The 58322-nt window shown below is 40.6% G+C and overlaps 2 protein-coding genes across 2 annotated transcripts; both read left to right on the top strand.

The window, feature by feature from the left end:
* Positions 1-12329: 12329 nt before the first annotated feature.
* ERCC3 (ERCC excision repair 3, TFIIH core complex helicase subunit) lies at positions 12330-28971 on the top strand. Its single transcript, XM_048953994.1, has 15 exons — positions 12330-12447; positions 12567-12772; positions 13390-13626; positions 13979-14028; positions 14763-14898; positions 15114-15278; positions 16334-16538; positions 17221-17535; positions 19068-19252; positions 20904-21106; positions 22837-22933; positions 23098-23215; positions 25157-25275; positions 27625-27777; positions 28125-28971. Exons 1-15 carry the CDS (start codon positions 12429-12431, stop codon positions 28257-28259), a joined length of 2343 nt encoding a protein of 780 aa, XP_048809951.1. The 5' UTR covers positions 12330-12428; the 3' UTR covers positions 28260-28971.
* Positions 28972-34778: 5807 nt separating this feature from the next.
* LOC125697181 (cytochrome P450 27C1) lies at positions 34779-54623 on the top strand. Its single transcript, XM_048954004.1, has 10 exons — positions 34779-34891; positions 36799-37792; positions 41738-41928; positions 43137-43336; positions 45332-45541; positions 47295-47458; positions 49841-50007; positions 50794-50872; positions 51504-51707; positions 54003-54623. Exons 2-10 carry the CDS (start codon positions 37490-37492, stop codon positions 54117-54119), a joined length of 1635 nt encoding a protein of 544 aa, XP_048809961.1. The 5' UTR covers positions 34779-34891; positions 36799-37489; the 3' UTR covers positions 54120-54623.
* The last annotated feature ends 3699 nt before the right edge of the window (positions 54624-58322 follow it).

The following is a 58322-nucleotide window of genomic DNA, read 5'->3' as shown; positions in this document are numbered from 1 at the left end:
AATATTAGAGGTGTTGAGAGAGAATTCTCCTCCATGATGCCGTGAATGTCTGGGGGAAAGAGAGTGGCTGATCCTTCTGCAGTATGAGTTACATGATTCAGAATGATCCGTAGGAAATAACATCTTCAAAGCTGTTGAGGGGCGCTAGGATGGAATGTATGTCAACATCAAGTGCCTAAAGAATATAAAATCCTTCCCCTTATGCACTGTAAGCATTGGTTTAGTAACACAGTTCAGTCATCTAGGATGTGCTAAAAATTCCTAAAATAAAATTAAACTTATTTTAGCACCAGGAATAAATCACAGGGAAGAAAGACCCTGCTTTATTTTTCATAAGGTAACGATGATCAAGGAGGCACAGCACAAAGCTGTGTGAAGGAGAGGCCCGAAGCACAGAGCCCCAGCAATCGAATAGCATGAGCGTGCTTAGTCCAGCCTGGTAACCCAGCTATTGGTGTTCTTCAGCTTTCCAACTGTCATGAATTCAACATGAATCAACTTTTTCTTTTTCTCAAAGAAAATAATAAAAGAACAAAGGAGAAACTCTGAGCTTCTCAGTCGAGAAGTGCTGGTACTGATCAGAGGTAGTTAGTAACTGAATTTTATAGCAGAAAAGTCAAACTTTCATATTTCTGTGGAACACAACATAAATAACTTAAAAGGGAATTTGGAAATAAACGATTGGACTACAGAACTGAGTTAATGTATACTGTTTGGATGATTCATTGTTTGCTTTTGCTTTATAAAAACAGACCAGGCTGAGACTGTGACCCTTGTCCACTCTGACAGGACCGCATTATTGTCCCCAGGCTCTGCTCTGTTTGACATCTTTAGGGGAATAGAAGAATTATGAAGTGCATGGAGGCAGAGTAGTAAATTTACCCATTCTCACTCTAATAAACTCATGGGAGTTCTGCAATTGTTCTGCTAACTTCCAAATTTGGTATGTGAGCTTAAGTAGGAATGTGAATCTATCCTAGCTGCTTTGCCTGTAGAGGAGGAAGAATGAGTTCTTGGCCGTCTCCTCCGTGGCTGAGTGGTGCCCTGTTCCGTTTATTAGAGCTTTCCCTGACTTCAACCTTTGTCCGTCAGGGGACACAACCATGCAAGGTTTTCCCAGTGTGGAAAGGACAATCCTGACCAGGGAAGATTTAGAAAGCTGAAAGGAAAGTCTGCTTCTGCTGACTGACTGGATAAAAGCTATGAAAGCAGATTGTGGGAAGAATCTGTGCATGCTCTGCTGTAAAGGACCTTTGCTTTATAAACAACGTTTAATGAAAGCAATGGAGGGAGGTTTAACACAGGGCCTAGTTTATGTAGCTAATTTAAAGATCAGATAATTGAAATGATTGCTTTCAAGCTGATCAGGAGGGTACCAAGACCAAGTTGAAAGTACATGGAGAGAAATCAGTTGTGGACAGTGATATCTGCAAAGGCAAGGAAACTTTGTATTACCAACAAAGGACTTTAAAGGGAAACAACCAGGTTTACCTGTAACATTCTGAACATTTCAAGATGCTCTTCTAAAAGGAAACTGCACTCTCTGAAGCTTGAAAATTTTCAGAATCCTCTTTTCTAATAGAGTCCTTTTTGTGAGACAGTGCTGGCTCATGTGTATTGTAATATCACTTTCTCGTGATCTTAATACTGAACAATCGAAGTCACTGCTTTTGTGCCTTGTCTAAAAGTGGCATTCAGTCATGACAGTGGTAAGCGTTTTGGAACCTGGAAAAAAAGAAAAAGAAAGAAAAAACCAATTTGCAGAATGCATTTCTCTTGAAATATCCAAAAGCTGCTGATGTGGAGACAGCACTTTTAAAATGAAGATGGCTTGTGGCAGTTCCAGCAGTTTTAGCACAATGTTACTAACTTAGCCAGAATTAGGCCTGAACTGTTTTATTTACCCTACTGACCTAAGAAACTTGCAGGAAATTGAGGTGATGATTACCATACATACTTTGAGCTAGGAGCTAAACCAGACTTTGACCAAGAGGTTTGCTAATACTCAGACCCTTGCATGTTGTACTTCAACACTGTTGCGCTGGGGTGATGTAGGAAGCCAGTTTGCATTAAATAATGTTATACATCTGTATGTGGTGTCTGCAAAACACTTCACTGACTACTGGCATGATAATGAACAAACCTTAATTCTAACATTTCAGAGGACGTGTGGAACGGCGTGCTTACAGCTCCGTTGGCAGAGGTTTGCAGAAACAAAATCCCTTCTCACCGCTTCTGGTGTCTTACTAGTGAAGATAGCAGCATTTTAGAGTCCTCAGTTGTTCTTAGTTGTGAAGTCCAATAACCAGATAATGCCAGTAAAAGTGACACTGCTGCAGGGTTATGTTTTGCTTTTCTGTAAATGCTGTTGTGAAGCTGTGCTCCCCAGAAGTAAGAATCCAGGTTCACAGTGAGTGCAGAGGACTGACTGACCTGCTGAGGAGTTTTAGTATCGTGTCTCACACATTAAGGAACAAAAGTTCAGCTGTTTCTCTAATATGGCTTTACTGGTGTAACTGTCAGTCCTGTCAAACTAACCGTGCTGGTAGAGTGGGACTGAAAGCTTCAGTCATATCAGAGCAAATTGTTTCATTTTTAATTTGGGTGATGGAAATATCTGTGCCAGGGCTTACTAGATCCATATCTTGTTAAGTGAATAGGTAAATGTACATCGACTTCTTTTGTTGACAGCCTAGTCTTTATTAGTTTGATTTGCAGCTCTCATTGTAGCTTAACAGCCTTTTCAGCGTAACAGAATGGAAAGTTACTACTTTTCTTAGCTTTTCCCTGTTGAAGTTGGGCTTTGATGATCCTTATAGGTCCCTTCCAACTCAAATGATTCTACAGTTCAGCTGTATGCCTTAATTGTATCCATATTGTAATATCACATCGATATGCTATGGCTGTCATACAATTCCGTGTCACCAAATCGGTGTTAGAGAATACCCTGAAGTGCCTCAAGCAGGTGTCACGGATTTGACCAGATCAATCTATGTCCGTGACAGGGGCGACAGGCCTCTGCCCTCCCCTCCCCCCACCCCAGTCCCACAAAAATGGGAAGGAAGGAAGGGAGGAAAAGAACAGCGGCAACAATCTATGGAGGAAAACTTATTTTACTATAATATTGGAATACAAGATAACACAATAGATACAATTTAATTACAATTGAGATTAATAAATCAGACAAGATGAGAGAGAGAGAGAGAGAGTTCCCGGGACCGATTCAAACCTGAAAAGCTTGGAACGGCTAGGAAAGCTCCCTCCAGCACCCACTGCAAGGCAGCAAGAGAGCGCCCCCCCCACCCGGAAGGGCCAGATCCCGTGACTGCTGTAATGTACAGGGATAGGTAGCTGGGATTGGGGCAGTGACACTTTAATGCCCCGTACACTACATGATGTTTTGATGTGGAATACTGAAACCCAAAAACAAAAAAACAAAAACAAAAAACATAGAACCATGACATTCCACCCCTTATTCTACATCATTACATCATGCTTAAAATATATATACATATATACAAACAAACAAAAAATGATTAAAATGCACACATGGCTATATACATATACATAGAATTAGTAACTGCACTCCCCCGGCATCAAGTTTCCTTGTGGTACACATTGGACATCCCCATTCTTCTGCATTACCCACCAAGTGGATCCTGGTCCCTGGGCAAAAACTGTACCACGGAGAGGTTTGCCCAGAAGCTGGAAGAACCCAAACTGCCTTTCCTAACATGTTCTTTACATGTACAACAGGGACTTTATCTCCCTCTACGGTATGTAGGGAACTGGATTGGTTAGGACCATCACGATTGATAGATCCTCTGGTATTGACTAACCAGGTGGCTTCTGCCAAATGCTTCTCCCAGTGCTTAAATGTTCCGCCACCCAGTGCTTTTAGCATCGTTTTTAACAATCCATTGTATCGTTCAATTTTACCAGAGGCTGGAGCATGATAGGGAATATGGTAAATCCACTCAATGCCGTGATCTTTGGCCCAAGTATTTACAAGAGAATTTTTGAAATGAGTCCCATTATCTGACTCAATCCTTTCTGGGGTGCCATGTCGCCACAGGACTTGTTTCTCGAGACCCAGTATGGTGTTTCGGGCGGTAGCATGGGGTACTGCATATGTTTCAAGCCACCCAGTGGTTGCCTCCACCATAGTAAGCACATAATGCTTACCATTGCGAGATCGTGGCAAGGTGATATAATCAACCTGCCATGCCTCCCCATATTTGTACTTTTGCCATCGCCCTTCTTCCCACAGAGGTTTCATCCTCTTGGCTTGTTTGATGATGGCACATGTTTCACAGTTATGAATAACCTGTGCAATGGCATCCATAGTTAAGTCCACCCCTCGGTCTCTAGCCCATTTGTATGTTGCATCTCTCCCTTGATGACCTGAGGTCTCATGGGCCCACCGAGCCAGAAATAATTCACCCTTGTTCTGCCAGTCCAGGTCTATTTGAGCCACCTCAATTCTGGCAGCTCGATCTACCTGATGGTTATTTTGCTGTTCTTCAGTAGCCCGACTCTTAGGCACATGAGCATCTACATGGCGCACCTTTACAATCATATTCTTTGTTCGGGCAGCAATGTCTTTCCACAGTTCAGCAGCCCAAATAGGTTTACCCCTTCTTTGCCAGTTATTTTGCTCCCACTGCTGTAACCACCCCCATAAGGCATTTGCTACCATCCATGAGTCAGTGTAAAGATAGAGCATTGGCCACCTCTCCCGTTCAGCGACATCTAAGGCCAGTTGGACAGCCTTTACCTCTGCAAATTGGCTTGATTCTCCTTTCCCTTCGGTGGCCTCTGCAACTTGTCGTGTGGGGCTCCACACAGCAGATTTCCATCTGCGATGCTTTCCCACAATACGACACGATCCATCTGTGAACAGGGCATATTTCTTTTCATTCTCCGGTAGTTCATTGTATGGTGGGGCCTCTTTAGCACGTGATACTTCTTCTCCCGGTGGTGTTCCAAACTTTTTACCTTCAGGCCAGTCCATGATGACTTCTAGGATTCCTGGACGGCTGAGGTTCCCCATCCGTGCTCGTTGTGTAATCAGTGCAATCCACTTACTCCAAGTGGCATCAGTAGCATGATGGGTGGAGGGAACCTTTCCTTTAAACATCCAGTTCAGCACTGGCAGTCGAGGTGCCAGAAGGAGCTGTGTTTCAGTACCGACTACTTCGGAAGCAGCCCGAACCCCTTCATAAGCGGCTAAGATCTCCTTCTCAGTTGGAGTGTAGTGCTCTTCAGACCCTCTGTATGCCCGACTCCAGAATCCCAGGGGTCGGCCTCGTGTCTCTCCTGAGGCTCTTTGCCACAAACTCCAAGTGGGACCGTTCTCTCCAGCAGCAGTGTAGAGGATGTTCTTTATACCCTGTCCAGTCCGTACTGGCCCTAGGGCCACGGCACGGGCTATCTCCTGTTTAATCTGTTCAAAAGCCTGCTGCTGCTCAGGGCCCCATGTAAACTCATTTCTCATTCGTGTCACATAATAAAGAGGGCTTACAATGAGGCTGTAGTTTGGAACATGCATTCTCCAAAAGCCCACTGCACCCAGAAAAGATTGTGTCTCTCTTTTGCTAGTGGGTGGAGACATAGCAGTGATTTTGTCGATCACGTCTGTCGGGATGTGACGACGGCCATCTTGCCACTTTATACCTAGGAATTGAATCTCCTGGGCAGGTCCTTTCACTTTGCTTCGCTTAATAGCAAAACCAGCACTCAGAAGAATTTGGATCATTCTCTCTCCTTTTGTGAAGACTTCTTCTGCTGTATCGCCCCACACAATGATGTCATCAATGTACTGCAGGTGCTCAGGAGCACTGCCCTGTTCCAATACAGTTTGGATCAACCCATGGCAAATGGTCGGGCTGTGTTTCCACCCCTGGGGCAAACGGTTCCAGGTATACTGAATGCCCCTCCATGTGAAAGCAAACTGTGGCTTACATTCTTTGGCCAAAGGGATGGAAAAGAAGGCATTAGCAATGTCAATGGTGGCATACCATTTGGCCGCTTTTGACTCCAGTTCATACTGGAGTTCTAACATGTCCGGCACAGCAGCACTCAGTGGGGGTGTGACTTCATTCAGGCCACGGTAGTCCACCGTCAGCCTCCATTCTCCACTGGCTTTACGCACTGGCCATATGGGGCTGTTAAAAGGCGAGTGAGTTTTGCTGATCACTCCCTGGCTCTCTAGTTGACGAATTAACTTATGAATGGGGAGCAAAGAATCCCTGTTGGTGCGGTACTGACGCCTGTGCACCATTTTTGTAGCAATCGGTACGTGTTGCTCTTTTACTCGCAGCAGCCCCACAACAGATGGATCTTCTGACAGGCCAGGCAAAACAGACAGCTGCTTAATGTTGTCTGTGTCCACAGCAGCTATTCCAAAGGCCCATCGATACCCCTTAGGATCCTTGAAATGCCCCCTTCTGAGATAATCAATACCTAGTATACATGGAGCCCCTGGGCCTGTCACAATAGGATGTTTTTGCCAGTCCTTACCAGTGAGGCTTATCTCGGCCTCCAACACAGTCAATTCTTGAGAGCCCCCGGTCACTCCGGAAATATGGATTGATTCTGTCCCTTCATGACTCGAGGGTATCAGAGTGCACTGTGCACCAGTGTCCACCAGGGCCTTATATTTCAGTGGTTCTGATGTGCCAGGCCATCGAATCCACACAGTCCAATATACTCTATTATCCCTTTCCCCCCCCTGACTGAGGGCAGGGCCCCTCTATTCATTACCTGTGGTAACTGGAGCAACTGCACTGGTGGTTGATCTGCCTTGTAATTCTTTCACCCGGGCTCGTAGTACAGGAGTAGGTTGACCGTGCCACTTCCCCATATCTTCTCCATGGTCACGTAGGTAATACCATAAGGTAATTCGCGGTGTATTATTCCTTACTTGAGCCGGAGAGCGTCTGCCTCTAACAGCTGAGATTTTTGATCGTGCACGTAAGAAGGAAGGTTCATCGTCTTTAGTTAGGTGGGCTCGCAAAAGTCTCATCGTCTCCTTCATCTCTTTCACATCCTTCGCTAGACTTGTTTGATTATCCTGATCTTCATCCAGCGTCTTTGATACTGTTACAGGTTTGTCACGGTTAATCAGTTGAGACACTTGCTCCGTCATTCTTGATATTGCAGCAACGGCAGAATGAATTGGGGACAGCAATTGTTCGTAGTTTTGAAGCGTAACAATTAATTCATAAATTAAGGGTGTTCTCTGTTGTTCCTGGTATCTGTCACACGCTGACGTTAGTGTAGCGGCATATTTGTCCGGCGCTGTTGTCACGATTTTCTGCCATATCTCAGGCGTTGTCCTCACTCTTTCAGGGTCGCGGTTTTGTTGTGGGTGGTTAGGAACAAAGTCAGGGTCATACAGCATTTCCACCACGCCTATTTCCCTCAAATACTGGATACCCTTTTCAACTGTATCCCATTTTTTCATTGCAATCTTCAAGCCATTTTTGAAGGGATACTTTTCCTTCACAGCTGTTAACACTCGTTCCCAGAGGGAGGCAGCCTCATCCGAACACCGACTAATTCCTCTATCAATAGCTGGATCTCTGGCAATGGCACCTAGTTGGCGAGCTTCATTACCATCCAGAGACAAGCTATGGGCCCCACTGTCCCAGCAGCGAACCAACCAGGAAACAATACTTTCATTCAGGCGCCGTGTGAACTCCTTTCTTGAACCTTGGATTTCAGTCATCTTTAGAGGCCGGCGAGTAGTAATAGAGACTTCCTCTTCATCACTCTCTTCTGCATGTCTCTTAGTTTTTGCTTTTGCCTTTCGCGATGGTGGTGGTTCTGAGGAGGGCCCCTCGCCTGGATCTTCCTCCTCCTCTTCTTCTCTTTTTCGTTCAAGACGCGAAGACACTCGTTTCCATTTCTTGCCCTCCACAGGAGCAACTGGTATTGTTACTGGTGTCTCCTGTGATTGATTAGATTTGACTTGGGGATTTTCCCCTTTGGCTTGAACCTCAGCTCGGAAACTCTCTCTCTCCCGAATGGTATTATATAGGGCACGATAAGCACAAGCCAAACCCCAAATAAGTTGTACCTCCTTAGATTTATGTAAGCCGCATAGTCCCTGACTCAAATACTGGCTTAGTTTCTCAGGATCCCACAGGTGTTCAAGAGTAAAATCCCATGACACTGCGGGTCCCCATGCTTCTAAAACCTTTCCTAAACCTCTCCATATTCCCTGCCAATCATCATTCTCTAGTTTTGGAGAAGACTCCTTATTACAAATGCGTTGGAGTACATTCAGGAGAATTAATGACACGCACACCAACATGAGTATTAATTCAAGATTCGAAAAACGTTTAACAAACCGAGAAGAAAAACTGGAGACTGGTCTGAACATCGTGTTGTTTGTAAAATTAGCTATTCCATTTGGGATGTAGCTGTTTGTGAAATTAGCCATTCCTTCTGGGATGTAGTTGTTTGAGAAATTAGCCATTCCTTCTGGGATGTAGATGTCAAAGTTCAAATCATACCACATTGCAAATAGGTAAAACATAGGTGTCTCCATCAGTGCCCTTAGATAGTTATATACGGATGCAATTCCAAAACACACAAGTGTGAGATGGATTATTGGCCAGTAGGTTGTGACTAACACCATTGCTTTAAATCCTTTACCCAGCACCCCCACGATAACGAGTGGGTTCATCGCTGGTGCTTGCTAAAAAAGGGTTAATGAATTGAAGCTAACAAGAGGAGGGGAAAAAAAAGGAAAAAAAGGCACTACTCAGACTAAGTAGTGCTCAAAGTTTACAAATATCCCAGAACGCTGGCAGTACGCCTAATCTTTCAAGGTCAGGTTTTCCAGCATAGAAACCTGAACTACTGATAATGCTCCCTAACGAAGCTCTCTAAGAGCAGAGAGAAAAAAAGATTCGTTCTAAAAGCTAAAAAGCAGTCGAGCCCCACGTTGGGCGCCAAAAATCTGTCACGGATTTGACCAGATCAATCTATGTCCGTGACAGGGGCGACAGGCCTCTGCCCTCCCCTCCCCCCACCCCAGTCCCACAAAAATGGGAAGGAAGGAAGGGAGGAAAAGAACAGCGGCAACAATCTATGGAGGAAAACTTATTTTACTATAATATTGGAATACAAGATAACACAATAGATACAATTTAATTACAATTGAGATTAATAAATCAGACAAGATGAGAGAGAGAGAGAGAGAGTTCCCGGGACCGATTCAAACCTGAAAAGCTTGGAACGGCTAGGAAAGCTCCCTCCAGCACCCACTGCAAGGCAGCAAGAGAGCGCCCCCCCCACCCGGAAGGGCCAGATCCCGTGACTGCTGTAATGTACAGGGATAGGTAGCTGGGATTGGGGCAGTGACACTTTAATGCCCCGTACACTACATGATGTTTTGATGTGGAATACTGAAACCCAAAAACAAAAAAACAAAAACAAAAAACATAGAACCATGACACAGGTTTCCCTTAACTCTGTTGGAAAGCATGCTTTAGTTATCACTGCATCAGACTTTTAAATTGAGAACTTGTAAAAGCGTTTTTTGGAGTGCTTCCAACTCGAGCACAGGTTTCAGATGGGCACGTTGGAGACTGTAGACTGCTATGCAGACCAGGAAATGACTTTTCTCTAGCTTACAGCAGTGCTGTCACAGCTGGGATTCGGCCTTCCAGCTCTGGGTACCAGACTCTGGTTTTCCTCTGGACTTCATAGTGGATGTGAAACTATAGCTGGTACATCTGTAAATGTGGTGCTGTATTAATGGCTGTCTACTTTTGGTGCACAGGAGCATTATCTGCCTAAGCAAATCAACAGATCTCTCAGCGACGCTGATGTTGTCCTACTAAATTACTGCCCGTTTCTTTTTGGATGATGCCAATCCTGCCGTTGTCCTGACTGAAAGCCACCTTGCAGCACCCATGGGTGCATGCAGCAGGTGTAGCAGGCAGACAGCAGCAGACAGCACAGAGCAGTGTGTGACTGCAGCTTCAGAGACTTGAGCAAATTGGTCAGAGATACAGTTAGTTATTAGTTTTAAATCTTTAAAATCTGTCCTGCGTATAGAAAAGCTTAATAACTTGTGTGCTGTAGTGTGAGTCCATAACGGTGTTTCTGGAAAAGCAAAGTATTACTGCCAGGGCTATTTCCTCCTGCTGGTAACTTGCTGTCTTGTGTCAATGACAATTCTGCAGTGTACAACCATATAGGATTACCAAAGCTTTTCTATTCCCATAGACAGAGTCACAAGTGACAGTCCATGGGTTAGTACTGCTACTTGTGGGCACACATATATCCACCAGGTACTGGTACACAGTGACAGACACTTCCCATATTTAAAAGATTGGTGTTAGATGCTGCTTTGGTGTGCAAAATTCATGCACCGTTAAAATCAAGGGTTTGGTGTGGTGTTTTTTTTTTTTTCCTTTTTTCTTTTTAAACTCTTTTTAAATTAATCATATTGTTGTTATTCTGAAAGAAATGGGTGAGAGGGGTGACTAAACCTGGTGCCTCTGCAGCCAGGCCTGAGCTTTGGAACATCATAAAGAAGGGGCTGTGACCTGCACTGCTGTGTGCCACAGCATCTCTGAGCTGCTGGGAAGCAGCCTTACATGAGATCCAGATGTCACCCACAGCCACATGGGTGCGGGGGCAGAACTGCCACCAAGCTGGCTTCTAAATCTTGATCAGGAACAAAGCAACTCCTTTCTCTTTTTATTTTCCCCACTTGGCCTTCCTAATTGGCGTGACTTAACACTGCTGCGTGGTGGCCACTGAAAGCTCCCAAGGAGGCTTTGAGCCAACCTGCAGCTTTGTGTGCCTGGCCCGTGCCTCGTCCTGCAGCTGCAGTGAGGAGCTGTGCTGTGCAGGGCTGCAGCTCCAGGGCAGGGCTGAGCAGGGCCCTGATGCCCGGGGGTGGCAGTGCGTGGGTTTGGTCTGTCAGAGGTACATCGTGTACTCTGGGGGCAGGCAGAATGGAGGAGGTCACATTTCTCATGTTCCAAAGGAGCAGTGCTAGCGGTCTCGCTTTGGCTAGACCTTAGGTTTTTGTGAAGTTACCTTAAAGGGAGAGGAACTGGATTAATATACATGAAAATTGTATCTCATGGTTCAGTCCTTGCTCTGAGTCCAGTGATGAGGAGTGGAGGTCAGGGCCCCTGTCGGAAGATACGAGGACACTTCACTCCACAGTGGATACTCCCAGGAAACACTTCAGAGGTTTTTCTTACTCCAATCACAGCCCATCCTTTTCCTGAAAGGTTATCCCACGTGGGTTTAAAAACGAGGGTTATTGTTTTGGCTGCTGAGCAGGCGGTAGGCTGTCAGTTCCCAGTGTTGGTTTCTCATGCTACCAGCTCACAGTTGGTATCAGCCCTCCAGTCCCACGGTCCATTACAGCCTCGCCTCTGTCATCTCAGCCCTCCCGCAGTCATACGATGGAGAATCACTGTAAATACATGGAGGAGACGTAGATCAGTCGGAACGTAGACTTTGTTTTCATGAAGCTATGAATGAAACTTTGTAAATTTCTCTTGTACATTTTTACGTAGCCATTAAATTCTCTATTTAATCTATCAGTTTCTCACTGTAAATGTTTTTACTCTCAGTTGAATGCTGGGCACAGTTTGTAATGTATGTACACAAAGGTGTTTTTTTCTATCAACGTTGACTTTTTTGCACATTTTTGGAACTATTTAATTTGTACACTGATTTACTACTCTGACCAATTGTGGATGGGTGCGTGCGATCCACGTGTGTGTGCAATGTACTACTGCTGGGTGGGGGGGTTTGCTTTGACTCCGGACACGTCGCTGTCAGTAACGGCATTGCTGGTGCAGCTTTCCGTGGAGCCTTGTTTGTGAAAGCGGGATCTTAAAGGAGGGCCGTGCAGTTCCCCGGCTGGGCGCCTCGGAGCGCTGCCGTCGGGTTTCCCTGTGCCACGGCTGCTGAATTTGAACGGAAGCCCCGAACCCTGTAATTGTGTATGCATTGAATGTGTGTGTATATATCCCCGTGATCTTATTCCACAGTTTCATTTCTACATTTTTATGAACTTGTTTTTTAAGGGTACTATGTTTAGTTAGAATAATTAAATATATAAAAGCTTTGAGAGATAATTTACTAGATAAATATATTTTCAGCTGGCTGATGTTCAAAATATTTTTTTAATTTTTTGTTTTTAACCATTCAAAATGTATTTGTATTTCCGAAATCAGACACGAATTGTACTTAGAAATATATTAAAACACGCTGTAGGGACAACGATGTCCGCCCTTCTGTCTTTTGTACCCAGGCCGCCCTCCGCCCCGCCCCTCGCCGCCCTTCTCGCCGCTCCTTCCCATCGCGCCGTCGCACCGCGCGGCGGAAGTGACGCAACGTCCTCCGGTCGCCGCCGTTCAGCCGGGAGCGGCGCGGCGGCCATGGGCAGGAAGGAGCGGGGTGAGCGGGGCACGGCGGGGAAGGGAAGGGAAGGGTAGAGAAGGGGCGCCGGGGCCGTGCCCGCCGCGGGGCGGGGGTTGGCGGGAGGTGCGCGGCTCTAACGCCGCGGTGTGCCGCAGACAAGAAGAAGTCCAAGAAGCGGCACTATGAGGACGAGGAGGAGGAGGAGGATGACGCTCCCGGGAAGGACTCGCAGGAGGCCGTGCCCTCGGCGGCGGGGAAGCAGGTGGAGGACAGCGGCGCCAAGCTGGACGAGTACGGCGCCAAGGACTACCGGCTGCAGATGCCGCTGAAGGCCGACAACGCCTCGCGGCCGCTCTGGGTGGTACGTGCGGCGCGGCGCTCCGGCGGCGGGGCGGCCGCGTGCGGGGCAACGGCCGTGGGGCGGGCTGGGCTTCACCGTGATTTGCGTAGGACGAAAAGGGCGCCCGTGCCTTTGTCGGCGTGTGCGAAGTGAGGCGAGGCGGCTGGCCGTAACACGGGGTGCTGACCCGGGCTGTGTCAGCCCGGACGCGTTGAGCTTTGTTGCCATAGAAGGAACGCAGACGAACCCGCGTCTGGTCCCGTTTAGAAGACGACTTGTGTCTTCCTGTGGCTGTGCCGGCACCTCTGGTCCGCTTGTGCCGTCTGCTGTCATCGAGGCGCTCCGTCGGCATGAGCAGGCCAGTGCCATGAACTGGATGCACACCCCAAGTCTCGCTGCCTGTTTGGGCTTTCTTGTTAGGTCGGCCCTTTTTCAATAAGATTACCCTTTTTCAATAAGATTATCTTTGTTATCTCATTGTTAAGGCAGATGCCTTAAGTTTCAGCGCTGGATGAAACCCAGTGATAAATTACCACCTAAATAGAGGAGTCCATATCGCAATGGCTGCGTTGTAGGAAAATCCTGATTTTCTTCAGCTAACACTGGCACACCTTCTGTGTTTCCTTGTGTTTCTGTAGGCTCCTGATGGCCATATTTTCCTGGAAGCCTTTTCTCCTGTTTACAAATATGCACAGGATTTTTTGGTTGCCATTGCTGAACCTGTGTGCAGACCGACCCACATCCACGAGTACAAACTGACTGCTTACTCCCTGTATGCCGCTGTCAGCGTCGGCCTGCAGACCAGTGATATCACAGAGTACCTGCAGAAACTGAGCAAGACCGGTGTGCCAGAGGGAATCATTCAGTTCATCAAGGTAGGTCTGTGTTGTATTGCAAAGCCCTCTGATGTCCTTATCTGCTGTATCTGCATTACTGCTATGTTTCTATAGACATCTTTTTTTTACTCAGTGTTTTTACCGTCTTACTCTATTCTATCATACTGTTATAAGAGAGCAGAGACTTTATCGTACTTTTTCCCTTTTTCTGTTGCATATAGCTCCATAAAAATTGGTGCATTCTGAAAGTTTTTCTTCGAGGTTGTTCCATAAGCAAAACAGCACTGCAAATAAACGAAGATGCGGTGTGTTCTTACAAGAAACTGAATTGCACCCAAACATAGAATCACTCTTTTGGCTTTTCCTAATGACTGCTGTTGTCTGTTTGCAGCTGTGTACTGTCAGCTATGGGAAGGTGAAGCTGGTGCTGAAACGCAACAGGTAGGCTGTGTTTGCCATAGATGGTGTTAAAGAAGTGATCTTCCAAAGTCTGCTTGAGAGTAGCCCTGCTGAGGAGAATGTAGGGGTCCTGGCAGATGGAAAACCTAACATGAGCCAGCAGTGTGTGTTTGCTGCCTGGAAGGCCGGTGATATCCAGGGCTGCAAGAGAAAGGGGTGCACGGAACAGGGGTGACCAGCAGGGTGAGGGGGTGATTGTCCTTGTGAGGCCCCATCTGAAGTAAAACGTCCAGGTCTAGGGCCTCCAACCCAGGGATGATGTCAGGCTTTTGAAGAGGGTCCAGAGGAGGGCCACAAAGATGTCCACTGTGCTGGAGCACCTCTCCTCTGAAGACGGTCTGAAGGAGCTGGGCTTTTTTAGTCAGGAGAAGAGAAGGCTGCAGGCAGAGCTCATCACAACCTTCCAGTATTTAAAGGGAGATCATAAACAGAAGAGAAATCAACTTTTTACATGGGTAGATGGCGGTTGGACAAGGGGAAAAGGTTTTAAACTGGAGGAGGGAAGATTGATAATGTGAAAATCTGCAATGCTTTTGAAGTGAGGCACCTCTTAAAATTTTTGATGGTTCTAATTTGTTTATTTTTAAATTACTGCCTCCAAAGTGGGATACATGCAAGTGTATCTGGGCCTGTTATACATCTGAGCACTCACTGCTTTTTACTGTAAATTCTTGTCTTAATTAGTTCATAGAGATGTGGGTTTTTTGTTCTTTCAGGTATTTTGTGGAAAGCACCCATCCTGATGTCATTCAGCAACTCCTGCAAGACCACGTTATTAAAGACTGTCGCCTGAGAAATGCTGAAGGTGAAGAAACAGAGCTCATTACAGAGACGTTCACAAGTAAATCAGCGGTACGTTTGGCATGCTTTAAAATGATGGAATTAACATCAGGTAAGCTGTTGTGTAGCTTGGAGTCGTTACTGTACGTCAGTCATGTCAGCAGTTTTCAGTTTTGTCAGCCATGCTCTGCCTTGTTAATTAGCCCCATTCCAATGAGTGCTGGGGGGGGGGGGGGGGAGCATCTCTAGTGAACCTTTTGGTGGAAGTTCCTTTCTGTCTTTTTCAGATTTCCAAGTCCAGTGAGAGCAGCTTTGGTCCTTCGACATCACAAGAAGCAGATGTTCAAAACAAGCCGGATGTCCCAGCTGACTTATATGAGTTTTATGAGCAGATGGACAAAGATGAGGAGGAGGAGGAAGAAACACAGACAGTATCTTTTGAAGTCAAGCAGGCATGAACACTTTACTCTCTTAGCATTTGCAGCTTTAGGGGATGTGCCCCAGACTCAAATAAGCATGAGAGATAACTTAAAGTCTAGTATAGGTTCCTTGTTTAATGTAGGTTACTGGAAGTCAGTGATGTTTCTTTCCTTTTGCCTTCCAAAATCTTGGGATATTCCTTCCCAGTACACAGCGAGCAGACTGCAGAATGTTCCTTCTCTGCCCACAGAGTGTAGTGGCTCACAAGCTAGAGAGGTTTCAGAAGCTAAAGGGGGATCTGTTTGTGCTCACCTTGACTCTGCTTTGTGCAGGACTCATGAGAGTTCAGTGGAGAGTAAATCTGTTAGTTTCAGAACTTTTTTTCCTCACAATTGATATTTACAGAAGAAACTCTTGGTGGCTCTGTTTTCCTAGCTTGAGAAGCTGGAGGTTAGAGTGCAGTCCTGACTTGGCCCTCAGAGAGCTTTTGTAAAGCTTGTCTTGTTGCTGCCTGGACTTGGTGATTCTAGTGAGGCTTTTCTGGGGAAAACAGAAGTAATAAAAAGAGAACTTTTTAATAACCGGAGAAGTAATTGAGAACTGGAGACAGTTATTGGTGATTGAATCAACCTGTCATGGTGATGGAATAACTGCATTGTCAGGGTATGAAGCTTTTTCCTATAACAGGTGTGCAGCTTCAGTAGGTCTTTCCATGTAGTACACAAGACCTTTTGTGTCTGCTATTGAGCTTTTTGTTGAGGGGCTTCAGAGCGTAGTTCAGTCACTGCCAGATAAAGAATGCATTTCAGATTAATGTGTCTTACACTTCCATGTGTCAAAATAGCTCTCTCTAGTAGGGGCTGTTATTTCAAATGTTGGAGCAGGAGGGTTCTCAATACAGACCTCAATACAAGGGGGGTTCTTCAGTAACAAAGTTATTGAAATGAACTTCAGCTCTTGCAGACTTAGTGAGCATAAATGTTAAATGTGACTTTGACCTATTACTGCATAATCAGTAATTGTTAAATTATGTAATAATAATTGAGATGTGGAGAATTTAGCACCTGAAGCTTTGTCTCCTCCTCAGGAGATGATTGAAGAACTCCAGAAGCGTTGTATCCAGCTGGACTACCCATTGCTGGCAGAATATGATTTCAGAAATGATTCTGTGAATCCTGATATTAATATAGATCTGAAACCTACAGCTGTCCTCAGACCCTATCAAGAGAAAAGCCTGAGGAAGATGTTTGGAAATGGGCGAGCCAGATCTGGTGTTATTGTCTTGCCATGTGGTAAATTACTGCGTTGATTTTTTATTTTTTTTTTAAGGGTTTTCTTCTTTAGGGATTTTGTTCTTTATTTGCCTGCAATAAAGTAACTTTCAGATCTGTCAGCTGTTTAGACTTCAGACTGTAATAGGGACTGGTCTGGGTAGGTGGAGGAGCTTGGGGTGCAAGCAAGAAGGTTGAGACAACTCCCAAAAAGCAATTAAAGAGGGAGAGAATGGGAGACTGCTTATGGCAGTGCAGGAGGTAGCAGGAGGGCCTGAAAGAGTGCATAAGGGATGTTGGAGGAGATGTGAAAGAGGAACGGAAACACATAAGGACTTGCTATGTGGTGTAGTGTACATAGCTTGCAGGGCAAGTATGGGGGAGATGGCCTCTAGTAGAAGCTTTCTGTAGCCACCTGGAATTTATCCTGTATTTGAAATGAAGAAAACAGTATGATTGCTTCTCACTGGCAAAAGAAATGTTGGCAGTGATTTTCTTCAGAAAGCAGCTTGTAGAAGGCAATCCAGCTGTTTTTATACAAGTAGACAATCAATTTCCTTAAGACTACTCTAGTAAAGAAGCAGCGAAGACTGCACTTATGTGATTTCATGTCCTCTCACACATCTCCTATTGTCCTTCACTCTTTTTCCATCTATTCCAATGATATCTGTGAGATAAATAGTGAATATCACTCCTTCCACAGGTGCTGGCAAGTCTCTAGTTGGAGTGACAGCTGCGTGTACCGTGCGCAAGAGGTGCCTGGTCCTGGGTAATTCTGCAGTGTCTGTGGAGCAGTGGAAAGCGCAGTTCAAGATGTGGTCCACCATTGATGACAGTCAGATCTGTCGCTTCACCTCTGATGCCAAAGATAAACCCATTGATTGCTCTATTGCCATCAGCACGTATTCCATGTTGGGACACACGACTAAGAGATCCTGGGAAGCAGAAAGAGTGATGGAGTGGCTTAAAAGTCGAGAATGGGGCCTTATGATACTCGATGAAGTACATACTATCCCTGGTAAGGAAACGGTGTGCAGGCTCTTATGCTGTATGTACTGGTAACCTTGCTTCTCTCTGTAAAAGCTTGTGGGGTTGTGTATGGGAACTGCTGAACCACGGCCTGAACCTCTGATTGATCACCTGAGGCGAGCACTGAGTCAGCCCTGGGAGCACAGGTGAAGGCAGTTCAGCTGTGCTGCTGGAAGGGGTGGAGCCTGGCTGCACCTCTCCTGGAGCCATTTAAGAGCTGGCTACCAGTGGGGAAGGATCTCTGCTGGAGATCCATCTGGAGTTTTGCAAGCAAGCCCAGGATGTAGGTATGCATTCTATCTGTTCTCTTTTTGTTATTATAACCTGCTTAGCCAAACTCTCTTGTTTATTTTGTAGTTATAGCATCTTTATATTCATTGATTATACAGGCTGTTGGCTTGCTCATGTTTAATCCAGCTGGTAAACCCAAGGCATAGGGTTTTGAGACAAACAAGTAAACTGCCATCTTTCCCCACTCCCCCGGCCCAGCGTTGTGGAGTTTAACTGACCTTTGATTTTTCTTGTTTGTTTTTTTTGAAACCTTTCTGAAGTTCTGTTGTTCTCTACAGTGGCAGTAGAAAATACGAGTGGCCTTCTCCTTTTGTGTGAGTTGATAAAGTGCTTGAGAGGGCACACAAATTAAATGTGTGTAATTTTGCTGTGGAGAGATTTGTTTGCAGATGGTAGCGCTCTCTTTGGGAACAGGACAGAGTTAATCTGCCATCTTTGGTTTTGAGATGCAATTGCAGTGTGGACTTGGGTGTTACTGTCTATTTCTGGTCCATAAAATTTGAGTAACTGCAGTAGTAACTGTCCAGAAATAGCTGTTGTATTTGAAGACTATTGGAAAGCAGTAATGTGGTATTAAAGCATCTGTGGAGTTATCCTGGTGAAGTGTACCACCCAGGTTCTGTCAGCTGTTCTATATTGCTGTTGTTTAGATTTGAGTGTGATTTGGTCTGTACTGAAATGATGGATTTCTGGGATGGGCTTTGATTAACAAAGCAGCACGTTGCTGGCACGCTTCTTTCACATTTCTTCGTGTCATAAAAAATTAAGGTATAATTTCTTCTATGCCTGCAGACTGCAATCACAGGATTTGAAACTGTACTAAAGATAAATAATTCTGCCTTATGTTGGTCCTGATCGTAACCAAGTCAGCCAAGAGTACTCGTGTTATCTGTCTTTTTATGAAATGCTACATGGCTAAGATAAGTCACATAACCTCATCTCTATTACTTTTCTTTTTGGGGTACAGGAAGTAATACAAATGTAAAAGGTTGGAAGGGTTTTTTAGAGTACACTGAGGTGCAAACAAAGGCTGAAATCAATGTGAAGTTTTGCTGGGCCACAGAATACTGTTAGAAGTGTATGTAAAATGGGATGACAATTCCTAAGACCGTGCTTGCTTTGTGTTTGGGAGTCTGTGATTTATTTATTTTCTTATTATGTGACATTGCAGTACTTGTATTCTAAATCCATTTGGGAAAGTAAACAGAAAGTGTGTCTTGTGTTTCTTAGCAAAAATGTTCAGACGTGTGCTCACTATTGTACAAGCTCATTGTAAACTGGGACTGACTGCTACCCTGGTCAGAGAAGATGATAAAATTGTTGATCTGAACTTCCTGATTGGACCAAAGCTTTATGAGGCCAACTGGATGGAGCTGCAGAACAGTGGCTACATTGCTAAAGTCCAGTGTGCCGAGGTGATGTTCTGCTTTTCAGTACTACTGGTGTATGCTTGGGGGGGGGGAAGAACTGTAAGTATTGAACTGTGTGAGCAGGAAGTACCCTGTTGGCTTTTCACTTAGTAGCTCAAGAAGGGCTGTCAGTAGGCAATATGAACATGCTGCAATCCTGTAGCTGTCTTCAGCATTGTTTCTCTTTTTGGGGGGTTGTGGTGCTTAATGAGTTCTCTCTAATTTAGCATTTGCAAGGAAAAAACAACCAGCAGCTGCAGTGTTGTAGACTTACTCTGATGCAGCTGGCATTTGCATTGATTTCATTTTGTGTTTTAAGCTCAGTTCTGTATGACAGCATTGGTCAGATGGTAGACTTGAAGCTGCTTCTGAGAGACTTCAGCTGGTAGTCTGTAGTCTTTCTTGAAAAAAATTCTTGTAACTATTAGAACAAAGAAGGATAGCAGGAAGCTTAAAAATGAAGACGATGCCTGCTTATTTTAAGCCTTAAGGCCTCAGGATGAAAACAGAAAACATGGCACTAGATCTTGCTATTTCTTTCCAATGTAATCATGTGTGATTACAATGCTTGATTCCAGTGTAATCACGTGTGAGCTCTTCTTTCCAGCAAATGGATGAGATGAAAATCTAATGTCACATAAGTGGGAACATGGGAACGTTTCACCCAGGCATGCTAGAATGTTGGGAATAGCCTTTCTGGGACAGACTGAAGGTTTGGCCTAATCCATTGTCTGTGATAATTTTTAAGAGCACAGAGCAGATTGGGTCATTATATAAACTCATACAGATTGTCACCGGTGTGAATAGATTTTTTGCTGAGCATCTTTTTAACCGAGGAATAATTATGAGAGGCCTTTTTAAATCTTATTTGTTAAATTTGTATTGTGTGATGAATATGTCAGAAGAAGCCCCATACAGAACAAACGTATGTAATTTAAATGAAATTATGCATGCTGTCATGACATGCTGTAGTGTCATTGCATTTGCATAAAGTTCATAATTTCTTACATTTTCAATCTCTACTGTGAAGAAAAATTATCACAGTGACTGAATCTGTGCAGTGCTGTGATATGTATGTCAGCTCAAGCACAATGCATGATACTGTGCAGATAAAGCCATTGGAAACTTCCAATAAATTCTGTTTTGAAAGATGCAGGCTGGAGATGTCTTAAAGCTGATTATATACGAGGAAAGGATTGGTAAATGTGTTCTGTAATGAGGACTAAGTATATCTAGGTTTTCAGAACGTGGATGAAAATGAATTTTTAGGGCAAAGGCCTTGACTACAGTGACAGAAATATTGCACGGTGAATTCCTTTAATTCTACTTCTGTAAAACGTAGTAGCATTCAGTGAAACTATCAGATTTTAAACAAAGGACTTCTGTGTCCTGTTCCAATCCCACTGCCTGTTTGTTGTGGATCTCGCTGCCCCAGCGTTTTGGAAGATGATGATATTAGTGAGGTAAAAAGAGTTAGCGGTTCTAGAGGCTAGACCAGTCAATACTTCATTTTAATACAGAAATAAATCACGTTAGGATTTGTGGCCCCTGCTGCATAGGAAGGTATAATGCATTATTATCCCCTAATATTGTTTAAATTCTTCCTGGAGTTAAATAGATAACTGGCATTTACTCAGTGTGTATTCTCTAATTCTAGGTTTGGTGCCCAATGTCACCTGAATTTTATAGAGAATACGTAGCAATCAAAACAAAGAAACGGATACTGCTGTACACCATGAACCCAAATAAGTTCAGAGCTTGCCAGTTCCTGATTAAGTTTCATGAGCGGCGGAATGATAAAATCATTGTTTTTGCTGACAATGTGTTTGCACTGAAGGAGTACGCAATCAGACTTGGGAAGTAAGTGTTCACAACTAATGATGATGCTGTTGCTTTCCTCCTTCTTGGAAAATTAACTTGTGATCTTACAGATCTCAGTAACCTCCAGACATTTGTTGTAATAATTCAACTACAATTCTCATGTAGGAGGAGTTCAGGAAACCACTCTTTGGATGGATTTTATGGGCATTGAAAATTCATTCCATTGTAGAACTGTTTGAGAAGGGTCTCTGTTTAGCACTTGGCTCAGAGGAGTCTTCATCCAAGTTTTCTCTGAATAACTTTTGTATTTCTCCATTTTTTTTAATTACTGTTGAGAGCCGCTTGGCAAAACTGGGGAGCCTTAAAAAATCTTTCCAGAACTATTTGTGTAATGGACGGTAGCTTCTCTCCTGTCTCTCTGACAGGAATGTTTCCAAATGTGTGCTTGGGATCTTTCAAGATCAGCAATCCTATGTGTCAATAAAATTATCTCAAGTACAGTTTGCTGAGGGGTTGACCTCAATGTGTTTGAATGGCTTGGGAAGGGATGACCAGGGAGAATGTTTGCAAGGATCAGGCATACAGCAATTCCTCGGGGAAAATAAGCATTAGAAGCTGGCCTCATGCTTTCTGTGTCAAGCTCAAATGTGTTGATGACTGGAAGCTGCGGGGCATTTTGACTGTGTGATTTAATGTCTAGGAATTTTGACAGTACTCAGCAAAACTGCAAACAAATGTTTTTGCGCTTTCTAAAATTAATGATCACTTTTCACTATAGTTTAATGGCCATGTTGTTTTGGCTTGCTGTGCATCAAATAGCAGAGCTAGTAGTTCCGGATGAATTCCAACACCCGTAGTTTCTTTCATCATTTTTTTTTTTTTAATCTGTCTGGACAGAGATTAGCTGTAATGATGCCTCTGGAATGTTGCTAGCAGTGTGCAGCGCACCGCAGAACAAGAGCCTTTAACAAAGGCACATGCATAGAAGGGGTGCTCGCAAAGTAGCCCTCATAGCCCTTATAAGTATGGAAGATGCTGTCGAAGTACAAGCAGGCAGGAGAACTGTGTGAACATCAGGTGCTTGTTTTTCACATTCTTGACTCAATTCTCCTTCCCACGTGATGTGGATGGATCTCCAGTTCATACAGCTGTAGTAGCTGAGAGAAAGAGGGGTTGCAGTGCTAGGTGAAACAGAACATTTTAAACAGGAAGTTCTCGAATTGTAGTTTGTCATGGGCATGCTCAGAGTTGGCTTTAGGCATAAACAGGGGCTGCTAGTTTGGTTGTGACATGAATGATGGGTCTGTGTAGGAGGGAGAAGCCCAGTGGGTGCTGCAGCAGTAGCCCAGGCTGTGCCTGGCTGTGCTGGCTCAGCAGGTTGGTTCCACTGCCTGGTTCAAGTGTGTGGGGCAGGTGGGCTCCCAGTGGAGGGGAATTGGCACTGTCTGGTGGCTGCTGCTGCACCAGCTCCTCTTCTACCCCGTTTCATTCCCTTGCTACCAGCAGGGAACAGAACATGCATGTGACAGAAATTATTTTTTTGCCTTTAACTTTGGAGGCCTCAGAACTCAAATTTCTTAAGCCAGTTTTTACTCTGTCCTGAGACTGTCATCCAGAGTCATGTAGCTCATGCTGCTTTTTTCTTTGGTGGTATTAATATGTTTAAATCGCTGTGTAACGAGCTCCCTGCTATGATATCTTGGTGCCTGTTAATAAATAAGAAATTTTGAATTGGTTTAATTTGCTTATGTTCTGTTTGTTTTTTTCAGACCGTACATATATGGTCCCACTGCACAAGGAGAAAGAATGCAAATTCTACAAAACTTCAAGCACAATCCAAAAATCAACACTATTTTCATTTCAAAGGTGAGGATGTAGTATGTTGTTGTACTCGTCTTCAGAGTGCTCCTTATATAGGAACAAGTTGTACATGCACATTGGGCATTTGACATTATTGCAACTAATAAAGGTGCACTTTGTACAGAGTTGTTACTGATACGTGGCAATCAGATGCTGCTTCTCTGTGGTAGGTGGGTGACACATCCTTTGATCTGCCTGAAGCCAATGTTCTGATTCAGATTTCATCCCACGGTGGATCTCGAAGACAGGAGGCTCAAAGGCTGGGGCGAGTACTGAGAGCCAAAAAAGGTGAGGTAGTGCTTGGGCTCTGCTCGTTGGAACGCGGTACGGCGTTCCGGTAACTACTCAACTGTTTAGAATACTGGAACATAGACTGAATGAATGGCAGTATCATGAATAAGAAGGTGGTTTAAGATCCCGTGTGAGAGAAGTGTTGGGGGTTTTTTTGTAATAATGTGGATGCTGTTCTGTTTGTCATTTGCAGAATCTCTTTCTTTTCTCCATTCTTTTTATTCAGAAATGAATTTTCTTGAATGCTTTCTTGCATTTTCCTTGCCTTCCTATTATGATGGTTTACTATGCCAAAATAGCATTGTTTCCCCTTTCTGTTTTAAGAAGTTACGCTCAGCTATGTCAAATCTGCATAGTATTACTAGAAGCATTCAGTGTTCCAGGAGCCAGAATACCCAGTGATGTTTGTTTTTTTTTTTCCTCCAAACTTGTGAATTTGTATATACTATGTTACAATAAATCTAGCATTGTTTCTATGAGGTATTTCTCTCCTCTAATGCTTGTTTTATTGAAGTTGAGTAGTTGCTGAATGTTTATTAAAGTGGAGGTTGTAGAAAGCTGTATCACTAACAGGAGCAGGAATCCTGTCCATCCATAGCAAAGTGTAAATAGAGTGCTGTAGTATTCACTTCCTACCCTAAGACTGTCAAAATCACGTTTATATTATCAGATTGAATAGTTCATCAGGTTTGTGCTGTTCCTCCCCTCATCCTCCAGTATATTTCTAGAGGATAAATAAACTGTAGACTGAAAAGCTATTTGTTGCTCTGGCCTGGGATATCGGTGGAGTTGCAGTGTCACTGTAGCTTCAGTGATGGTGAGCTTTGCTTTTTGTGGTATGTTCTGGACTCAGTGTGGAGATCACCTAGGAAAAAAAACTGTCCAATTGTACTGGCATTTTTTTCTCTGCTGGGTATGTATGTGAGTAGGATTAAAACTTACTGAGGGGTCAGGGATGTAGGAATTGCTTCATTGGTTTGAAATTTATCTGTGTTTCAGTTTGAAGAATGTGTGTAAGTGCTATTGGGATGCTTCTGTCACTTTGTCTTCTGACGTTTCTATTGGCCTTGAAGTAAGCAGAATTGCTCTTAGGCAGAATTTGCTGGTTGACTTGATTAACTGAATGTTTCCTGAAAGACACTCACATAAGTCTGTTCTATTAACTGATAAATAGGAGATGTTTAATCTGCTCTAATCCCATTTATATCTTCTTGAGATGAATTATGATGTAGCTCAAGGTGAAATGGTTCTACTTCAAGAATTCTCTCGTTAAGGTAGTAAGAAGCTTGAAAATTGTGTCACAGCCTGTTGGCACTTAGTTTAGATAGAATGAGTATTCCCTAGGAAGTGGTCATACTTCAGAGGAAATTATTGGTAACTGTCAGGTGGAGAATAAAATTGCAGTGCTTCAGTTCTGTTGGTTGGTGGGGTTTTTGTTTGTTTTTCGTTTGTTTAAAAAATGCACAGACTGGTTTATCCTTTTATCCTCCTTTTAATGCAAACAGATTGCTAACTTTGGCTTACATTGATAAATTTCCATTGCAGTTTCTGTTTAGCTTTTTTGACATCTATTACAATCTTTGTTCTTCTTACTGCTTGTTTGCAAACTATTATGTAAGTAATTTTGTCTTTTACTTTGTTTTGCATGGTTAAGCAGCAAGTTGTCAGGGTACCAGCATAACTGGGTTAGTCTGAATTTCCTTTTCCATTTAAACTTATGCTCAAGTTATTATGAATGATAGTAGGGATTTTGGCGTGGTGTGCTTTGTCACTCAGTTTATGTAAGCTCAGGATGCAGCTTGTATTTTAAATAAACCTTACAAATTGATTTTGTGGAGAGAGTTCTTATTGGAACACTATTTTTACAATTTAGTCCTCTTTTCTTCTTGGTTGTAGTAATCCAAATGGAACTAATCGCTTGGTGCCTTTGTCTCCTAGGCATGGTTGCAGAGGAATACAATGCCTTTTTTTATTCTCTTGTATCTCAAGACACTCAGGAAATGGCATATTCAACCAAGCGACAACGGTTTCTCGTAGATCAAGGCTATAGCTTCAAGGTAATTAATCCATTCTTATTGTTAAACTATGGCCTGTGGATATAACTTTAATTCTTTCGTTTTGTGGCTAGGTCAGATACTTGAGAATTACCGTTGGGAAATGTATTAACGAAGGTTTTGCTTGCAGGCAAAAAAAATTTCCTGCATTATTCTGTTAACTGTGTTACTGTGAGGGTAGATACAAGTATTTTAATACAGCCTTTAGGAAGGTAAGTATTCAATAAGGGCAGATCTGAAAGTAATGCTTCCTATTGTATTATGTTGGTCCATAGCATCAGAGGTAGATATTGGTGGAATGGCAGCACAGGCTGAATGTTCCCACCAATACTCCGTTACGTGTTGTTGTGCGACAGATGGCAGCAGAGGGGCTGTCTGACAAAATAGTGCCTGCCATGGAAGTGCATATGAAGCAAAGCTGCTGCATATGGGAAGCAGGAAAATTTCCATGCAGGAAAAAATGGCACCCATGGACTTCATTGAGGCTTGCTGAACACTTATGGAGACTAAACAGTGGATGTGAGCACAGTGAGGTGGTGCATTTCAGCAGTGGTGACAGTGACGTGAAAGACAACTGATGTTCCAGATGGCCGTGCACAGCAGTCACACCTCAGATTGCACAGGGTGAAAGCAAGCAGCCTCAACTGGACTGCACTTGAACCCAGCTGTTGAAGATCATTAGAGACACACGTGCATTTTGGGACATCTGTGTGGGTAAAACCTGTATGAACTGCAGGTATTCTGAATTAAACTGCTTTGTTATCATTGGCCCTGTTAAAGAGGAGGTCTTTCCATCAAAACAGACGTGCCATAGGCTTTAAATGTAAAAGCCTTGCTTTGCTTTGTAGTGAGTGTATCTTCACAAAATTGTAAGTCAGTCACCTGCAGGTAATTACAACAGATGAGTCTCTGTGGCTATAGCCAAGAAGATTAAAGAAATCCCTTTTTTATTTGCTTTTATTTGAATATAAATCTTGTATTATAGAGCTCAGTGAGGGGTTAAAATAGAGAAAGACTTCATGGGAGCAAAAGTGCAAATGGCAGCTGAATTTCTGGAGCAGAATTTTTAGCTGACCAGTATTGGAATGTTCTTTATTTGAAGATTAGTAGCGAAATGTTAGAATACCTGTTTTCTTCTGTTTGCTGAACTTCAAGCTTTAGACATAGCTGGCGTTGAGCAACAGTAGGGTTGGAAGAAACCATCTAATGTTTCTTCATTACAAGCCAGAATCAACTGTGTATGTCATTCCCAGCTGATGTTTGCCTTCATGACTATTTCATCTTTAGGCAATTATTTCAATGCTGTTGTCTTTTCTTTTGGAATTTTTATTCCTGACACCTAACATTACTAAAAATGTGGTACTCTCTTAAAAGGGTAACAGTATGCATTTTTTTTTTTCTAGGACTTTCTTCTTTTCATCTATCAGTAGCTCATTTCTCTGCCTTCCAGCAGAAAGGGAATTATTCTAATTGTTTGCTGAATCACACCTTTCGTCTTTGCTTCTTTTATACAGCCTTGCCATCACTATTTGCTGCTTGGGGTCTAAATTATTTAGGAGTAGTTTGGTTAGCTAACTGAAGGTTAGTTACCATACTGTGTATCTTTTTTTGAGGTTGAATGCAGGATAAATTGATTTTTAAATCAACAGCAGAAGAACTTATTGTATCAAATAATCTAATTACTTTAAACTTGGCATCTGTTCAACATCTTAAAAATATTGTGATGCAGTGGAAATTATTTCTATTTTATGAAATATGCTAGCACTGTTTTGCAACAACTGTAGACATGCTAATGCAGTTCTTCCTGTGGTTCCATTTTGTTTTTGAGGTGATCATAGCATGTGCACTTTGTAAACAAGGAATCGTAGAGTTCATTTGTTTGTATAATAGGACAGGTTGCTTCCCTGCATAGATTCTTAGAAATGCACATTTTTCAGAGAAATGCATTTTTCAACTTAGAAATTGCCACTGACAGCAGTGACACTGCTGACACTTTGTTGCAGGTTGTTGTGCAATCTCTCAGCTAATTGTGAATGTTAAAATTCTTGGCGTCAGGAAAGCTCAGTGATTATTGTTCTGAAATACTAAGTCCTTTAGTGTAAAGTATATTCATGCAATATAAAGCACTACTTCTTAAACTGGACAAAACCTGAAGCTACAGCATAAAGTCAGCCTTCCAATAAGGTTCCTGGTCAAGCTGGCATGGAATTTGGTATACGTTCTCTTGTCTAGAGCTAATGCATTTCCAGCCTGAACGTTACAGGAGATTGTGAGGTGGGGGATAACTTGCACACGCACCATAACTGGTAACAGTTCAAAAACCCCCACCTTGTATTGTGCTCTGTTTCTTAGGTAATAACAAAGCTTGCAGGCATGGAAGAAGAAGAGCTTTCATTTTCGTCCAAAGAAGAACAGCAGCAACTTCTTCAGAAAGTCCTACAAGCATCTGACCTAGATGCTGAGGAGGAGGTAGTTGCTGGAGAATATGGTTCAAAGTCAGTTCAGGTAATGAAAAATACTTTGAAAAGGATGACCACAAATGCAGTAGAACAGGACTGTTCCGTTTTAATTCTGAATGTGATGCCAGCACTGATGCATTAGTGTTTTGTTTTTTTCTAAGCTGCATTAGCACTTGGCTAATTAATCCACTAATTTGCTCATGCCCAAAGGCCAGAAACTAAGAGGCCACTTATGTAGAGTGAGTGGTAGGCAGTTACTTTCTTAGTAGAAATTCTCCTTTAAGGAAAATAAAAACCAACTTTGAAGGCTTTTTGGTCTGAAGGTCTGTGGATGAGAGCTGATCTGTCTAATCACCCACTGCAAGCATGTGTTTTTTCTCTCCGTACTTACAGATGTCACGCCGTGCAGGCACAATGAGCTCTATGTCAGGAGCAGATGATGCAGTTTATATGGAATATCACTCATCTCGGAGTAAGGCATCTTCAAATAAGCACATCCACCCACTGTTTAAGCGCTTCCGGAAATGACGGCCTTCGTGTGTGCATGCTATAAGAACTGTGCATCCGTGTACCTCTTTCCATAAGTAAAAATATGGATTTGAGACTTCTGGCAGGTCCTCTAAAAGGCATCTTTGTGTGCATCTGTGTAACCACGTTTTTGCTTAGCAGCATTTATGTTCTCGTGATTAAATGTGAAAGAAGATAAGGAACTAAATCTCATCATGGAGATGTATATTATCCAGTGGCTGGATCCTGTTATACCTGTCTGGTTTTCAGTGTGATGAACAGATTTTATTTTTATCAGCTGAAGACACTTTTTCAGGTGAATTCTGAAAAGGTTTTGTATATGACGTTTGTACTGGTATTAGAAATGTTATTTATCTGGTTACTGTCTACTTAGCAAAACATTGATGTTTAAATTGCTTAAATGAAAGTTATAAATGGAGTCCTGATAGGAGCACTTTACGTAATGTTTTTAAGCTAGGACCTAGTTGGTAATCATGACTTAAACTGTTTTAAAATCCTAACAAATTGGTTGAAATATTTGGAAGTTCTAAGAGAAAGGAGGGCTCTGTCTTCAAAGTAAACTAGAGGAGAGCATTAGTAAGTACAAATAAACTCTGTGCTCCATTTCCTTTATTTTTGTTGCTACTGTTGAGAAGTTTCTGAAATAAAAGCTACTTCCCTTGTTATTTATGTACTGTTTATTAGTTACATAATAAAACCATAACTGCTAAACGCTGCGGTGTCACCATAGAAGTTACTGTTGGATCAAAGAGTGTTTTGTCTTGCCAGAGGATGGCTAGGAGGCAAATGCATGAAGGAGAGATTCCTGCGGCTTTATTCGTAATGAAGTCAATACAGTAACTTTGTAGAAGACCTGTGAAGAGGTAAAGAGCACTTTTAAAAACAAGCAAACAAAAAATCTTCAATTTAATACTGCAACAATTAGTTATACTACTCGTATTGTGGATTTTTTTCTTCTTTACCTTGCTGAGAGTTTATAGAGTTCTAGGAACAACCTATCAAATAGCATGGATCTTGAGCTGTTGTTTCAAAATGGATTACTGTTTAAAAAAGATAATAATAATTGCTCTACTGGAAGGAGTACGTATGGTAAAGCTATCCAAGTTATGTGACAGATGTGTTTCAGAAACAAATTGATTCTTTTTAGTATGAATCCACAGATGAAGAATATTTCTTGAATACAGTAGGCTGAGCTCAGAGCACACAGCACTTGTTTTCAGTTTCTGTATCAGAAATAATTTTGAAAATGAAACTGGTCTGATTCTGTTAAGGCTTTTGTTCTGTTCTCTGATATACCACGTAATGCCTGGTTCTTCTCTTTCTTATTCTAGGTTTTTTGCCTCTCAAGTTGGGACTATTCACAACAGTACCTGAACATCTTAAAGGCAAAAGATTAATGGACAGTGTTCTAGCACTGATTTCCATTTCTCAGTTTTGAAGCATTATTTCCTTCTAATTATTCAGACGGGCTCTCATAGCAACAGTTAATGGAAAGAGTGGCAGTGGGACAGATGAGAAAGCCTACTGGCCCTCTATGTAATTTTCTGTACCACACCATATGAATAACTTTAGAACTCTTCTCCTTTCATCATAAACTGTGGAGGAGGAGAAAAGGAGAAGAACTGCTACATTTGGAAGTGACAGCAATATTTGTTTTTATAACTGTTGCATTAGTAGCACTTGAAGTTAGGACAGTGATGCAGTATTCTGTGAATCTTGGCTATGATGTCCAATGATCTTACTTTAAATAACAGTCTATGTGGGATGCAGTACTTCCAGCATTAAGCAAAGAAAAATAATTGTAAGAGGTAAGAATCCATGTTCCAGTAATGTGTTGGTGTTCACAGTTTAGATGCAACAGCTTGATGGAATTGCTGCAGTGATTACTCCATACAGATGATTGTGGCTGCACGTGGCAAACAGATGTGCAGTTGCTCGGTATAAAACAGTTGCTGTCCTGTATCTATGCTGCAACGTACTCAATTCTACCTTCCAGACAGGAATCTGTTGCTGAGAAAAAACTGCTTGTTCCTCACTAACTGCACGGGCTAGCAGTTCTCTAAGGCATGATTCCCAATGCAGTGGGCACAATATACTGCTCCAGAATTAGTCTGCAATCCCAGTTCTGCAGGAAATGAAGCTATCTTGTCCAGCTACAAAACTCAGCACTGAATTTTGTCACACAGGTATCTGTCTGAAGCAGTATGATAGGTTGCATGATGCTTCACAGTAACTGCACAGTACCTGTGGTGGGCTCTCACTGCCCTGTGGCCTAAATCCCAAGAATCTGATCCCTGGAAGCTGCAGTCAGGCACTCACGTTCTTTATCAAATGCTTACTGTCCATTCCTTGTGCAAATGGATTGTGAGATTGCATGCTACAGAAACTAGAAACAACGTGGCTGAGAGCTCTGAGCTTGTCTTGAGGAAGCATGTGAAGGAACCCTTTCTTTCTGCCATTACACTTCTGTATTTGTACTTTTTTGAGATGCTGCCTGTATCCCTGTAGGAGTATTCTGGCATAACAAAGTGCAATGCAGTTCATGGATCCTGATAAACCATGGACATCTGGAAATGATAGAGCTCAATAATATCCTGAATTCTCATTAAGCGGGGGGGCAAAATAACACAAATTTGTATAGCAAAACTGTTTTCAGACTGAGTGGTGACAGAAGCAGGTGAACTTTAGGGTAAGCATATTACTTCTTGGAAGTCAGTGAATAGATGTGCAATTTCCTTGGACATAATTCAGGTTACTCTGCTCCCGGTCGCCTCCTTAGCTAGGCTGAATTCCATACAGAGAAAGCTTCCACTTTCTAGCTTCTTCATGGAACTGTCATTCTTTTTTATAGTTCTTTGTGGTTTTGACAGTCTACAATACTGAAACTCATGTTTGTGCTCTTTATCCCCATGGCAAGTCAGCAACTGTCTGTGAAGGGATTAATGCTTGGAGAGTGCTGCTATTCATTAAAACAACTTTAAAGACTATAAGGGCACACTGAGATTGGTGTTACACTTTCCAACAGCATTTCAGCTCTGCAAAGCACTGAAATAGATGCAGTTTCTATTTCTCTGTGGTTTCCTGTGCCCTCCTGATGCTCACGGTCTTTAGTGGAACCTACCTACGATGTGTTTAAGAACTTAAAAATGGGAATTGAAGGCAGCTATTCGGTGAGACAGGATAAGCATCTGTACCTGGTACAAGAAATCTATAAGTAGAGCTGAATCACTTATTTATTGCAGTTGATTTATGGTTTTCTGCTTAAGCATTAAACAGTAAATAATGCACAGAGCTATCAGATGCTGGGATGGGCTAGCTTGCTTGGATTTGTGAGTTCTTTTATACAATATTTGATTAAGACTTGAAATTAAAGAGTATGGTAGGTGAAATCAAAGACAGAGAAGTAGTTTTCTTTTTTTCTTGTAAACTAAAGCTGCTTTGTGAATAAGTTACTATAAGCTCTGTTGTCACCTAATGCTCTGTTAAGTTCAAATTTGTCTTTTTTCGGGAAAAAGAATGGGAATTTGGTAAGCGTTTAAAATTCCAATGAAGTGATTTCACAACTTGAAAAGGTCTTTCAAAATACGCATTTAAGAGCAGTCAGAAGAAGCAAAACCCATGACTAATGGCATGGCTTTCTCAGTGAAGAGATATTTCAAATTACAATGAAACTTTTCTTTGCTGAAATTTCTGACATTTCAGTGCTTCAACTGTTCTTCCTTTTGAAATTTCTGCAGAGCCTGTCTTTATAGCATTAGTTGAAGGTGTTACTTGGGCCAAGTTAAATGCCTCCCGGCAAATGCCTTTTGCTTTCATAACAGTATTTAGATGCGTTAGCTATTTGAACACTGTGATGTCTTATATGTAGTACAATATTTATAACACTGTTCAGATAATTACAAGGCAGGTACAGCCTAGGCTATTAAAAAATGAAAATAATTCTGAGAAAACAGAATTCCTGCTAAGACGATAATGTAACCACTGACTCTGCATAGCAAAGCTATTAGGACACAAAGAAAGCTTCAGATGAACTTTGTCAGAGTTCATGCGAAGAGGAGGGCAAGTTTAAATTGGATTTAGAAATAACTGAGTGAAGGTAACAAAGCACAGTTAATATGACCCCACTAGGGGGTCTAGACTGAGAGAACAGGATGATTGTGGATTTCCAGGCAAGCTATCCTCCAATAATAATACGCAATCTTAAATTGTCAATAGTCTAGTTTATACTGTGATCCCGTTACATACCAAAAGTTAACTGAAATTGAAACACATCTACTGTGAAAGAGGCATGTGCTCCAACTTGTTTGGAATAATAAGTGTCCAAGCTGACTGGTTACATAAAACAATTTTTTAAAATCAGCAGACTGCTGATTTTAGCACAAAAGTCATTGTTTAAATTTGAAGAACTGCATATTCAAGTTTCTGTTCAGTCTGATGAATACATGTTCTGCAAGATTGTGGAACTAGGAGAAAATGTTTATCTTCCAAGTCACATAAATGTGTTTTGGTTGGCTAGAGCTGACGGCATAACTTCTTTATGGTTCAGTGGGCTTACGTGGATTGGAACAGCAAGTTTTATGTTACAGCTGCTACGTTCACTGTTTTTCGTGGGAATTCCTTGTTTCTCTGATACTACTGGACTTCTGGTACCTGAAACAAATCTGTAATTGTATTTCTAAGGAAAAGGGAACCAGACAATACACATCTTTCCACAAGCCTAGCTTTTACCCTAGGTCATGTGAAATCTGCTGCTGCTTGCTCAAATGTAGGTAAGTTTCATTCTTTTGTCTTTTTCTAGTCTACTCTAGGAGACTTATTTCAGCTTTGTCTGTCTCTTGGAGCAAAATCTGGGTTTTACTGATTATGTTGATTATTTAACATGCTGTAGTTGGTCGGTCAGACCTCCATCTTGAATTCTGCCGTAGTAAGGATGCAAAGTGTGGTGGTAAAGCAGCAAACAGTGATGCATGCATTAATAACTCTTATTTGAAAGTCAAACAGAACCACACAATTATCATCTGGCACAGCAAAGAGAAGAAAATAGAGTAATTACATATTCAGTGCTGTGGTAGCCCACACAATTGTTCACGTTCGTAAGTATTCCGTTCCTGGTTTTCACTGTTTAACCATGGAGTAATTTGGCTATTACAATTCCAAGTATTATTTTTCAATAGTTTAGTTAGAAAAACAAAACTGCGTCTGCATTGATAGATGACTACATCATTACTGATAATAATCAGTGACCAGGGGAGGTTCAGGTTGGGTGTCAGGAAGAGGTTCTTCACTGACAGCGTGGTCACACATGGTGCTGTGGCCACTTCCAAGCTTACTGGAGCTCAAGAAGCATCCCAACAACTCTGTCAGACGTGGTCCTGTGGAGCCAGGAGTTGGACTCGGTGATCCTTATGGTCCCTTTGAACTCAGGATATTCTATGGCTATTGTACAATGTTACTGTATAATAGCGTTATTGTAAAAGTCTATCTGAACTTGTATCTACTAGCAGCTCTCCATTACTACTCCGTTCAACAAACTTCCTAGAAACACATATCTATCATGTTCCAAATATATTTATAAGATAATATTACAACTTTTCTATTTTGTTATAAATTACTTTGTGAGCCTTCTGTTATTACAAGCTACAGTATGCAGGCCTCTTAGGCTTACTGGTACTATGTTTTTGCTGACACAAGACTTCAGAGCTACTGGCTGCCTTGTATACTGAGTAAAAATTATATTACTGTGGATATCAGTCAAGTTGTGCCTGAAAGGAGCCCATTTTACAGATATGTGGAACTGCACTGTTAATTTTCCTTTAAATTTCTCTTCTGTTATAATCAAGAAAGTTGACGTTTTAGTCATTATGGCTGTTCTGCGCTTTCTTCATTAATTTGCATTACACTCAACCGCTGCCTCTAAGCAGATTCTTCAGTATTTTTATTTGGGGAGAAATGGGTTAAGATATTATTTGTTAATTCCTAATCATTGAAATTACAAGACAGTAAGGAGATATGGAAGTATCTCACAGGCATGTCTTAGGTCTCTTTTATCAAATGCTTTCTGCCACATTCGTTCTGCCTTTTCTTTAAAAGCTGATAACATTACTCAAAAACAATCAAATTCATTGGCTTTTCCCTGCGTTTTGACATTAATACGTGTGCATGTGAATAATGGGAGAACCTTTCTTAGACTTCCTAATGTTGAGCATGATCTTTAAATGACTAAAAAGTCTATCCAGGTGGCAGAGATATATAGGTGTTTGTTTTCCATTTCCTAAAACTGGATCTATTATGATAAACTTGATAGCAGGCAGTCACGGAATGATAGAATGATATTATATATTTATGGTATTATATATTGTATGCAAGTTCTATGGTTTAGTCTCCTTTGAAGTGAATAGAATGCGATTAGTGTTCTCTTCAGCTCTGCTGTAACTGAAATTGCATTTTCTCTGTCTACCTATTTTAAATACAATGTGTTTCAGACTTTTTTTTTTTTACAAACACACAATAAGAGAAGTGAAACATGAAAATGAGCTGAACTGCTTAGATGTGTGAGCAGAAGTGTGGATTTACAGTATAGTTCCTATGCTTGGACTACTGCCACCTCTAGAAACTCCTCTGAGAAAAAATAGGTACAGTTCTGATGAAGTTCTTAGAGAACAAAGCTTCTGAAACTCTTTTTCAAGTAGGCTGGCTACAAAAACTCTCTTATAATTGATTTTGTGAGGAAGAGGTAATTCATTGTGAAATAAAGGGTAGGGGGAGGGAAATGCCCAAATATGGAATTAACTACAAAAACATACAAGTGGAGAAAGCTAGTGCCAGTTGCAATATTGAAGCCCTACAGTATGTAGAATATCTGAGTTTCTTACTAGTCGTATGAATAGAAGCAGGTACTTTTTGTGATATTAATGGTGTGAGGCTGATATAAAATACCGTATTAAAAGATGTGAGAAGCAGTTTCAGGAGGAGCCTATATTCTCTCCATCAATCTAGAGATTAGAACATGAAAATCAATTTTTAAAGCTGGTGAGTTACTGCATAAACTTGAAAACAAAATTCACTTCCCAGTTTCTAGTACTGATCTTAATTTATTTTAAAAATTCTGTTGTAACCTTTAATATGTATGGCTATGGAGTTATACCAGTGTTCCTGGCAAAGTGAATTCATGCTGTTTTCATTTTATTTGTTGGCATTCAATCTGGGGACATCATCAGTTATTCAATAGCTTTAAATATTTTAGATATTGTTCTTAGAATATTGCCAATGCAATCTAGGTGATTTAGTTTGGAGTGTCCTTTCCATTCTGTAGGGCTACTGTCCATCTTCCTGTTCTTTTTAACTCCTCCTACAGCTCTCTTAGTGCATCTACTATTTGCTTTAAGAGGTATTCCCTGTTTTTATAATTTGTTTTTTTTTCTTTTTCACTGTTCGTAAGCAAGACACAGATTTACCTTTCGATAGTACAAGTCAGAACAAGTTTATCATCACATCTACCTGATTTTATTTTTTATTTTTCCCCAGAACCATTTATTTTATAAGTAATTGTCTCCCAAACCATCTTTAGGCAAATGTTAAAGAAATAACATAGCTACACCAGGCATAAACGTAGACAGTAAAGGCAAACTACAAAGGTAATCTAGAATGTGATACACCCAGACTGTGCCCAACAGATGTTTATTAAATCTGCTCTTACAAAGTTAGTGAGAGCAACTGCATAACCTCATGAGGTAGCTTGGCAGTCTGAAATGTGAGAGAACCCAGAGATATGAGGTAGCAAGGCTATCTGAAAATCTATCCAAGACACTTGTAGCTGCAAACTAAGCCTATTGTTTCTTTTCTTCTGATACGCGTTTTAACAGAAGATGTACATGTCTGTATGCTGTTGTCATGCTTCTGGCAGTCATCTTTACCAAATGATGTAACTCCATGGCCTCTATTTATCATTTTTAAAAGCTTCTAATTTTTTATGTTGCTTTTCTCTGGACTTTTTAAACATAACGAAGTCTATTTTAAAGGCGCTAATTTAGCTTAAACAAGTGCATACTTTATAGATGCTGTTTATCCTGTGCATTTTATTTCTGGAACATATAATGCTGTGCTTACAAAGGGTGATGTCTAACAGGATGTAGACTTTATTCTCAGTGATAAAATCAAGCATGTACACAAATCTTAATTGGTTTGTGACCCCAAATACAAATGTACAAAAACAGAGAATATAAGGAAAAACAAAGACAAATAACTTAGAAGCTCACTGAACATAGTCATGACTAAATTGCTGGTAAAGTAAGTTCTAGAAATGTGGATCTTGCCTTTTACTTTCCTCTGTCTTCTGGTTTTACCAGAGCTTCTGATCTACTTGTAACTGAGCTGTATCTCTTGCGCACCTTTTCTGAAGCTAATGAGGTTTTTACAGAATATCACAAATACTTCCGTGAGCATATAGAAATGGGTATGAAGGTAGAACAAAGGACTTTGAAATTGTGTGTAACAAGCTGATCTACAGGCTGGAGCTCAAGTTCTCTGTGTGTGATTGCAGACCTGTGCAGCTGAATTGAGGAAGAGCTGAGGTGACCATTGCGACTAGTTGGAAAGCACTGGATATTTTCTACAAAAGTTGACACAAGGTACATCATTTCACAAACATACCTCTCTGTAATACGAATAACATCCCTGGTTGTTGTAACTTACAGGAATGTAAGCTTGTAGTATTGCAGTGGGAAAACCATTGCTGTTTTCTGTGAATGTAGCAGTGTTTCTATATATATGTTCTTGGATGACAAATGATACTGAGAGAACTTCTCACAGAAAATACTGTTTTCTAACATATGGGAGGGTGGGGGAAGGAGAAGATAAGAAGGTGAGTTTGGGGCCTTTGTAATGAAGGAGAAAGTTGGGATAACCCACATGTGAGATTTTGCCAAAGCAATTGGGGAAAGAGGAAAAAAGTAAACTTGGACTGCATGCTTAATGGGCAAACTTATCTGATTTGAATTATACGAAATAATAGGTTAGTTCTATTCAAGTCTCATCCCAGACCCACCCCCCTTTTCCAGCCCTAGGGGAGGGAGCGTTAAATAATGGTCTGTGTAAACTGATGCTCATGCAGTAAGAGTTTGGAGTAGTGCTGCTTGTACAAGTTAAAGCAGGCAGCGAAGAAAGAACAACCAAATAAAAAGCAGCTGCAGGGGGGGGGAAATAATAAAAGTGGACCTTCCTGAAATTAAGACATGTCTTTCCTGACGAGAGTTCTGACCACGAAATGCAAGCAGACACTTGAATCCGAGAGGACTTACTTCCAGCACGCGCTTTTTGTCAGCAGGTTTCACCAGGCGCCCGTGCCGTCGGGCAGTCAGTCCCTGGAGGTGAGGAGCGGCGCGGGGAACAAAGCGGCGCGGCCGGGGGAGCTGCTGGAGCCCTCGCCGCAGCTGGGCAGGGTGAAGAGTTTGCACGAAATGCCCGGACCCAACACCCTCTACAATCTCTACGAGTTCTTCTGGAAGGACGGCTTCGGCCGCATTCATGAGATCCAGGTACGACTCGGTCGGCTCTTTCGGGCTTTATTCACGCCGGATTACCGAACTTTTCCTTCTCTCCCCTCGCAAAATGTTGCCTAATCGCCGCGTTACCGCATCGCTGCATTCCTGCTGTTACGAAAGAGCCGAGGCGAGGAGGTCCCCGTTCGGTTCCGCGTCCCTCAGCTCTGGACGTTTAGCACTTTTTGTCTCGGGTTCTGCGGGCATCGCCTTCGGCAGTTCCCCTTAGACGTGCGGGCGGCCGCTTCGCCGGCACACCCAGGCTTTCGACTCTTCCCCTTTCTGGGGGGCTTTTAGCTGAGTGCCATAGGCTCTGAAAGGGAAAAGGAAGCACCTCTGGAGCACGGTTGCCGCAAAGACTCGCGCTTCCCCCGCTCGCTTGTTTTTGGCGGCGGAGCTGGGAAACGAGGCTTTTCCTGCAGCCTGGAGGCGAGGCCATGCCGCGGCTGAGGTGCCTCAGCCCGCAGGGGCTTCTGCCCATCCTTCACCTCAGCCCGGCGTCACCCTGTTGTGCCCAGAGACCATTTTTCCTCCCCGCCCCTCGCTTCTACCCTGGCCTCTCCTTACGTAAATATACTTGGGCTCTACAGGTCCCCTGAGGGGGCGGTGGATGCGCCTGGCCCCCAGCAGCTGCGGAGGGGCCGCCCGCAGGGCCCTCCCCTCCGCGGGAGGCGGGCGGTTTGAAACCTTCCCCCGAAGGGGCCGTGGAGGGGGAACCAACGGTCGCGGTTCGCGCTGCCCAACCCCTGCCCGCGCCCCCTCCTCTGGCGGCCCCAGCGGCGCGCGCGGGCGGGGAGGCGGGAAGCGGGGCGTGATGGCGGCGGGAGCTGCCTGAGGGAGGGAGGCACAGAGACACCGAGAGTCCCCTCGGGTCCTCCTCAGAGAGCGCGGCCGCTGTCACCTGGTGGGAGGGTAGGGGCGGAGGGGTGACCCCTTGGTTTGGCACTTCAGTCTCACCCCTCGTGAGGGGGCAGCGTGGACTGGGTGTGCGAGCCCCTTAGTCCAGCTTTGGAAACCAGCAGGAATAGAGCTTAAAGAACCTGGAAACCGGGAGCTTGAAAGGAGCTGGAAATAAAGGAGATCGGGGAACAAAAAGTAAACGCGTTCCTTAGTTTTGACTGCAGTGTGCTTAACACTTGGATCTCTAAAAAAGTGTCAGTCTGCCCTGTGATCTGAGCTGTTGGTGAATTAATAGCTTAATTACTTAACAACAGTTATGTGCAGATTAAACTTAATTGTATTTGCGGAAGGTTTTTTTGTTGTTGTTGTTATACCGCTTTTCTTATTTCCACTGCTGCTGTGGTAGTGCCCAGTTTGTGAGGCACTCTCCATATGCCATCACGCCGAAAAAATACCTTGCATGTTGAATTCAATATTTCACTGTTGTAAATACGAAAGCTGAAACATTCAAAAGCATCAAAGTATTGGAATGGATATAAAAATAGGTAAATAGTGTATGCTCTGAACCAGAAAACCTCTTCACTGAATGTTATTCACAGAGAAGAAAGCAGGAGGAAGGATGAGGAGGAGCTGTAAAGCGGTGCTGGTTTTTATTCCGCATGGAGCCTCAGCAATCACTTTGCAAATCACAGATGGCCTGTTTGCATACATGCTGCATGCAAGCAGGCATTAGCTGGCTTAATAACAGTCTGTTAAATTTAACAATACAGTGAACATCAGGAATGAATTAATTTGAAACCCTTTGGTAACCAGCAGAGCTACTTAAGCAGTATCCTTTGGTGTGCAGCAATGCTCATAGGCTATATGCAGGAGGGGTGGGGAAAGCTGGGCTTTTCACAAAGGAGGTTCTGTTCTCTGTAACATGATTCCAGTCAGTCCTGGCCAAAGCAATGCTTACAGCAATTATGATAAAGGGAATGTATTCCTAATTTGACAGGATCAGATCTTGTGTCTCATCAGTACTGTTTGAGTATAAAGGAAATAAAAGAGAGAGGAAAGGGTTTGGATGCTTACAGAATTTATGACATATGGAAGAATGTATGGTGTGAGAGTGAGTGGTATGTGAGTCATTAAACTGTAATATTTTTAAGGTCTGGAATGAGGGAAAGAAACCTGTGTTGTGATAGAAAATATGGAAGAGAAATTCCAGGCATTTCTTTAAACATCAGGTTAATACTGAACACCATTCTGCTGAAAGCAAGAGAAGGCCAAATACCTTGTCGATTTTTGTTTGAGAACTGATATTTCATTTATTTGGTTGAACGGCTTGATACTCAATTTGTTTTCTGTTCAAGTTCAATCTCCTATGTCACCCTCACAATCAGTGGAAAAAACAGACAGTTCTATTACAAAATTTGATGAGCTTGACATTCTGAGATTGGTATTTCCCCCCTGTATCCCCCTCACACCACTGCCTTTTCCTTGCACCATTTGTGCCACAACATGCCTACCTTAAAGACTCATGGTCTCAGTTCTCTCCATGCTCAGCTTCAATATCCCTTGAAATTCCTCTGGGGCAAGAGCTGCTTTGGGTTTTGGGAATGCTTGTTATTTATACGTTGGTCTGCATGTATGTTTGGTTAACAGGAGACCAAGCAGGAGTGGTCATGGTTGAGTTCCTACTGCAGCACTTCCTTTGTCAGAATGGCAAATGTGTGTGTCTAGTTTAAATCAAGATGCTGATCTTTGAAAATGGGAAGAATATATTTGTAGGAGATTTAACTGCTTGTTTAAACTTGACTGAAATTGGCCAATGTGTTTCAAAAGTAAAGTGGAGACTGGCAGAGACCACAGTTGCACAACTCTTGTTTTGTTTGGAAAGGAGGCAAAAAGAACTACATTTTTATAGGCACTTGGTATCATATGGTAGAAAGTGATTCATGTGTCTTAAATTTACTTTTGGCAATTGAACATTTCATCTCTCTGAGCAATACTGATTAAAACATCTCATAAATTAGTCTTGGTCAAAACTGGACTTTCACTAACTTAAGTGTACTGAACTTGTGCTGGTTATAAATCAAACAACTCTGCAAGCAGATGTCTTTACACTAGATGAAAGTAATGTGTCAAACTTTGGGCAGTTTAACTTATTTTGCTGCTTCAAACAGAAGTAAGATCTTTAAGATCTTAAACAGTCTTAAATTTAAGTCCCTGTATGGATTCGACTGTTCCTTTGCAGACTTTTTATTCCCTAGAATGATGCTGAACCTCTGTTCCAAATGAGTTCCTGGGAGTTGTTTCATTTCACAACATTGGAATTAAATTTGTTGAACATAATCATTAAATTTCCTCAGACAGTGATGCATTACTTAATGTTTAATGGCCTGTTGCTCGCCTCCAGCTTGAATCATACAACTCATGAATCAACCACTAAACAAACTTCTCTGCTGGAATAATCCTTCAACGTTTTCTTCCTTTTTCAGAATTAATCTATGTCATCAATTTGCTGCTCATGAATGTGTCCCAAAATGTAGGGTTATTTTATTGGGCTGTTACATAGTTGCTATCCTAGTTTAGATGGAAGAAAGTATAAACGTTTCTTTGTAAACTGCTGCAGCATGTACATTAAAGGCATTAAAAGTGACTTATGGTATCTCTCTATTATACTTTCAAATTCACATACTGCCTTGTTTTTTTTTTCTCTTTTTTTTTTCCCCAGATATTCTAATGTATTTGATCTGAAGATAAATGTGTTTTTAAATGCCCTATGTCCTTCCATCTTTTTGATAGTTTATTTCACCAATAATTTTGTGCCTTAGAGCTGAATGTTCAATCAGTGTGACTCCTGTATTTTCCTTATAGATTTTTCCCAGTAATACTTCCATGCTTTCTTGTGATGTTTCAAACCATTCCATGACTAAAAAGCTAGAAGTCAAGTCCTAGGTGTGATAAGTTGACTCACTCAGTGACAAATTGTCAGCTTCCTTCTCAGTTTCCTTAGTAATATTTTACTTCTCTTTCTCTTTGTTGGTGACGTTGTAGCAAAAACACACTCAGGAATATGGAAAGATCTTCAAGTCTCACTTTGGTCCCCAGTTTGTTGTATCCATTGCAGATCGAGATATGGTTGCTCAAGTACTCCGGTCAGAAGGTAGAGCACCACAGAGAGCTAACATGGAATCGTGGCAGGAATACAGAGACTTAAGAGGAAGAGCTACAGGACTAATTTCAGCGTAAGTTCTGTTACGCCTTCATTTCTAAGTTTTGTTGTAAAAATTGAATCATTTTTCTGAAGGACTGTACAGGTCATCTGAGAATTCAGGCTTTTCTGTAGATATCCATATGGTTAGCCGGGGGAGGAGGGAATTAATTTTTAGTGACTTCTACATTATGCTGTAAAATTTCAGGAAGTTGATCGTGATGCATAGTTGGACAGTGGAATGAGCGACCTTGTGCAATAACATTTGTGGGTATTGGTTATCTGGATGCAGTATATAGGAGCAGGGCACACTGGCTTTGGCATAGCACTGCACAAACATGCTTTTACTGCTTCAAATCCAAGCGACTGTATCCAGTTGGCAGCGTGTTGTGTGGATGCTGGTTTGGGTTCACTTTATTGTTTATCAAAGTTCTCTCTCGTTGGATTAAAGCAGAGAAGTCGCTGCATTGTAGATCCATACTGAAGTGCATCCCTATGCAGATATATGTTTGTGTGCAGCTAGACTGTAGAAAAGATATCCATCTTTAAAGCTTTAATAAACTGACAGTGAATGTGTGGGTGTGTGGTTAGCTGCCACAGGGAGCAGCCCACAGTTGGCACTGAGATGGCTTGTTTATTTAGAGGGGAACTGTTTTCCTGAACCACAGCCAGTCTATTTCTTACATGGTGACAAAAGGCAATATGGATTGCACTGCAGAGTCAAGCCAGCAGTTCCTTGATGTTTTGTGTAAGAAGAGCTTAAACTGAGGCATTCAGAAAGTGTCTCCAAAGAGACACTAAAGAGGTTCAATTTTGCTGCTGGCCAGTAAGCTTCTGTACCTTACAGCAGCGTTTCTCAAGGTGAGCGAATTTCTTGGGAATACACTGCAATTCAAAGTAACTGTCACTAAAGACAATTAGCTGTCTTTTGAAGGAATTGAAAGACATCTTTGCAATCACTGTTTCCAGTCGCTCTGCTTGTATCAAGCATGCAGATGTTACAATTCAAAATTTAAGAAGATTTCAATACATACCTCAGCTAAAGGAAAGCTTGCAAATGTACAGGAAGTATGAAGTAAAAACGTAGGCACAAAATACTGAGGATGTTATACCTCCATTGTGTTCATTTCACTACTTGATTTTTCTTCTCAAAAACATAAATGATCATCATGACAGCTTTTACCGAGCTAGCGGTTGTTAAGAATAATTTTGTATAGATGTTATTAATGTTTTTTTTTCTAGAGAGGGGGAACAGTGGCTAAAAATGAGAAGTGTACTGAGGCAAAAAATTCTGAAACCCAAAGATGTGGCGATTTACTCTGGAGGAGTCAATGAAGTTATCACAGATTTAATTAAAAGAATCTACACCCTCAGAAGTCAAGAGGAAGATGGGGAAACGGTGACCAATGTTAATAATCTTTTCTTCAAGTACTCAATGGAAGGTAAGTTTTGGCTGAGTAACAACCACAAAGAAGAGTTAATGCAAAGCAACGTGGTTGCATTTAGCTGTTTTTGTCATAAGTTACTGTTACCTTATTGTGATTAATGGGGACCGTCATATTTTGTGTCCATATGCATCTCTCCCAGCTTAAGGAAAGGGATATTGGTAGAATTGCTTTGTACAATCCAAAGAGATACTTTGTATTAAGTAACATTTACTGTGGAAATGCTGATATATAGGCAAAAGGTATGGTGAGGGCCCTGACCGCTTTCCAGTGTTCCTTGTTTCTATCTACATCTCAAGAACAGAAGCATAAACCTTCTATCAGTTTGAATTCTAAGATGCGTCAGTTTAATACACCACTGGCCAAATTACAGATGGGCAATCAAGGCATGATCTATCTAAATTCTTTTCACTATATACTGGGAGAAAAGACACTGTTTTTCCCTGCCTACAACACACCATGGGTGACGTTGTTATGCTTGCCTTAGAATAACCTGGCACTTGCAAACAATAGAGAAATGATGTTGTGCTAGATTGAACTTCAGCCTGAGCTAGTATGGGATTTTGTGTTTTCTTTCAGAGATGTAATGGTGAGATGGGTTTCACGTATTCCTTTAACTGACTTCATATGATCTGATCTCGTTATATGTTACACCTTTAAAAAACACAGGCACTCTGCAGACATGCAGCTGAAGAGCTTGAGTTTTGCAAAAACTTTCAAATTGCTCAAGATGCTGCATCAAATAGCTGTCTGTTTGGCAAAAATAATTGAAATCTGTTCTACATCAGTAATGTCTACAAAGGTATTCAACCGAGTTACAAATTTTATGAGATTTTAAACTCTGAGCTTAAAGATTCACTTCAACTTGTAGGTTAAAGTTCCTCACGTTCTTTTAGCTTTTCATTTATTATGTGCCTGACGCACATGGTTTATTTCTTATATCAACTGCATTTTTGACTTCACTCACTGTCAATTGTTCAGGGAACCCAATATGTCAGATTTAAAAAAAAAAAAAAAAAAAAAAAAGACTATCTAAACAATAAAAGAATGCATATGAACTGGCAGTTGTTGAAAGATGCCTGGGAGAAATAAAAGGCGTATCAAAATATCTCCAGAGGGAGGAAAGTTAAGGAAGAAGTATGTGAAAATAACCAGATTCAGCAATTATTTTTGTCAGAAAAGAAGAAATATGAAGGAAAAAAAAAAGACAAAACCAAAAAACAAAAACAGTAGTAAATGGAAATTGCTGAAAATTTCTGTATCTCTCTGTATATTCTTGAGGATTCATGGGGTCTTTGATGGAGGGCAGAACAGAAGTTAAGCGTGTTTATTGTACCTATTAATAATAAGAAAGATGGGGGTGAAAAAGACTTTGAATGGCAATCACTACAATACTGCAAAAATTCAAGTGAGAAAATCATAGTAAATTGTGAACAGCAATCAGTCCTGTCATTTGCAGTGCTGTCTGACAGCTGCTGTTTTTCAGGGCCAAGTGGAACATATTTATATGGTGTGCAGTGAAATCACTGTAGTGCAGTATATGCTCATTATCTGTTCATGTGTACTAATTATCCATTTACTACTAGCTTATCAGGATCACGAAAGGCACTACTAGAAATTCCTGCATTATCACCAGTTACCAGAAATATCTTTGGACTTATATCTCCCTATGTGCTCAGAGGAGAGTCTATCAGGCTTAGAATTTGTGGTACAGTGGGAAAAACAGCAAACATGCTGGAGGGCTGCTCTGCTTCTTTTGTGATTCCTGAATATCTTCTCATGCTAAATGTTATTGCAGAAAGACATGGCTACTGTGTCAATATCTAGTTAGGATTTTTTAAAATATTTTAATATTTTATTCACTTACAGCTGCAGTGAGAATAACTACGAGTTTTTTGAAGGCAGTTCCATTGTGTTAGAATTCAAATTCCTCAGCTTATTAATGTGTGTATATGCAAGTGAATAGCAAATTCTTTGATCTCGTATGTGCAGGTGTGGCTACTATTCTGTATGAATGCAGGTTGGGCTGCCTGGAAAACAACGTCCCACAGCAGACCGTCGAATATATCGAGGCTCTGGAGTTGATGTTCAGTATGTTTAAGACCACAATGTATGCAGGTGCCATTCCCAGGTGGCTTCGTCCGTTTATTCCAAAACCCTGGAGAGAGTTCTGCAGATCCTGGGATGGACTCTTCAAATTTAGTAAGATTTAATAGTAGAAAAAGTTTCACTGTATTTCTGCAGGTGCTTTGTATGTTTGAACAGGACTTCATAAATTTCTCTTCTGCAGTTCAAAGGAGGCAGAAGAAATGCTGTGATAATACAACAAAACTCCATCTGAAATACTAAATAATTATTAGAGTAATACCTATGGAGAAATTGAACAAAATGTTTAGGCTGTATATCAAGAAATTTCTGATATTAGTTGGATCTGCATAGAATGTAAGAGTAAGCTTTGTATTGAACAATTTTTCAAGAAAATGTATTGTTTAAAAAGAATGTTTCTACTGTGCTTTAAATATACCCCTATGTTACCATGTTTTTTTCTTTTGTCTTCATCTGTTTTAGTATTCTGTCTTCACTCAAGCTCTGAGTTCTCTGCAAATGTTTTACCTTAAGCCACTCAAATTTTGATGAAGATAGTTACTTTTGTTGACTTCAGCAAGATTTCATTCAGGCACTCTGGATGATGGCCACTAAAACTGACTAGAAATTAAAAAAAGTGAATTCATTGTGAAGTGTGTGTATATACATGTATATAAGCACAGAAGCTGGCATAGAAATATACTGCTGTACTGCAGTATGTTTTTTGTAAATAAAACATTCTTTGCAGCTTGGTTCATAAAGTTGCAGTCATCTGAATTAAGAAAAGAGGAGTTATCCCTGTAGCATACTGTCTTATTCTGCAGCACTTAAAACACCTGAGCCCTCTTTCTGTCTCTAATGTTAGGAAGCTGCATGCATCTTTGTATTTGTTTTATTAACAGTATTTGCCTTGGTATGTCTGTGTAGATTTCCTTGAGAGCAGATTCTTGGTTTTCTTCATTTTTGGTCTGCCTGCATGTACTGAGCAGTACTACAGTAAGCATCAGGGAATCTTTTTAATGCATAGGTGTGTTTTCTGTAAAAGAGTCGTTCCCTTTTGTTGGTTAAAACCAACATCGGATTTTAGCTTTATCCCGAGAGCAGAGATGAATCTGCTCTTGAGGAATTTGTTCCGTGCAAAATTTGTTATGCAGCTTCTTCCTTTAAGTTCTTTGTGAAGGAGGAATTGAACAGTAAAACTCACTGTGATGTGTGCGTTTGTGTGGTTTTGTAAGGGAGTAAGTTGGTTCATGTCCTTTTGTAAGCTCATGCTGTGAGACATTAACTTCCAGAGGAGTTTTCTCCTTTGAAGCACTTGTTTCACTGAAGATGCTGTTTGTAGCCAAGTATGTATGGGAATATGGGTAAACTAATTCAGGAGTTACCATTCACTGAAGTTTTTCAGTTTTTGTTATCGCTTGATGCCCCTCATCTTTGTCTTCGTTGTGATTCAGTTTTGACCCCCAAGTTGCTGCTAACATCGTGAAACAGCTGCTGTATGTTGAGCTGCAGTGTCATTCTGCAGTTTGCCACTTCTTGCAGTCATCAGAAAACAAGCCACTTCAGTGGGCATAGAACTCAACCTTGAGCTTCCTCTGCCCCCAGTCAGAATCTGCATCTTGTGTCCTTTCCCCATGCTAAGTGTTCTCATGCTGTGAGCTAGGTTGTTTCTGCCAGTTCAGGCTTTCCTCACTGTGAGTCCCCGAGGAGACCTGCACCACTAACTGCTCTTTTATCTTTGCACCTAGAAAATAGATAAAAACGTTTTATCTGTTTGGGGCCATATAGCAGAAGAAAGAACTGTCTTTACTGAACTGAAACAAAAGAGAAATAAAAACAGAAGCTTAACAATTTTTTTTGAATCCCAAAGGTCAAATTCATGTTGACAACAAATTGAAGTCTATTCAGTCTCAACTGGATCAAGGAGAAGAAGTGAATGGTGGGCTACTTACGTACCTCCTTGTGAGTAAGGAGCTTACTTTGGAGGAGATCTATGCCAATATGACTGAAATGCTTCTGGCAGGAGTGGACACAGTAAGCTTGCTATCACTTTTCTTGTGCACACTGTACCTTTCACATCTTCCTTTAGGAGTATGAGGGTGGGGTGGGAAGGTACACTGTTTTTAAGGGCATTATTTCTGGTACGTTTATATCATTATATCTTTCACATGACAGAAAAGTAACGAGAAAAGTAACGAAGTCAATGAAGTTCTTTTCTAGCTGCAGTTTACAGGATCCCACCAGTTCCACAGTTTGTTAGATGGACAAAATGGCACTTGTCTTCACATTCACTTCAAATTTTATACGTTTTCTTTTTGTGCTTTGGATCACAGACTGGTGTCTGTGCTTTTTTAAGTAGACCACAGTACAGAGACTGACACAAGTTAGTGTGAATAATTGGTCAGTAAACTCACATGTAGGATTTGGTAAAGGATTTTTCATGTACGGGTTGCAGCCAACTGGTACACTCATTTTGGATCAAACACCTCGTTTCTGCTGAAATCCGTAAGGCCAGCACTGATGTAGGAAGGTGTGAATTCACTTTTTCTCTATTTTTGTACTGGTAAGTTTCAATCAGACTGAGACAAAGAGCTCTGCAGATGGGACTCAGTGTTACTGAGGCTGGAGTACAAGGTATGTTACATTAATAAAAAAACACTTGGGTGGGCCAAGCTAGACTGAGTGGTGAATTTGTCCTCTTGAGTATTTGAAGAAACTTTAAAGTCATGTATGTGTATTCCCTTTCTCTCTGCCCTGTTATGGGGAATCAATGTATTAGCTTCAGCATGACAATGAGAATATAAAGGTAAAAGTTTACTGTACTGTATATATAATGCATGTGGTGTTTTATGGAATATCAATGAACAATGTTACTGTAAAATACTGTAAACACATTAAAAAGAAAGAATTTAATAAGGTACTATATTGGATTGTGCTTAATAGCCTTAAGGTAAAAAAGATTAAGTAGAAATGTAACTTTCAAAGCTTTTTTTAAAGAAAAAGCTTTATAATTGGATGCAGATTTTTTTTGGTTTAAGAAAGTTTATGAGGTTTCTAAGGAAAACAAAACAAAACAAAAAAACCAACCCAATAGTAATACGTTTGAGTTCCAAAATAAAGAGCGTATGTAATGCTTATTTATATGTTGAAGACTGATCTGTTGGTTAGATATCCCAAGGATTTATGAGTTTAAGGAGCTTTTTGATGTCTGGCTCTTAAGTAAAACACAGTTACTTATTCATTTTCTGGTCTTTCAGATTCTTAATTTTCCATTTCTAGTGTGTAAGAAAGTTTTCATTACATTAAAAGGACAGCATTCAAATACATGCCAGTGAGAGTTTCTGTTCCTGTTGAACCCAGTTTTCTCAGCTGGCAACAATTATTCTGTGAGAGGACAATGCTTGTGATTTCCTCATTTCTTAGTACAAGGGAACTTTTTTTTCCAATGTTCTGCTGTCATTTCAGTGCTCCTTTTGTCATAGAAACTGGAGGGTTAGAAGATTATAAAAGCTTTCAACAAAATCGTAAGGCAGCTTTTGGCTGCAGGGCATTTTGGCTGTCCCTAGAATTTTTAAGTGGTTATGAAGAAGCTGGGAACCTGGGAAGAGACTTTTTACATCACAGGAAGTTTTGCATGCAGTTGGCAGAATTGCCAGCTGCTCTGAGCTCTTACAAGAATAGGATAGGGTTGTATTTTAGCAAGGGGTGATCAAGTCGCTCAGTATTACAAGGGGAAGAAAGTTTCTGAGAATTTCTTTTAGTGTTATATCCCAGTTCAAACTTTGGACATTAAAGGTTCCCTTTATAATGAATGTGTGTTCTGAATTTCTCTTAAATGCAAGCCCAAAATAAAACATTTCCAGAACTTCAGGAGGGAATTTTCAAGATGTAGAAGACGCTTCTTGTGGTATGGCATTGTTTACTGTGGTAATAGCAGTTGTGTTTTCTGGATGGTGTGAACAGACTATTCTGTGCTTAAAATTGGTTGGTAGTGTTTTGAGCAGTATTCTCTTAGCCTGTTTCCCATTAAATTTTTAGTTAGGTGGAAAGGTGGAACACTGAAAACAGTTAATTTGATCTGTTGCTTTTTAGAGTGTGCTGATGTTTCAATATTGTTTATGTAGTTTTGTTTGCATTTGTTTTTTTCTGTTGATATTTAACACTTTACTAGGAAAATATCAGCATGGATTGTTTTGATATGCAGAGAATTTTTAGGTGCAAAAATACTGGTGGTGGGGGTGGTGAAGCCTGACAACATCCCATGGAATCCAGATGTTAGTCATTGCCAGTCTGTTTTATAACTGCAGACACATACGCACACACAAAAAAACCACACAGCTGAAAATTCATTGCTTTTTTTGACTTGAAGCTTTAATCTACTCCTGTTGGATTTGATGGTAGTGATTTCTTTCTTAGACTTCTTTTACTTTGTCCTGGGCAATATATATGTTGGCAAAGCACCCTGAGGTTCAACAACGTGTTTATGAGGAAATCATCGATAAGCTGGGGAAAGACCAAGCTCCTGTTGCTCGTGATGTTCCCAAATTGCCTTTGATTAGAGCTGTGCTGAAGGAGACTCTGAGGTAAGGGTTTTATCAACTGTTGATTAAGAAAAGTAATTTCATGTGGCTGTAAGGAATTTTGAGTCTGTGTTAATATTTATGTTAGTATTTACTGCTGTTTTCTCCTTCTGCTTTTACTTACTGTGGCAGTATTGTGTCCAAGGATACCCAAGCAATGAGATAAGATAGTTTGCATAGTTGTTAAATACCTTTCCAGTATAGTAAAAGTAGTATTGAATATTTAGGACATGTCTGTTAAGATAATTGAAAACTTGAGATTTGCATTTAATTATTCTGTATGTAGGACTGTAGCAACCTACTCCCCTCAACCCCCTGCACTACAAAGTGGTACTTCGCAGTGCCACTACAGCCAATTTAAGCTTTTTGTCTTAAATTGAAGGCATGTGACACAACTGTTTGGGTTTTTTTTTTACATTTATACCAAATGCTCATAGCAAGGTGAGAGAAGTAAGAGGATTTTGCACAATGCATCAGCGAGCATTTTCCAGCAATCTGTATTGTAAAAAATACCTGCAGCTTGAACAACTGCTTGTGTATTTGCACATATGTGTAACAATCATATAGGGCAAACAGCTCAACTTCTAGTTACTTGCAAATAACTTCTCTTTGGTATTAATGATATTCTCACAAATGCTTCAGGGTCTTTTTATCTCCAAGGTTATCAGTATGTTTTTAAAAAAAAAACAACAACCCTTTGTACTCTGAATTGTATATTGTATTGGAAACCGAATGCTTGAAGTTGTATTAATTACTGCTCTTGAAAGACTTTTAAATATTTGTCTCTAGGTTATATCCTGTATTGCCAGGAAATGGAAGAGTGACCCAGAAAGACTTGATTGTTGGAGGATACTTAATACCTAAAGGGGTAGGTATTGTTCTGTAGGTTCTGTTGCAGTTTTCTGGAGAGAACTCCAGTGGTGCACTGGAACGGGTTGCCCAGAGAGGTTGTGGATGCCCCATCCCTGGATGTAGCTCTGGAGGATGTAGCATCTAGAGGTTTGTGACCCTGCACACATAGCAGACGGGTTGAAACTCAGTGATCTTTGAGGTCCTTACCAACCCAGGTCGTTCTGTGATTCTCAGTTTAATTTCTGTATATGAGATGTGATCTGTTACAGTTACTTGCACTTCATTAATTTAAAATAACCAACCTAGAGCATTAAGGATAAAATACTAGTATAGTGCTTGTGTATCTGACAAAAAGATGACTTTATAATTGACCTGTTGCCATTGTTTTTTTCAGACTTGGTTCCTCACCCACTTATTGTTTAACTTTTAACTTTTCTTGATAGTCTGCAGGTAGAGAGTTGATAATGCCTCTCTGAAATGTTAGGATTTAATTTAAAAGAAAAAGCGTTTCATTATTTTTGTTAGTTTTCTAGTACTTTGCCCACGTATTTCCGTTGTTGAAAGATCTGAATTTACTTACTTACAAATGTTTTCTTTTTTAATGCACATTAGAGTTGGTTATATACAAATAACATTTCCTTCTTTAGACGCAGCTGGCACTCTGTCATTATACTACTTCATACAGTGAAGAGAATTTTCCAATGGCCAATGAGTTCCGGCCCGAGCGCTGGCTGAGGAAAGATAATTTGGACAGGGTTGACAATTTTGGTTCCATCCCCTTTGGTTATGGCATTCGAAGTTGTATTGGAAAAAGAGTTGCAGAACTGGAAATTCATCTTGCACTGATTCAGGTTAGAAATGTGGGACCGCATTACAGGAAGAAAAATATATTGCTGTGGTTCTTTTTTTTTTCTATGTACCATTTCTCAATATGTTATTGTGCACAAAAGTATTGTGTTGGAGTGTTGTCAAACACTCATCCTTCAAAAGAGATTGCAAATGATAATGCTTGAAGTGTAGCATACTAGTTAAACTGCACTGCAGATGAAAAATTCTTTATAGTGAACCAAAGTGAAAATAATTGTAAGATTATTCAGGAAATGTATGGGTTTAGCACAGAAGGTTTTCTTATTTTAAGCAAAATGAAAAATTTCCCTAATGTATATTAGGAGAGTTACCTGCTCAGCTGCAGTACTTTGCAATACACTCAATACTTAAGAGCTGAAATGTTTTTTATATCCTTTTTCTGAACATTGTGTTATTACAGTGAAATTAAATTACTGAGCTCTCTGTATTCCGTATTTTCTGTCCTTTCTCCTTCCTTCTTCTAACTGTACCATTATTTTATATACAGGTTAACATAATGCAAAGTACGTTTGAATATTTGTAGCTTTTCTAACAGCTGCTGCACTTCTCTTGTCATTTACCTTTAACTCAAATATTGAGACAAATTGTGCATCATAACACGAGGATTTAGAAGCTATCTGGAGATACTTAGCCATAACGGTAGTTATATCGTGACGTGATATCTATTCAAAGCACAACTTGATTAAATTTGCCTTTAAAATTTCCTCAGGTAAATATCTAGAGCAAGCTCAATAAAAAATAGCATCTATCTTTTGGAACTCAGAGTGAAATAAGTCTCGGGACTGAATAAAGAAAAACACAGTTGCAGCTTTTTGAACAAGAGGATCAAGGAAGTTGTAAAGATCTTTGTTTTGTTTTCTGGAAAGAAAGCAGAACAAAATGCCACACGATCTATTTACAAGCACAGAAATACTGAAGTTGTTCAAAAATAGAAACATGTGAAGCATGAAGGTGACAAATGAGAATTTCTTAGATAGTTCTCAATTCTTTTCTTGATTTGGTTATTTATCTAGTGCCGTGGATATAGAGAAAGTCATATTTTCTAACATCAGAAAATATTTCTTACATGTCCTGTGTATTGTTCTTGCAAGTAAATTAATAATTTTTTTTCCCCAGATGGATGTACCTATAAAATACATGCAGAGCTGGTTGAAAAAAAATAGCTGGAGGCAGTAGTTATCCAAAAAAAAAAAAAAAAAAAAAAAAAAAAAAAAGCTGTTAAACTGAGAAAATGCTGTATTCAAATTCTGTAAGAGACTGTCTTGCATTTAGTTTAGGTTGGTATTTTCATTAACAGTGTAAAATATGAGTTAAAAAGATGACTCTGCATTGCATTTTAAACACAGTACAGTCAAATTGGAAGAAAAGTTAGGAAGAAGGGGAGGATAGTAAGAATGAAAGGCCTGAAAAACAAGAAAATTCAACTTGTCATCTACAGTTAAAAATGTACTTTATATATATGAAAGTAATGCATTGTTTCATGTTCTTATTGTGAGAGGGCTGAGAGAAGATAGCTTGATTTCTAGGAGAAGAAGCTGAGAATGCTACAGTATTTCCTTTGTAAAAGTTGCAATACTTCTGGTATATGTATTTCATATTCAACTTCAAAACTAAGGTGGGCTAAATGTCTTGAAGTTTGTTTTAGCCCACTATTTCTGTGATTTTTGTTTCAAAAAAAGAGATCAGTATTTGGTTCTCTCACTTTCATTAAGTGTATGGGAACAAAAGTTGTAATGCACAGAGAGCCTGTGTGGTTGAATTGTACTGGTTCTACTCGGGAGAGATTTTTGTATCCTACTTCTTGATGATTATTATGATGATTATGGTGCACCAGATTGTCCCTGACTCAGGTTTTGTTTTTTGATCATGTGTTTTATAGTTGCATATACTGATTTATGGTAAAATAAAATCACGAGAGGAAGGCTCACAAGATTTGAAAGATATTTCAGTTTCTTTGAAAGCTTGGATGGTTTAACCTAATCTTGTTGAAATTCTGCAGGAAAGAGCTGATCTCAGTTTTGTTTTTTTTGTTGATTTCATTTTAATTTTTTTGAGACAGTTTTTTTTAATCAGAGGATGAAGATTTTAAGCTATTATCTTTGCACCATTTGTTTCTCTTGTGTAAGGATCACAGTACTCAGGCTGTGTAGGAGAGGAAGATGAAACTGACAGCTGAGATACTGCTTGTGACAGTCTCTTACATTTTCTTTTCCCAAGTTTTCATCTATACATCTGTGATTTTGCAGGTTTTCTAATATTTGCCTTATTTGTCTTTACAGTTGCTTCAGAATTTTGAGATTAAAATTTCTCCCAAAACTGAACCAGTTCACGCCAAAACCCACGGACTTCTGACTCCTGGAGGCTCCATCAATGTGAGATTTTCTGACAGAAAGTGAGACTGAGATATTTTGGAAATACTTGTGTGACTTTCAGGGGAACAGGCTTGCATCTAATGGACGTTTGATCGTAACATGTTTTCTGGTTTGTAGTTTCTTTACAGTATGACCAAGTATTATGTTCTGCCTTGTACCTAGCAGCACATAACAAAAGTTACCTCTCTTGTAATTGAAAATTACACATTTGAAAATACATGCTAAACAGTTCCTTCTTGCACTGGCATTCTCCTATTTGTATTTCAAATTGTAGCAGCACGTGCATTGGAAAAAGAAAAAAGAAAAAAAAAAAGTAAAACTCAAGACATGTTTTTGTCATTCAGTGATTTTATTACACTATTTTATAGTAAAAGTCAGTTATTCTTGTGAGTTATTAGAGAGCAAAAGAATTGTTATCTGGTATTAGCTGCATTTAGGAGTTTGTGTCTTTGTTTTTTGTCCTCCAAGTGTGTTCTTTAAAAATTTCTGTGTAACGTTAAAAATGAGGTGATTTTCTCTTGTCTGTAAAAAAAACATTTACATTACATGTATTTAAAATATTAACACAATAGTATGAAATGTAAGGACTGAAAAAAATACAATTTGCATCAATTTTAGTCTCAAAATTCAAAAACAATTTACAGTTTATCTAAATACAGCGTCCATAAAATATTACCATATGATTTCCTTAAAAAAACAACAACAACAACAACAAAACCATGAAGTTTAAACAATCCATTGTAGAGTTGTGAACCTAGACATTGTCTTATCACCGAAGAAAAGCTGAGTGGATTAGCACAAGCCACTTTCACTGTTCTAACTATTATTATGCCAAAATCATCTGTAAATAAGAAAAATGAAAAAGTTGTTACATTTTTATCACTGAATGAAAATACTATTAAATATCTTCACAGTTCTTCAACAGTAAGAACTGGAAACTTCCCATTGTAGTGTGCTGAGCTCATAGACAGGTACACGCGTGCTATAGGATGGGAATGTGACTACTGAGGTATTTGAAGGCTTTTAATGTTTTTTTCCTGGTGTCCAAAATGAAGTGTGGACAACAGAAATATTTTTGTTTTTGCTTTATTTTTTTCTGTAACAGCTAACAGAGATGAGACTTCAGTCTTCAGATAAATTTTCATGTCTCTGTACACTAACCTTACGTTCTCTTTCTGAGAGAAACCTTATACCTTGGGACCACGTTGTGCCTTCAGCAACACTCAAACCTGCCTATCCTAACATGATATTATCTATATGATAATGTATAACTAACTGTTTACATGTCAGGCTTTGACTGTTGTTTGTGAGGCAGTTTACATACTGATAATCATAGATATTCAGATGTGCCAAGATAAAAGTTGTGCCACTCGGTATTTAAAATGACATTTTTCTATTCACATCTGACTGTAAAATGGCAAAGGTAAGTTATGAATGAAATAATATGTTTCAGTTAAAATGGTATACATGAGATTTTATGTAGCTAACCATTACAGTCATATTTTTCTTGTAGTGCTTTGGTTAGTTTTTGTAGTATATTTTCAAGGTCTTGACAGAAGAAAAATATTCCTTTAAAATAATAATAGTCAACAGAATTGATTTGGTCTGCAGGAAGATGAAATGTTTACATGACTTCAAAATGTCAGCACTGCATTGAGCACATACATGTAGGTGTGCACTACAGCATAAGCAGGTAATCTCTGGCAGTTGTTCTTTTCTTGAATGAGCTGGCATTCTGATGACGATTTTTTTTTTCCCTCCAGGAATTCACATTATTTCCATTTATTTTCTGTTCCATTTTTATTTCTAATATGAAGTAAAATGGAGAGTATTTGCCAGAGCCAACTGGCATCTAAAGGGGATGTTTTTTGCAAAGGTTTGTGCAGTTAATGAGTTGAATATTTGTCTTCATAACTGCCATTTTATGTTGACCTGAGGACCAAAGCCCCAAACCCTAAATCCAGATATTGATTCCTTATAGGGTCTTTCTTTTTTTGCATTATCATAGCATTTTTGAAGCACCAACCATTGCTAGGTAGCAGTATTTTCTGCTTGATACCAGTTCCTAACTAATGCATCACTGTAAAAGAGGAAAGAAGCATTCTAAAGTGCTCTTTAAAGGATTTCAGTATTCTCATGAAAACCTGTAATTCGTGTTAACAGAGCATCTATCCATGTAAGTTGTCTTTTTTTTTACGTAATAAAGTATTTATACAGAATATGTAAGTTCTGGTTCTTATTTTATTGCTCATTATAATTGTGTTTTTCTTTAGTAGCCTGAAGTTTTTAACTTCCTAGATAGAACTGGAAGGTTCATTATTGCATGGGAAATTACTTTTTCAGCTAGAAAAGAGGGGGATTAATATGAGAATTAAAGGTGTATAGTGACCCAATTGAAGGAGTGTTACATAAGAAGTACTGCCATATTGGAGGAAAGGTGCTGGCAAAGTTACATAAGTAATGTGGACTGCTCATAATGTCATATTTTGATTAATGATTAATGCTTAATACAAAGGAAAATGTAAATGATATAAACATTGGAGGAAAAAATAGTAGGGAAAAACAGCATAGGACATACTAATAGCTAAGATGGGATGGAATTCAATAGCAAACTGTGTTTTTAGGGAAAAATATTTATCTGAGGAGGTCTTCAGTTGAAAATGAAGTGTGTAGACATGGCTATGAATTTAAGTATGTTGAAATGATGGAAAATGTGGCCTAGAAGGTATCAGAGAACATGACTGGTAGAGATTAGGAAAAAAGTAGGTGAGACTGCATCTGGCATGCTGTGTACAGTTTAGGGAGTTCAAGAGTTATGGAGCTTGAGTTGAATAGGTAATGTGGCTACCAGGGTTCTCAGGTTAATAAAGAAAGTTTCTGTGCATGGAGAAAGGGTTATATTTATCATGCGTTTCACTCTGCCCTCCTGTGGTTTAAACAGACCAGAACAGAAGCTTGCAGATCCAACCCTGGCACATCTGAAGGCTATGTGACTACAGGCTTATTAGTACTTGATTCTTTGGGCATGAATCTGTTCTAGCTTGATTACACACTTTCCAATTGGATTTGGTAGGAGATAAAGGAGCCATGGATATCTGCTAGCAATTACATAGATCTTTAAAAAAAATTGAAAAATTCCTTTAGGCAATTCAGAGTGAAAATAGAAAGAGGAGATAAGACATTCTTTTTCAAATACCTGCAAGTGTTTATCCCTTAAAGTAAAGGGCAGCACTGCCCAAAGCAGGTATCTCCAGGTAGCAAACTGAATGAATGAAAACACTGCAACTGGCTAAGTTAAGAAACATAGATTCCTTTGCAGTCTCTGTAATAAATTCCTCTTTCATTTTTTTAACAGAATTACTACTTTTTTAAATGATAATCCATACGTTTAAAATTAGAATCGCTGTATTCAGTCAGTCTTTTTTTTTTTTTTTTTTTAACTCTATTGTAGATACACAGGCATGAAAGGAGTCTGAAAGCAATGGTGAAGTAGTCATACTGCAGCAAAATTTTATGCCAGTGGTGAATGAAACATACAAGCTCCTTAAGTACCCAGTGTTGATGTGGCTGTGAAGATGGAGAGTAGCATGGCTGGCAGCTCTGAGCTTGAGAGTAGTAGGCAATGGGGGGATGTTGGGAGGTAGGTGGGTGAGCTGTTCTGCTGAGCACAGGATTGGGTAAGGGGAGTAGGAGAGCCATGCAACGTGAAGGCTTTGGGGCTGTGCCAGGCAGATGATCTGTGGGAGGGTGTGTGAGATTGAAGTTAAAGAACAGTAGGGGTGAGTTATGGGCTGTTTGCTCATAAGATGAAGGAGAAAGTAATGGAATAAGGTGAGAGAACACTGTAGTGTGCGTGCTATTTACACCAATACAAAGACCCCGTGTTTTTTTATAATGCAGTTTTTCCTTCTCATGTTATGTTTTCACAAGTTCATAATGTTTTATTTAAAAAAAGCTATCATATACCTATAAAAGGTAAATATATATATATATAGCTTGCAGATGCCCAATTATTTCCCATATTCATGTTCATTCTGAATTGAAAAACAAACAAAACAAAGAAAAAACCCGCTATTGTCATACCACTATTTTAAAAAGAGTTTAATCTGGGAGTTTCACTTATTGTCCATGCCGTTTTTCTCACAGCTCTGAAAATCCTACAGTGTGGTTTCAGTACCTCTAGATGGTGCTGCTTTTCTAGTATTCCTCATAAAAGGCTGGTTATGT

The sequence above is a fragment of the Lagopus muta genome, chromosome 8 (assembly GCF_023343835.1).
Source record: "Lagopus muta isolate bLagMut1 chromosome 8, bLagMut1 primary, whole genome shotgun sequence".
In the NCBI taxonomy this organism is placed as follows: Eukaryota; Metazoa; Chordata; class Aves; order Galliformes; family Phasianidae; genus Lagopus; species Lagopus muta.
This window is presented reverse-complemented; position numbering and strand designations above follow the sequence as displayed.

Excerpts from the sequence above, each read along its gene's own strand:
- ERCC3 (XM_048953994.1), top strand. Across the intron at positions 13,627-13,978 it reads GAATCATTCAGTTCATCAAG|CTGTGTACTGTCAGCTATGG; the intron begins GTAGGTCTGTGT and ends GTCTGTTTGCAG. Across the intron at positions 27,778-28,124 it reads ATGGTTCAAAGTCAGTTCAG|ATGTCACGCCGTGCAGGCAC; the intron begins GTAATGAAAAAT and ends CCGTACTTACAG.
- LOC125697181 (XM_048954004.1), top strand. The coding sequence starts at position 37,490 with ATGTCTTTCCTGACGAGAGTTCTGACCACGAAATGCAAGCAGACACTT. Across the intron at positions 37,793-41,737 it reads GCCGCATTCATGAGATCCAG|CAAAAACACACTCAGGAATA; the intron begins GTACGACTCGGT and ends GTGACGTTGTAG. Across the intron at positions 50,873-51,503 it reads GATACTTAATACCTAAAGGG|ACGCAGCTGGCACTCTGTCA; the intron begins GTAGGTATTGTT and ends TTCCTTCTTTAG.